Source organism: Rhipicephalus microplus, chromosome 7 (genome assembly GCF_043290135.1).
Source record: "Rhipicephalus microplus isolate Deutch F79 chromosome 7, USDA_Rmic, whole genome shotgun sequence".
Lineage (NCBI taxonomy): Eukaryota > Metazoa > Arthropoda > Arachnida > Ixodida > Ixodidae > Rhipicephalus > Rhipicephalus microplus.
Window position 1 is genome coordinate 20852919 of NC_134706.1, and position 52035 is coordinate 20904953.

Genomic DNA, 52035 nt, shown 5'->3' on the forward strand with positions numbered 1-52035 from the left:
TCCTGGCGATGAGAAACTAGCAGCCGTCACTTCGCTAAACTGTGTGCGTATGCCGCAATACCAGTCACTCCTCCAATTGAAACTCTCTATTCGCCCAGGCTTTACACGCAGTGCGGAACCACTCCAACAAGTCATTTACTACACGAACTAGTCGCAGTCTCTTACACGTTGTTTCAATGGTTTCGTCCAGAGGGAGAGACCTGCTAACAACTGGAGTGGCGGTGATCCTATCGATGACCTGCATAGCCACCAGCATGATAGTCATCTACGCCCTTCTGCAAGGAAGTAAGCCCAACCGAGAGTTGTTTCTAACTTATTGTTAACTCGCATAACAGTTTGTAGAAATTAACGCGAATATGCAGAAAGCGGAAGTAGAGCACTGAAAACTTATGTCAGATATTGCGTGTTTCTTTGAAAACTGCCGAATAATCGTAAGCGAAGGACTTTGAAAAATGTAGAATATGTTGAGAAAAGTGAACACGTCAAGTGTAGCGCACACTTATTCGCGCTTCGTGTGGGTGAGTATTCGCTCTTTTATTGGTACATCTAATATTATTGATTGCAGGGGTTTAACGTCCCGAAACCATCTTATACATTTGAGAGACGCCATGGTAGAGGGCTCCGCCAATTCGGACGACCTGGGGCTTTTGAACATGCCCCTAAATATAAGCACACAGGACCAAAGTATTTTCGCATCCATCGAAACTGCGGCCGCCCTGGTCAGCAGCCGAGTGCCTTAGCCACAAGGCTACCGTGGCGGATAGTTTTATTCGTACGTCCAATGCTAAGTCGCAGCATGAAGAAATTTGAATTCGTCAACAGTTACAATGTAAGCGCCCTGCTTTCCCCCCGAATTTAGCTATTTGATTTGCAATAGCGACTTTGATATTTACAATTCAGTGTCATTAGCTCACGTACCTATACAGCATATGCCATGACACCCCACTCTGTTGTACAAATGGCACGCTTTTTAAAGGACAGTAATGAGTTTCTCACCACGGTTATTCCTAGCGAACATTGCCCAAATGTGTTACAACTGACAACGCTATACGACCTTGTATGCGAATATGCCGTGGCTATTATGAAGGGACATACAGAGAGCTACATGACACTGCTTGAGAACAGGACGCGTCTTCTCAACAGGAACTGCAACGCCCCATAGTTGCGACAAGGTGGCACTGGGCTGATTGGCGTTGAATCATTCAGACAAGGCTAATGTTTTATGCAAAAAAGTGGTTTTTGTATACCAAAAAGGGCCGTTTTTTCTCCTTTTTTTCTACTCACTCCTCCGCTATCTTTGTCAGCTTGTAAGTACGTTTGTACATGCTGTAAGAATTTGCTGCTGGTTTAGTTGGTTTATAATGTTGAACTGAAGATCAAAACTTGGGACAGACAGAGAAATGTGCACACAGGACATAAACACTTTTCTTGAGCTGCGCATGTTATTCTATGTCTTGTCACTGATTTTAAATTCACAATTGGGCCTTTTTATGCGAATTAGCACTTTGCGAGCTATGGTAGCCGGCGCTCTGTCTCTACCATTCATTTGCTCAACTATAAACCCTTTCTTACTGAAAGGCAACAGCGGTGCTTGAAACTATACTATGAGCGTGGCGGCTGCGTTTAATGGTCACGGTCTCTTACACTCGGCGAGGTGATTGAATTAAAGCTTTCCCTCAGGGCCCATCGATGATGATTCACCAAGCGATCCTGAAATGCCGACTGTCCATGGCGGGAGCCAGGACAGGGCCAATACGCTCCTTGTTCCGGTAAAGACGGTGCACGTGGAGCCGAAGTCTACGTCACACACGGAGCCAACCCCAGTAATGACGTCGACTACTACTACTCCGCTAACCACGCCACCACATACGACCACTACCACAACGGCGAAGACGAGAACGATGGAAATGACCTCCACAACGCCAGAGCCCACCACTACTACGCCTAACGCCACCACTACGCCAATTACGACCGAAACGCCTACGACGACCCCTGTGTCAAAAACATCCACCACAGCCGTCAATACTACCACAGAGATGATGACCACCATGGTCCCCAGTATGTCCACAGAGACCGTGGAAACGACAACCACAGAAACAACTGCGCCTGTCTCCACTCCTGTCACCACAGCTGTTACCACAGCTGCCACCTTGCCTGTCACCACGCTTGTCACCACGCCTGTCACCACATCTGTCACCATGTCTGTCAGCACGACGACATACCCGCCAGGCAATCGTAAGTAGCCCGCTGCTGGCCAAATCAGTTCATAAGACGGTCCCACCTAGGTCAGCATTGAATGCCGAGAATTCATGCGAATATTTTACCTGAGGGATCGATGAAGCCTTTGATTTAGTTTAGCCGCTAATCAGTTAAAATACTAGTTAGGCGATGTGACGAAGAGCTTAAAAACTGACATCTCGATTTTACCTAAAAATTGCGTGATGTGTATACTAAGTATACGTCGTACTGGGGTGATCTGGATTTGCTTTTACCGCCAGGTTCTATTTGTCTCGCACTTAAACTTGAATAGAAAGCTCGATTGTTTTTTTTTTCAAATTTTGGTTTTCAGAAATTGTCGTCACCATGACTCGAAATCAAGCCCACTCCCGAGTTCTCTTAACATTTTTGTGAATGCTGTGAATTTGAATACTGTAATACATCTGCGAACTGGATATAGCTAAGTTGGATTACATTAAAACCCGTATACCAAGACAGAACCACGTATTGCGTCCCTTTATCAATTCACCCGAGTCCTGCTGCACATCGGTGAAGTATTTTCAATACTGGAACGCAATTGCAGCGGCGTACTGGCAGCCTCTGCTCTGCACGATGGGCTCCGGAAGCTTTACGACGCAGATGTTCCCGCATGATGGGCTGTGTGACTACGTCTTCTACGACTCGGTCTACAAGAAAGGCATCGCGACGTTCGACCCCCCGAAAAAAGTGGACTCCGACCTGGTTCTTTTCGTTGAAAAGCGTAAAGATTACAACAGCACGGAATGCGGCATCGGCATAAGCTTTAAGTAAGCTGCCACTTCTCCACTTGAAGGACCTGTCAACAATCTCTGAAAATACGAAGGACGAACGGTTGCTTTGTCCTGGTAACTTTCTCCTGGTTACTTTCTGCTGGCGTTTCTCTTCTTGTCGGCGCGATTCCTGACACTAGAAGTCTGTTCGTGTGACGTCAAGATGAAGTCATTTTTGATATACGAGAACTACCATTTGTGAATGGCCTCCTAGCCGACCAGGTCACGAGGTCCCACACCTCCTTTATTGTTCGTCTCACGTGACTATCACGCGCGTTGAACTGATTATAGTTCACTTCGTCAATTTTCTACTAGGCGAACTGCGATTACAGTGTAGCCTAAAAGCCCGTAATTCCGATTGGCTCAATGGTTAGCGCCGACAATGACCATGTGTTTTATGAAAAAAAAAATAAGATGCAACGAGAGGGTGGCGTGAAAGGTAGTGAAGGCGGCGCAAAAACCCACTTTCGTATTTTATGCTAGAGTGGTTTTGGGGCCCTTATGTTACAGGTACGGTAGTACACGAAAGCATATTGATGAGAAAAAAAAACTTGCTGTATTCTCTTTTTCTGTGTTCATAAGCCAGAGAAAACACAAATGCATTAAAATGAATTCAATCTTGGTGTTTAGCAGCTGGTACCCAGAATTAGGTGACAGAAGTGGATATTACGCTACAGTTAGTATAATTCACCCAATAAGGGACACATATTAGCCTGTCGTGGAGGAAGTGCAAAGCAATAAGGAACGATTGGAGTCCTGACCAACGGCGTTCGACTGCACGCTGAAGTTAGCATGCAATAGAAAAAAAAAAAAACTTGCACACTGTTAGCGCCAAGTATTTCACCTCCATTGTTCAGCGCTTGTAAACGACGCCGAATGTTGCCTATAAGTATAACTTGGCTTTTGCCGGTAATACAACGAAATGGCGTTTAATGAAATGATATAACAATAATTGTTGGGTTTCAACTTCCCCAAACCACTATATAATTATGAGAGACATCGTAGTGGAGGGATCCGAAAATTTCGGCCACCTGGGGTTCCTTATTGTGCACCTAAATCTAAGCACACGGCCCTCAAGCATTTCCGCCTCCATCCCAAATGCGACGGGCGCGGCCGTGATTCGATCTCGCGACCTGCGGGCCAGCAGCCGAGTGCCTTAGGGCTGTTCCACGCGCTTCCCGCACAGCCGCAACGTACGGGCCAGGACCCTACTGCACGCAAGCGGGGGAGAAGTAAGCCCATTGGTGACGCTGCGGAGGGTGGAAGAGCGTCGCCAATTGGCTTATTTGTCCCCCGCTTGCGTGTGGTAGGGGCCCCGGCATGTGCGTTGCGGCTGTGTGGCAAGCACGTGGAACGGCCCTTAGCCACTAGACCGCCGCGGCGGGTCAAGTCAACACCACCTAAATACTAAGTATAGGTGGTGTTGGTCGAGTGGTGTTTAATAACGGCCAGTGGCAAGGCCCCCTGCAACAATGCAGGGCGTGTGAGCCGATGATGCGCTTCCCTGTATACCCTCGCCTGTTCTTGGCTCCATTTTGACACGGGTGTCGTGGCCGGCCACGGCGCTTTCTAGTAAACGCGCACAGCTCTCACAGCTGCCAACGTTACGTCACGTGACGTCACGGGACTAAGATGTATGGTGGCGAGCGCTGGCACATGACGGGCGTTCAGAGCAAGCGTCAGGAGGTGTGGTATTCGTGACGGTTTTAGACCCTCTATAGAAATGAGAGTGACGTTCTAGTAGAAAGCACTACCAGTGTCCACTAATGGCACCCAGTGTTGGCGTATTAGTTACGACCTCCAGTGGCGCCAGAATGATAGCTGATGCCGGCTAGTGTTGTGTTGTGTTGAGAACATGACGCGAGTTCCTAACTCCGCTGCCTCACTATGTAATTAGTCCGCTTAGTTTTTATTTATTTTAGAAACCATATCTTGTCATACTTAAGTTGGCTGGTGGGTCTGTGCTTCTTAATGGGATTGAAAGAAGCCATGGAAACGTTGGACAATCTGGCAATAAAACTGCGTTGCTAACCTTCACCTAAAACTGAAATGAGTTTAGAGCCATCCCTCGGCATTTGTTAAAAACGACAACCTGCCGAAAGTGGGCCCTGATATCAACAGCTCAGTCAAATCTCGCGATCGAGCCTGGCAAGGAGAGTCCACAAGTGGAGGTCGAGGCTGCTGCATTCATAGGGGTGTTTTTTAGTGCTCACTCTTTTTTGGACTGACTATATACTCTATATATAATGATTTTAGAAATGGTTGCGGCAGTCAATTTTTAATGAAATAAATTGCGACACTGAAGTAGTTCAGTTATTGCATGAAATAGTGGTTTAAGATAGATTCTTTTATCCGTCTTTTGCAGTCACGTGGCCTACGTGTCATCTATGCTTTCGGGAAACAAGAGTGCCACCTCCCCATTTATTTTGGGGTACTTCTGGATGAAGAACATTTACCACTTCGGCGTGCTGGATACTCCTACAAAGGACGTCCAGGAAGCCTCAGTGAAAGAGGCCTTGGCTTTACTCAAGGTGTGAATACATTGTCCACCCATGAACAGCCGTAGTGTTTGAGGAGTGCGAAAACTTCGAAGCGTTGTTTATAGCAAATAAAGATTTCGGCCTAATCATAAGGCGCAAACAATCAATAATTAATTATCACCCTCACTTGAGATGGCTAATTAAAAATGTTCAGCTGCGAACATTCCACATGTAACATTCTCGAAAACAGAATTTAATACTTGATAACATTTCGAAGTTCTACGGTCCATTAGAACGTTTGCAGTCACTGAAAAAAATATGCGCACTTTAATGAAGTCTCGTGATAAGGTTATGCTTCTTTTACATGTGTAAATAAAACGGCAGAATTCGTAGTATGAAATGTTCCTTGCGGTTTTTCATGAACTCCATAGCCAAATTCACAAGGTGCTTTACTGGTTTGATGTGATGTGCCGCTCATGCGGGCATATTAATACGACTCCAACATACTATGGTGCCCCGCCGCGGTGGTGTAGTGGCTAAGGTACTCCGCTGCTGACCCACAGGTCGTGGGATCGAATCCCGGCTGCGGTGGCTGCATTTCCGATAAAGGCGGAAATGTTGTAGGCCCGTGTGCTCAGATTTGGGTGCACGTTAAAGAACACCAGGTTGTCAAAATTTCCGAAGCCCTCATCTACGGCGTCTCTCATAATCATATGGTGGTTTTGGGACATTAAACCCCACATATCAATCGAATCAACATACTATGGTACATTTCTATTTTAAGCTAGTTTGTACTGGTTTGTAACATATGAAACTATTTCGCGCGATTTGAGGGGTTTCTGGTTCTTTGGTATCTTAGAAAACTGTAATGCGCGCGTGCATCAGCATGTGGTTTTTTTGTGCTATAACATTTTCTTTCCATCGTAGAAGGAAATTAGTTAGAAGCTGGCGCCCATCCCATTTTTTAGTGTTTAGTGTCCTCGTTAAAACTGCGCCAAAATGTGTGCTCTATTATGCACCATGCCGTTTTTTTCACTGATGCCTTATTTCACCACAACTTTCAAGGATATAAAAAATTGGCAATTTTTTGTTGAAGTTCCTATTGCATTTTTTGAGAAAAATAATGAGATGATTTCATATGATTAGGTTGGTGAAAAATAATGATATATCAACGATGATAACAATCTAGTCAATAAGCACGCAACTTTCAGGCCGAAGCACTTGGGTCTTCTTAATTGTGTTTTCAACATTTTGCAGACCATCACCGAACTCTCCGATGCACAGCGAGCCGATCGCCACGAATGCATGCTGGTATTCGCAGCCGTCGTTCCGAATGACGCATGGGCCAACTTTTACACCAACGAATTTTCGTGAGTTTAGATTAGGCTTCAGTTCACGGAAGAATACGTGAACGAGTGGTTTACGCTAATTAGCATGCCATGCAGTGGCATGCCCGCGGAACAATTGCCAAGCTAGATCAATAGGCTATCAATCTAAGAAATATTCAGTAAGTCAGCAATAAGGTATTCAAGTAAATAAAATAATCTCACGCACGGCAACAGGCTAGAGCTATGAAATGTTTCTCTGTGGCAACCTGACAATATTTTGTGGCCTAGGCATACACATCACTGCATTTAAAAGCTTGTACAGACGATATAGTATACGAATAAAATAAACTTTCGAACAACTTGTAGTCTCAAGTTTATAAAGTTCAACATTAAAAACCGTAAAGTGACCTGATGTTTCGGGACCGATTCGGTGTCTTTTCTTCCGGGGTGACTGTTGGACAGGCTCCTAAGCTAGCAACGTTATTTTTTATGATGTACACCCCCTCTCCATCATCCTTTTTTGCGCCGTTTTTGTTCCTGCGGTGTTTTTTCCCACTGGTTCCGTAGACCATGCACGTACACACTCGGTAAGGTTACAGTCGAGCGGTTAATATTTGCAGGTGTTGTTTGGATATGCAAGGACTGCAAACAGTTTTGAAGAATGGACGGAGGGCATGGTGGCCGAGAGAAAATTACATCGCCATAAGTTTGATAAGAATCACCAAATGTATTCAGGGCTGCTTTCAAGTAGATGTCCTTCCACAGAACTACTGTAGTGATCTGAACTGATTCGGAAGAAACGTCAAGTAGTTGGAAGGAGCCATATGTAAAATTTCGTGGCAAACGCGTAGAATTGTGCCAGACATCAAATCGGGTGAACTACAGTGAGTGCAGTGCTTCAACCGTCGACCCATTACAAAGTGTTCACACATATATTAATCATAATCAGTCACAAAAGCATCAACAAATGGAGCAGCTGTGTACGTACCTGCGTTGCCTTATAGAAGCCTAGCGGGCCCTTCGCTGATTCAAAAAATCAAGAATTAAGGCGCATACAGTGGGAACTTAGAAGCTGCAGTTGCACACCAATTTCTAAGATATCTCGAAACGGACAATGTTACTCGCGCTTCGTTTTTTTACGGCATGGTTGAGGCGTACAATAACAACTGAAGCCATGCTAGCCTTTGAGAAGGTAGTGCGCATCCGTGGGCCCGATTATACGTTATCACGTTGCATTCTGCATCGGAACGCTCAGGTGTCCTTCAAATTTTGTTTCTCGCCTGCCGAATTTCTTCACGAGATCATTTCCGCGCACAAGCAAAAGTGTTGAGTACCTTTGTATTATCCCGTTTTGCGTGGTTCAACACAACTAATAGGCCGTTAGCTGCGTCCACGTGTCTCCATTTGCAATTTGCCCTCGCATTGCCATCTGCGGGGATTCTGATTGGCTGGCATGAACCAGCGGCCAACCTTTTAAGGCGACTGGTTTGAATGGCGAACCATTAGGAATTTTCAAACGTTCCCGCTATATGACTCAGATTTCAGAGATGGTGGCGGTGTTGTGTCTGGAAAACATGGCACCGCCGAACGTACAGGAATGGGGCTGTCGAAGGTACGTGCGCCAACGACTTGTGTGATTGCATGCGTCGTCTTCCAATAGGGGGCTTGTAAGAGATCACCGTAACTGATATGTCAATCCTAGCTTTCAGTGAGGTTATCCGACATTTAAAGAGGCTATGTTTCATTGTGTCGGGCACGGCTGTCGGAGTTGCCTGTAGGAACTCGTGTTGCGCTCCTAAGCCCGTTAGTGAAGGTCCAAGCCACGGCATAGAGGTTGGAGAAAGCTTAGATGCAGCATTGCGCAATGTAAAAGAAAGAGAGAAAAGAGGACCTGCACTATATCATATCAGGTTTTCTTTTGCCTCTATTCGTGATGAGCTTCACGATGGTACACTTGTTACGATGCTGCGCCGCTGACGCACACGTTGAAGGCATACAAGATCCGGTCACGGTGATCGCATTGATATTTACGCAAAATGGTATATAGGCCTAAGGGTCCATGTACTGTGCAAAGTCAGTACGAGTTAAAGGATGCTATAAGGCCTAAGTTTTTGGAGCTCTCCACTACAGCGTCTCACAGTTTGCGCACTATAGTCAATTCCCAGGTGTTATTCATGAATCACACTGACGCGGTCACCCCAATTACTGCAAATTCTGCATGGAAATGTAGCTTGCTCTGCATGTCTGTCGGCAGCATTTTTTTATTTGAGGAGTCTTCCTCCTGACACATGCATTCATATTATTTGTCACACACTCGCAGAAATCTGTGGCCCCTCCTTTTCATCAGCCTGGGTCACTACGACAACGGCGACAACACATTCGTCGACTGCCACGTCATGCCTCCGACGGTGTTGTCGAGACCGGCGCTGGTTGCCTCGGAGAATAGCAGCTACGGATATGATTTGGTAAGGGTAGGTTGTACGCACGTCTGACATATCTGGCTCTTCGAATCGTCCCACACCAAGTTTATTACATAAAATAACCTCTTTACAAATTCTTAATATCTCGCACTGATATTGGGCACTTTCAAATTATTTTGGTCTGAAATGATGGATATCTTGATTAAATATTCCACGCCGCGCCGAATGAACAACCACAGGGAGAAAGAAACACACATAGACACCACGAGCGATTGATTATTCGGCGCGACGTTCACTATTTAATGATGAAATGCCCAACAGCGAGTTCTACTAATGATGGACATCTTTACGGGCAAGTGAAACTTGTGCGATTTCCTAGCCCCTTGTACTGTCCGATGCAGTTTTCGGTTATTAATTTCTCTCTCTCCTCTTTTCTACCAAAAATAAGTGCTATGTTTTATGGCTTTTATCATACCTGCATGGCTTCATCGGCTCTTAATGTCAGTCAGTCAAAGGAGAGGTAATGTCCCGACACTTGCATATACAGTTCTTCGTCCTTAGTTATCATTCTTGCCTTGTGAAAAACCACACTGTTTAAATCACGTTGCAGAATATGGCGGTTACCGCTTTCGACGCGCTTGCGGCAACCGACACCTCAACGATATGGGCTACATCGGTAACCATGAAGGGAAAATGGACAGTTCTCGAGCAGGGCGAACAACCCGAGTTCCTGTCTCGCTGCCTTTATGACCCAAGTGCCGACTCATTTGGACACGTCGCGAAGGTGTGTTGTAAGACAAACCAGCGAGTAGTTGTTGGCACACGGAAGACGTGTAACGTTCTGCGAAGCGAGAGCAGACGACGCCGTTACTGCCTCGTCTCGTTTCTGTGGCGGTCACATCATCTTGTGTGTTCGGCAACCCGTCTGTACGAGCAAAGAGTGTATTAAGTGTTAGACAGCTTGCGTTGTGTGTGTGACGCCTATGACGTTGACGAGTAATCACTCTGGCGGAACGAACCTTTTCCGGGTCTTGACAGCGCCTTTTTCGTCTAAGGGGGCTGAGTATTCGAAGGCTCTGGACACCATTCGTCATGCGGACCGCAGTGGTCACCGCGTCTTGGCAAGCAATAATCAAGACGCATGCGTCATCGTTGCCACCACGAATGCATGGTATACACAGCTGCGAAAGGTCCATTGAAGTATTACAGTGAAGCCGCGTTAGTCCGCCTTCTGGTGGCGTTGGCACCGTCCAGTCACGTAACTTCAGGGGGAAGAAGGAGGCTCGGCGGAAAAGAGGGAACAGCTGCGCTTTACCGAGATAGACAAGAGAAAGAGAGCTGTACCTGGAAGGGCAGGAGGTGAACAGGGAGAGGCTGCGCAGAGTGTGTGTAAGTGTAGCAATTGTTGGCGCGGCAAAAAAAAAAAGGACTTAAGTTCAATACCATTAGGGCAATTCCGGTCAAGCCACGATAGCCAGCACTGTAGGCTCGCCTGGTATAGGTGAAAGTAGGAACAAAAATGACGTAACATGAAAAATTATGAGGAAATATTCGGGAAGTAAGACAGAGATTGCCGCACCCACCAAAAAGTTTCGACACTTCTCTGAGTGATGGTTTGCATGTTGTGAAACTGGCTGAAGGTTTTATCTGTATCAAAGACGGATTTGTCGAACTCAACAGTTCGAGCAGAAAGGCTAATATTTTACATGTATAGCAAACATTTTACTTGTCGGTTGTTTTAAGTCGTCGTTTTTACGTTCAACGAAAAAAAACAGCAATATGAAGCGTTAGCATTTGAAGCAGTGAATGATATTTATATTCGCTTATACGATCGCAAATATCATCTGCGTGCCTGTTGGTGCGGCTGCTGCTTCTTGCTTTTTCTAATTCTTCTTTTTCTAAGGTATTTTGTTACCACGGGCCGGAAAGTATGAACTGGTCAGTGATTTACTTAAACAACTGGCGTTGAGGACATTTGGGACATGAAGCTTAGAGAATAGGTTGATACAAGAAGAATATTTACCTCTCCGAATGCTCATCCTCAGCGTCTGATGTCAAAACACAAGGAGTGCGTGCATACGCAAGCAGAGGAACACGTGAGAGCAAGCGTGGGTCGGTGGTTTAAGGGCGTGGCGCTTTCAGTGTAGACAGTAGCGACCGCTTTGTACATTGACCAAGCAACGATTCCTCGCTGTATGAGACGTCCAACTTTCCAAATTGTTTGGTTAGCAATCTTTGTTCCTGCTACGAGGGTGCCCAAGCGTAACCATGTAAACAAGCTATTCCTTGCATAACCAGACTTCGCTGAGGCAGGCCATAGCCATTCTTTTTCATTATAGGTCGATGCATTGATCCTCACGTGCTTTTGCATGGCCTGTTGTCAGCCCAGCATTGTCAAAGCGGCGATGGTATGCGATGGCACCTTGTAACGTCACAATATGAAATACCGTAGCGATACTATGATGGCGACATGCGAGGCGCCATCATGTGATGATGAATAATTGCATCACTGGGGTTGTTAGCGAAGGTTAGTTTTTGTGTTTCACGAGGCTTAACAGGATGATGCCTTATTAAGGTTAAGAAAAGTTGCCAACAAGCATTAATGCTTCTTGGCAAACGATCCGAAACACTCATTGTGAAACAGAGGGGGGTGTGACCACATTTTGCACGACTATTTTAAAGTGTGTGCTACGAGAAACTGTCGTCATGAGAATCGTTTCAAGGTTGCGTTGTTGTATGGGCATACGCGCAAGCATATCAGAGTAACCACCGTGAGAGCGCAACTAAACACAAAGCACAAGAAGAAACAGACGAGAAACAGACTTGTGCGTTGTGTTTAGTTGCGATCTCACGATGGTTTCTATGTCAGATTGCCAACTCTTTTGAAGCGCAAGCATGCAATATTCTCTAGCACAGCATACATGCAGTATACGCTTTCGTAACAGTTCCGTTTTTTTTCAGGTGTGCGAAGACGACAGCTTTCAAATCACGGTCAACGACTTGCAGTTGTACGCCACGCTGACTTACAACGCCAGCCACGTGTTTGCCTTTGACGACGAAGCTGCCTTCAAGGCAAAGGTAGAGTGGACACTAACGTGAGGCTGGATCGAAAGATGAAGGCAATGAGAAAGGTGACAGGGGGCGTCCCCGCATTCGCCAGAGATGACTCTAAGGCAAAAGCTATGCCTCTGCTTCTGTTGCTTCCTATTTCTCACCTCATACGATTGTACTGATCCTCACTCGCCCGCTCCACTTCCTGAAATCTTTCGGTACCTGACATGGCAACGCACGCCCTTCGGGATCTGAAGCATCACAATCTTTCTGTGTCTCGCGTGGTGTTGCACATGCTGCGTGATGGGCACACAGCTGACCAAGTATAGCGATGCCGTTGGGATGACGTCATCTCTTGGAACTGGGTGGTGACGTCCCTATCACATATAAATGGTGGCTAAGCGGGCTTGTATGGTCACGGGATCGAATCCCGGCTGCGGCGGCTGCATTTCCGATGGAGGCGGAAATGTTGTAGGCCAGTGTGCTCCAATTTGGTGCACGTTAAAGAACTCCAGGTGGTCAAAATTTCCAGAGTCCTCCACTACGGCGTCTCTCATAACTTATGGTGATTTTGGAACGTTACACCACATATAAATTAAGCAGGCTTGTACACACACATAGTTATTCCAAACTGCACAGAAATGGGACAGAGGTGAAACCACACAACACAGGCGCCGGCATTGAATAGGTCCTATCACGCCGTTAAAAAGTCTTGTCAATCAGTGACGTCATTAGTGACATTATTTTACGTTATAGCATGCTACTTTAGGTACGCTGTAAGCGTGCTTACTTGCACTTGAATACGATGCAAAATTTGACCAACGTTCATTGCTTAGTTCTTCTTTACCATTGTTTACGCCATTGTAGCGTGATGTGCCAAGAGGTGTGGTCAAATCTAGAAATTGTTTTAACTCATCAGGTACGCAATAAGCCCTCTTTAGGCAACATCCACGAAGGAGGAACGCTGCCTCCTTTCATGTCATGTTTCACTGTAACCAACACCAGCTCCCAGAGGTGCGATAAAAATGCAGCGTGATCCAGTCTCGCCTGCTTTATTTGCTCACGCTGAGCTTGAGAGTTGTTTTCGGTATACGCATTATCAGGGTTCCCCTTCAGGGAGGGGGGAGTCGAAGGTTAGTCTCAACACCCCCCTCCTAATCATGTCTATGTAAGGGCCTGGCTTTGCGTCTCCCCCCTATATTGTCAATGCATGGGCCTGGCATTGTACCCTTCCCCCCCCCCCCTCCATGTTATAACTGTCGGACAAGCCCCCCTCCGCCCGCATGTGACCCTATAGCGTGGTTCTTCGCATTGCAATAATCGAGGTTTAAAAGCAAGTACTGTAATATTCACCTATACCCTCTCAACGCAGTGTCTCGGCGTAAGATTTTGCAAAACTTTGACGATGTGACGTTTCGGCACCGACTATAGATCAGTTAGCGCAGGATTTTAAGGTATGACCTTAGACTTCTAAACATCTACATTGCCGACAGCACCAAATAAGGTAGCTGAAAAACGCAGCTGAGCGTTAATGGAGCACCGAAGAGCAAAACAATTTTTCGCGTACTATAGAAGTAGAATTTCGGAATCCAGAAAACACATCTCTTACCGCGACACGGCTAGAAAGCCAAATAACACGCGAAAATAAGTGTGGGTTGAGAGGCCAGCCTAATTGATTGATATGTGGGGTATGACATCCCAAAACCACCATATGATTATGAGAGACGCCGTAGTGGAGGGCTTCGGAAATTTCGACCATCTGGGGTTCTTTAACCTGCACACAAATCTGAGCACACGGGCCTACAACACTTCCGCCTCCTTTGGAAATGCAGCCACCACAGCTGGCATTCGATCCCGCGACCTGCGGGTGAGCAGCCGAGTACCTTAGCCACTTGACCACCGCGGCGGGGCGAGAGGCCAGCTTAAGATTACCGCATCAGACTCCATGACTTTATACATTTTTAAGGCATCTACTAGGCCTTACATCCCTGATAATCGATACAATTGAAAAACAAAATTATCATCTGTGGGTGCACTAGACTTAGCATACGAAGTTTCAGAAAATTTAGCTATGCCAATGTCGGGAAAACACAATACATGTTGAAGTTTCTGATGTCACACGCGGAGATTTCGGTTCGAAATCCAGAAATGACCACTACACCCTGATTTTCTTCTCTAACAACGAAATTGTGATAGTGAAACACACGGTGCTAGAGTTCTCAGAGTGTAGTTTGTCAGTACATACCAAGCCAGTGTTTCTCCTTAGTGTACCTCTAAAAGGTGCTTCAAAACACTGTTGTGTTTCATTTTAAACCATCCTTTATATGCGCCTTTCAGCATCAAGATTCAAAGAATTACCTTAATTTACCACTCGGTGCTGTCTGCGTTCGCGCGCGAGTGTTTCCATTGTATTACACTGCTGCTTTTCACACATATTCATTGATTGCATTACAGCTGTGCAGGCTCAAGGCTGATCACCTGAGCGTTGGTTTTGGCGTCGCCGTGTTCGACCTGGAGTACGAAGACTTCTCGAACGCCTGCGACTTCACCAACTCGCGAGGCGCCTTCAGCCGACTTAAAGTCATACGTCAAATCGTAGAATTCTTTAGGATGAACTTTAAAAAGCGTCACGATAGTGCTACCTGCATGAGGCTCACGCGTTGATTCCCGATAACTAGGGAAGTCATGCTGTGTGCATCCTGCACGATTAGCGACGCAACGTGTAATAAAATTAATGCAATGCCTTTCGGGGAGACCGTATACCGCGAACTTACTCTATACTGAAAATCATTCCCGATGAATCGAGGGTGATTACTGAGGCTCATAGATCCAGCGAATAGCTTTTATTAAGACAATACGCAAATATGTGAATCGTTTGAGGGGCTTCGTTCTTCATTAGATACGATGAATAAAACTACGGGGCATTTAAACAAGAAAAAGCGAATACCTCTGTTGTTTATATCGTTTGTAGAATACCTACGTCAGCATTGATTGAATAAAGTTTTTTAGATGTTTACGAATAAACTTTATTAAATGTTTCTGCTGGCGGGATGGGCCAAAAGATAACTACCCCTGTCCCATCCCACCCTCCGTTGACGATCATGATGGTGCCTCAGGTGATGGGAAGTCGTTAGGCCTGAGTGTCATCTGCGAATAATATTAGTGTGAACAGAAAAGTATTCTTTTTGTCAGTGGTGTGTGAACCCCACTGGCAGAAAGAATAGACGAAGGACATGATGTCAATGTACGCGTTCAGATAGTTAAGGCACGTTAACAATCTGGGACACCACATACGTTATAACGCATGGATCATGCCGCTATCCTCGTGAGGGTCCGCCTTATTTCCTTGTTATACTATAACGCCCCACGTAGGTCAGGTACATCTTGGTATTTTGCTATAGCTGTAGCCAGAAAACTAATCGATAAAATTGAAATGTTCTGCTTATACAAGAGACTTCACTCCAGAAAGGATTCAGAGTGTACGGTGTTGCATCTAGAAAGATAATGCGACCGAGTACGCCATCCCCGCATACGTGAGTTATGTAAAAGACGCTCGTGGACATGCTAGCGTTTCAGGTATAGGTACGTCGGTAAGAACTTTGTTAACAGATTCATAAATGAATCATTTGAGGGGTGGGGGGTGGGTGGAATCAAGGTTATGAAGAGCCTAGGGCCGCACTGGGCGGCTGGACACTTCTATGCTTCTGGGACCCCTCTGCCGCAGCTCACTGTTGGGAGCTGTAACCCCGGTGGCGAGCTGCGCAGAGCAGCCTCCCATCGCTTGTGGTGCTCTGATCTTTGCCAAAAGGCTTGGGTTTGTTCGGGCGCCCAATTATTCTATGGTAAGCTGTCAAATAGGACATATACAGTTCGGGTTCTTGGGTTTCCGTTTGTAGGGTAATAAGGACAAAATTCTTTAGCGTGAAAAAACTTATCAACGAAAGTCTTTTTGTTGTATATCTCAAATGGCGGGCAGGTGTGCCAAGAAGGACATCGATTGTCCGAAATTTGGTTTCTTCTAACCATTTTAAAATTCGTTAGATTTAAAAGTAATACGTGATCCCCTATATAAATAATGGGCACTTGGCCAATCTACCAGAGGGGGTGGGAGCAATTCGTTTAGGCCATCAACATTATCATTATTCTGAAAATGTACCAATAACATTCCACATTTTGAAAAGTTTGCTCATCTTCAATACGTGACATTTTAAAAGGACACTAAAGGCAGCTAATAGGTCGACGTAGATTTTTGTCGGTGCCCAAATCGCTAGCAGGCTACTCTGCGTTGGGGTGGGGAAGGGCACCGAAAGATATCAGAAGAGAGAGAGAAAAATATAGAAACAATGTGGCCCAGTAAAACTGGTAAAACCATTTAAAGTTAGAGTATGAGGTAAATCAAGGCTTTCCTATCGGAGATATTTTATTATTAGAACCTTCCAACAACGCACATTTTGGATAGGTAACTGATTAACGATAAAATCCAACGCTGTTTTGAAGGCCCTTGCGCAGGGCCTAATATGTTGTGTAAAGTTAATGCTTAGTGGCACATTATGTACATTTCTCGTCGGAACATTGTCTCTCGTCGCGGTACGCGGGTCATTTGAGTTGTTTGTGCTTCACTGTCTCTATGCTGCCACAACATGCATAGACCAACATGTTGTGGTACATGTTGGAACTTGTTAAAATATGTTGTGGTATGCATAAGGCGTACCATGCCATAGACTTGTGGCACGCCCTATGCCGTACATAAAGCTGTTCGAGTATGCTATGTTCAGTCGAATACGATGATGTAACGTTTCTAGGTGGTGAAGGAATGAGTGAAAAATTTCCACGCTAGCTTTTGGATCAATACAACAGGATGTGTCACAAAAACTAGGTACATTGAACTGTGAGCCAATGCTCCTTTAAAACTTAGTAATACGCAAACAAAAACGTATGCAGCGCAAATATTTGGCCAACCCAAGTTACTAAACCAAGACCGTTAAAAATGACTAAAACATACGTGCGATAAAGACCAATTGATATTTGGGACGTTAAAACCCACATATCAATCAATCAAAGACCAATTGATTTTGCTACACACAAGTACAAAATAACTAAGAAAAATTTTGACGACCTATGTGCGTTAACTATATGATAAACACCAAGCAGCGCGTTTCAGCTTCACTATTGCTATCTGATAATGATGTCTATATCCTGGCTCTTGCCCACTCAAGAGGATTGCCTAAAAATTTCCATCTGTGCAAAGGTTTTGGACATTTTTTTGTTTTGTATTGTGAACATATAATTTAGCAAAGTGAGTCATATCAGTTTCCTCTATTAAGGGAGACTGAGGGAGTATAAGCGCATAATATTCGTGACATTCGTGAACGGTGTTGCCCTAGCCTGTTTCTTGGCCCATCCCCCTTTTTAAGTGAACGCCATGCACAAGGTGGTAATCCTCATCAGCACCACAGCGAATTTCTTTCAGAGAAGAAGAAACAGAAGTGAAGTTACCAGCGTCACTCTACCCAACTGATTTCTTTTCAGCTATACTTCTGGATTTCCGACCTTTCCTCGGTAAGTCGCGGTAGGGCTGCTTGCCTCGCCTATGAAATTCTTTTACCGAGGTTGCACGAGAAAATTCATCCAGGTCGTTCATTGCTTTGTAATTATGCATATTGTCACGGGGTCGTGACGTGGCCAAAGACAGAAAACTTCGTGTTGTGATTTAACTGTTTATTTGGGCGAACCTGTGCCCGGTAAAGGGAAAGTCTAATTACAGCAGCAGTCTTGCACAGATAGCAGTCTCGGACTGATAGCGGCGAACGCAGCGTCGGCCTTCGATCAACAACTGACAAGCGGCGAAGCACGTCGGCATTTATACCCTTGCCGTCGAATGTTCTAGCGTTATCGCTGGCGGTGGCGTACGTAGGTTCCAGAACAATCTGTACCGTTCGCACAGTGGGCGTGATCTTATCGAAATGATCTACTACAGTCTGGAACCTTCTCGAAACCTGCAGGCGCGGTTTGCGCCGAGAATCGTGTGGTGTTTCGGAACGATAACAAAAACTTGTGAAATGGAACGTGGCAATATGGTGTGATGCTCCGAACCTGTGTGAGCGTGACACACTGAATCTGTTTCACAGGAAGTGGTTCTTTGAAAACTCAATGTGCTTCGACGTTCCGTTAAATGTGTCCTCAATAAGTTTTTTTTCAAGATAGAAAAAAAACGCTATTGCTAGTCAAAGCTTGTATCAGCATGCGAGCCGAATATCTGCACATAACGCAGCACTAAATTCACAACTACTTAATGCATCTAGCAGTACTATTTCGCACTGACTCATCTAATATATATTAGAAGTAAACCCACACAGAAAGTACTGATATCCTGTGCCATTATATGAGGTCTGGAGCTTCTATTCGCGAGTAGTACGAATTTATAAGGATAGTCTAAACGTATCAGAAACTGATAGTAAAGCCTTTCCCCTCTACTTCGCATTGACTTCGTTAACTACTCAGGACGTATTTATAACCAGTTTGAACGGTTTTATGAAACACATTCCCGTGGACAATACGTAAGCCTGTTTCTAAGCTGTGGACCATGCGTTGCTGTCACGTGGTGCCATTGCGCATGTGTGGATAAGGTGGGGTGGCCTATATATACCCCGTCAATGCGGAGTTTCGCCACAAAGTGCGAAGCAATGAATGCGATAGCAAAGGATTGGGAAGTTATGTGAACTAACGGGAATATCTAACTCCATCGGAATGCGACCCCGTGCATATCTACAAAATAACGTTATGATGAAATACGTCGGCTCCAGGGCTGGATGCAGTTTAATGTTGTATCTTTCAATATTGCCCTCATTCTTTGCCCCGTTAAACGTTGGTTACGCTTCCACCAACCAGCCCAGCGTTCTACTTTCGTGACGTCTCTCATTTCAAGGCGAAGTGAACAGTGAGAGCACACCGCGTACAAGGGTATGAAACGCACACTGACCTCAGTCGAGATAGCTCGTTCGCTGACGTGCTCTTGATCCAAGTTCGCAGTCACTGCCTGAAGGAGGCGCCAGTGGAGGAAAGAAAATGAAAGGAGGAAGCATTGTGTCACGCTGCCAGCCCTGGCAAGGCAAGCTAATTTGAAGCCAGCAGTGCCGGACCAACACGTGAACTTTTGCGTGAAGATCACGCACGGAACGAGATTCGCCGACACTTTGCGGTTCAGCAGCTGACAGTGCTCAACCGAGCGCGCTTCATCGGCGTATTTGAGGTGGCCCACTGAGGAGGTTCAAAGAGAGAACGCAAATGGAGTAACAAAAACCTACCGTATGCTCTGAGGTCTTGATCACGGGATGTTCCGCCACAGCGGGCTTCGGCAGCATTCTGCGACACCCTCATTATTTTGTCCTTGCTCCACGGACGCACCCACCTCACTGGCGCCGTGCATCTTCGACCACTGCCGTCAGCCTGCGCGTTTAACATCGTCTTGAGACACGCGCGTCTGCGGCTATCGGGAGCTTTCGGTCACACATGCGTATACAGTACGCGAGGGCTGACGTTATCAACATGGACGCAATGTGGAAGCTGATGGTGGCGGAGACAGTAAGAACGAGTTTCGAGTGTCAATATAATTACTATTGTGATAAAAAGCGGAAGCAGTGCGCAATAAGAGCAATGGTGGTGTAACATTAACATAACGAATCGCCCCCATTTTCGTCGTAACCTCAAATTTGTAACTCAAAACATTGCAGGGGAGACAAAACGGGTCACAAATGTCAATTTTGGTGTTGCTACTTAGTTTCCATTCTAACGGGTACAAGTTAGTCAGCAAAAATAGTAAGGCAAAATAGCGCACTATTAGCGTAATTATGCAGTAACTCGGGAAAAAATTCGAGAGCCGTTTTTATGGATCTATAGTTATAGCAGGCGTGTTTTGCTTTCTAGGCATTTTGAGTGTCCTCCTGGGAGCATGTGGCACACCGCTTACGGCGTCCGCGTGAAAGGTGCAGCAGATGGGCGGGGCCACCACCTGTTCCGTCCGCATGGGCGTTTGGCAAAGCACCCTTCAGGATATACGTCGTACGCTTCGTACACTCAAGGGACTGTCGGATTTGGTATGAGGTATTTTGCTACCGCAGGTTCCATGGCCTCCACGAATGCTCCTTTTAAAGGCACGGAAAAATGAACTTCGATGAGTATTCGGTTCCGATGTTGTGTTTCCTCTATGCAAAACCATTGCGGAGCTCCTATGAGCTCATGTGCGCACAGCCTCAATATTAATAAACTCGTAAAAGCTGGGCCAGAACGGCGACCATAAGAGTGCGAACGGGAAGGGGTATAGGAGGGGGCCTTCCCCTATCATAATCTAAGAGGGGGCGTGAATTATATATCATAATATTATACGGGTAGATTTTTGTGTCAACTTTTAATGTGCAGAGTAAATCAAAGACCAAGAATTAAAGTCACTTTCAAAGAACAGTTCCCACTCTTGAGCAGACCAGACCACTTCCAAGCTAATTCGAACTTGGGTGACTGGATTGGGTGTTTACAAAATGACTGCTCCTTAACAATGTTCGAATCAATTGATACCTGCTGTAATACCTGCGCTCTTGTGGTCAAACATTTCAACGCAAGAGGATTATGATTAGATTTTTGTTTAAAGTCAATATAATAAATTCGTTTGATCTATAACGGTTGTATGCGTGAACAACATAGACTTTTAAGAGACGTTGGGACCTTGAATTGGCTGATCAATTGTGTCAGAAACGTAAAGAGGGCGAATTTCACCAAAGCTCAAGAAATTTGTTTTTGACCAGCTTTGATCAGACCGTATAATGAGGCACATTTCACCGTTTCCGTCTTCTTGCAGGAGTTAGGCGTGGTCGATCGTAAGTATAGGCCCCGCCCCTTCTTGGTACACACCGTAAAATTCATCTTGCGATCGAATTCGGAGCGTACTTAAAAAATGTTAGAAACATTTCTTTAAAAATAAAAATAATACTGAGATTTAAGGTCAGAAATTTGCCGATGACGCCGTCGTCGGTGTGATTCTCTACCGAATAAGGTTCAAGCGCTGGAACAACCGAAGACATCCCAGGTATAGCTAAGTGAGGAGATTGCGTGTCATTTGTTTTAGTAAGCCCGACTAGGGACTTAAAGATGAAGTGTTTTACGCAGGTCACGAACAAAAAACAAAAAAAAACTAGACGCTTTCTTTGTTTGACAAATGAGGTGTGGGAATTGAATGATTTCAGCGTCGGATAAGAACACTTGGCAAATGGCGAAATTGAGCGGCGATGGGGCAACACGAAGCTCTTGAACATGTACCTTGTATTGCCGGTTACCTATCGTGACCGTGATTGTCACTACCAGCCTGACTACCCATTATTATTATTACTATATTATTATTATTATTATTATTATTATTTTTATTATTATTATTCATAATGATACCTGTCAACCATATAGGCTGCTTCTGTGGGAACATGTTCATTGCTAATTATCATCGTTACCATACCGACGACTGATGATGACTATCATGATGGTAATGATGAGTAAACATATTCCGTAGGGTTGAGAGCTGTTCAGTGACACGACCGTAGTCTTCCGTCATGGAAACCAACTAACCAGAGAAATTGTCGAAGCCTTCCACATTAAAAAAAGAAAAGAAGGATGCATTAGTCAGTCATCGGTTTCGTTAAGTGACCGAGAAGCCAGCTACCTCGAAGGACTTAATTGAGATCAGTGTTTGCATGTGTCATACTCTCCTTTTTGTCGTTTCAAAATTTTGTTTCAAACACGTGTGAATTCCCGCAATTTTTTTTGTTTTTTTGTTTTTTTTATTTGATGTTACCCAGGGCTGTTTTTAGTTATGTCATCTTAAAATGTAAGCGTAACTGCCGTGTACTATCGCTTGAGTCTGCGCAAAAGCTTCTGTTGGCAATGATTCAATGTTCGTAGTTCTTTTCTGTGTCGCTAGGGTTATGGGTTATATATGATGTGCTGCTTCTGAAATAAAACTAGTTGCGAGTGTAGCGAGTGGCGTGTGTTCTGGTCCTCTTCGTCCCCGTGAAAATTGCGCTACTACACCATATGGTTAAATGATATTCCGTAGCTACGCAAAACACATGGTGTATAATATGGAACTCGCTGCCACTAAAACCCACTGTTTGCCCGGGCATTACTTTCCGAGCGAAACCACTCCAAACATTCACCTAATACATAAAGTAATCACTGTTTCTCAAGCGCTGCTCGATTTGTCTCGTGCAGAAGGACTGACCTGTTGACAAATGCAGTGGTGGTGATCCTATTGTTGACCAGCATTGCCACGAGCATGATAGTCATCTACGCCATACTGCAAGGAGGTAAGTTCAACCACAAACATGTTTCTTGTTATTGAATATTCGCATAAAATTTGGTAATATAATGAGTTTGCATAGCAGTTCTCAAAAACTGGCGCGTATGCCAGGACTGATCGTGGAGGCGGCGTGCCATATGGTTACGTCAGATACTGAGTGTTTCCTCGAATAAGCAGGCTGTTGAATGTCTATACGCACAAGACTTTCAAAAAACAACAAGAAAAGGTAAGCAAAAGTAAACAGGTCACGTGTCGCACATTGCTATGAGTGCGGAAGCAAAGCTGTTTACAGGTAATTGATTGTTTTATTCATAGATCTTGTGATAAGTTGAGAACTGAGACAGCATAGATCCGCCACCAGTATTACCTTACCAGTACTAATTTGAGTGCCTTTGTTTCAGCCATAATTGTCTATTCCGCTGGCAATAACGCAGTGGCGTAGCCAAGGGGGGAGTTTAAATCTCCCGCCTCTTCTCGAGAATTTCCAAATTTGCTTGCACGTATATCTTTGACTAAATAAAATCATACGCACAACTATATATATTTACTATAATTAAACCATTCAGAAACGTCTCTAACCTGTAGCGTGTGAAAGAAAAAAAATGTTTTATTCACTAAAAAAAAAAGAGTCACAGAGCACCTATGTACTTGCCTAAATATGAGGGAAGGTAAAAGACGTCTATTCCTTCTGTACTCCTTCCAAGAGCTGACCCTTTACTGAGAAAATGTCCTGTTGAAATGTTATTGGCGTCTGTGACAACACATTTTTCTGAACACTTTGCTGTTATTCCGGGGACATGGCGCTCTGATTTACATTTTCTGGGATCACAATCTTTATGCAATTCCTGTCCCCCGCCCCCCGAGATCGGCCTAGCTTCGACTAAGTGAGGAGGACATGATGTGACGTCACGCTATGTGATAACACAAGGGTGTCGCGAATGTGTCGTGATTACTTCACAAACGTATGCTATCAGCGACGCCACGATGACGTGATGCGAGACGTCACACGCGGCGATGATTTTTAGCATAACTCGTGTTGACGTCTACGGTGAATGGCCGCTTTGATGGGTCACCTAAGGCCTTCGCTTTATTAGCGGTAAAAGCCAATGGTGTGAACATTCTGGCAGCAGCCTCTGACACTCCGTAGCTGATTTACTAAGCTTTGTTTTCAGGGCCCACAGATGATGACTCAACACGTGATCCCGAAGAGCCGGTCATCCGTGAAGTCACCGAGGAAAGCCTGGAAAGGGCTGCTACGCTGCTCATTCCGGTAAAGACGGCAAACGTGGCGCCGGTGTATACACCATCCACAGAGCAAAGCGCAGTGGTGACGACAACGACGACTACTACTCCTATAACCACGCCACCACAGAAGACCACCACCACGGTGGAGACGAGCTCCACAACACCATGGACTAGCACTACTACGCCAAAAGCCACGTCTTCTACGGCTAGGACTCGCAGGACGATTACCACACAAAGCACGTCTACCACACCGGGGACGTCTACCATACCAAAGACGACTGCGGATCCAGTTACGATTACCACGCTGGAAGTTACTAGCGCCACGCCTAAGAGAACCCCTACGATCAAGGCCTCGACGACTACGCCTAAATCTACCGCCACCAGTTCCCAGACGACCACTACACGTTGCACGACTACCACGCCGACAGCGACTACCATGCCTAAGGCAACCACGACCAAGGCCACCACGACTATGCCTGTGTCCACCACCACTAGGTCTAAGACAACCACCACGTCTACCATACCAAAGACGACTGCGGATCCAGTTATGATTACCACGCTGGAAATTACTACCGCCACGCCTAAGAGAAACCCTACGACCAAGACCTCGACGACTACGCCTAAATCTACCGCCACCAGTTCCCAGACGACCACTAAACGTTGCACGACTACCACGCCGACAGCGACTACCATGCCTAAGGCAACCACGACCAAGGCCACCACGACTATGCCTGTGTCCACCACCACTAGGTCTAAGACAACCACCACGTCACATACGGCTACCTCCTCGAAGAATACCAAAACGATAGAAACCACCACGCAAACGACTACCACAGTGAAGATGACCACCACGGTTAAAAGTAACTCCACAGCAAGCCTGACCATCAGAACGACCACCCGAAAAACGACTACACCTGTTGACATAAGGACCAAGTCGACCAGCGAACCATTCCACAGTGAGTAGACAAGCCTAGCGTCTTGACCCGATCATATAGATGTGAATCACCTAAGGAATAAGGTGCTTTCAGCTCTATAGACAGGGAATAGTTAGTATGCTTACGAATACTTTACTCGAGTGGGTAAGTCATTGCATACTTAGTTTCAGTGTATACAAATTTTATCACGCTTGACGAAGTGGTTGAATAACAAAGTGTAACTCATTCATTCGAAGAAAGAAACTTGCGCCTACACAGTATGTCATGTCGGATACCTTTACATCAAAGCCTATTCATTGAGGGGGTCTTTAACCTGCAATTGATTAAAGGAAAAGTGTATTTTTATTTTTCCATTTCGCCTCCTTCTTAAATACGCGCCCACTCGCCCATGCTATAAAGTTGTTTTTACAGTCCATTCCTGGGGCTTCCACTCCTCTGCTTCGAAAATACTGCATACATAGAGTTCAAATAGTTGCACATATTGTGCATTGTTTTATCTGTCCAGCCAACCATCCCTGCACCACAGCTGTCGGACCTAGATGCGTCAGTCAACGCTGAAGCGCGAACAAAGCGCTTGTGCTGTGTGTATCTCTATTTTATGGTTTTTTTTGGTTGGTAACAACTTTTTATTGGTAGTCCTGCAGAGATTTCATCCACTGGGCGTTAGGTTTCCCACGTGGGGAAGTGGAGGACCTTCTTGACTACCACTTTGCTGGCTTCTGAATGATCCACAGCTGGTCGTCGAGGCTGGGGCTGCGCAACGCCTTGGGCCATTTGGCGGAATAGTTTAAGAGTCAGCACGTTGAGGGTTTTCGGTACAGTTTCAGAGCTTGTGGGCTAATGAGGGGACTTCAGCGTGGTAAACTTTGCATATGTGTTTTTCTATACGCCTTGATAAATCATGAACCACTACTCGATATCGCTAAACCTCTGCGCACACTGAAACTTGCCTGCAGTCGTGAACCTTCAGCCCCTGCTGTGCACGATAGGCTCCGGAAACTTCACGACGCAGATGTTCCCGCATGATGGGCTGTGCGACTACATATTCTACGACTCGATCTACAAGAGGGGCATCAAGACGTTTCACACCCCAGACATGCTCTTCTTCATCGAAAAGCGCAGAGAATATAGCCGCACGACTTTCGGCATAGGCTTCACCTACGAGTAAGCAGCTAGTTCGCTACACTAAAAAAGGTCTCAGGACATTTGAAACCACAAAGAATGAGATTATTATTCGTTGCTGGTGTTCCTCTCAATATGACATGATTCGTAACACCCGAATCTGTTTGTGTGACGCCATGAAGAAACAAGCTCTAAAGGGTACATTTAAAGGGATATCAGCTGTGACTTGTCTCCTACTCCGCTAGGCCACGCAGTCTCGTGTGACTATCACTCGCGATCAAGCTACTTCAGTTGGTGTTGTTCGTTGTCGAATGCCCAAGCGGAGATAAGTGTTCCCAAGGAACAAAATATTTCGATAGTACAAACGCTCGATGCTGACTTCGTTCACGATTGTTACGAAGAAGTAAGTGGTTAGGAGAAGATAGTGCCTAAAAGAAGGATACTTAAAGAGAGAAACCCTTGAAAAAGCTTGAGGCTGCGGTGGTAAAATAGTTTGCAAGCTTTACAACAAACTTGTCCGTTTTTTTACAGGCATACGACGTACGTATCGTCCGTGATTTCGCAAAGTCAGAATCCCAACTCGCCATTTATTCTGGGGTTTTTCTGGAAAAAGAGGATTTACCATTTCGGTGTCTTGGACACTCCTACATTTGGTGTTCGGGACACTCCTTTCAAGGGCTCCAAAGCAGCCGACGTGAAAAAGGCCTTGGATTTACTCAAGGTACACATACTTTTCTAGTCGGTAACACCTATTTGGAAGAGATGTGTGAAAATTTTCAAGCGTTGCTTCTTGTAAACAAATAAAGCATCGTGGTATGACAGCCGTAACCCATAGCTAATATTCGCCGTGAATGCTTGTTTATTCCAGGCCTTTCAATTACACTATTGCTGAGAACGAAAGTATGACGTCTTAAAACAGATGGACGTTTGATCCCTTACTTACAAGTGGAATGCATCTTATAAAGACCGGTTCATTTCGTTATGGCCTTGTGTCCCGAACTTCAGCTGTGCATAGAGAGTACAAGTCGAGGAAGCGGAATATTCGTATATCTAAGTGTATTTTGCTCTCTGGCCCGAAAAGTTTGATAAATAAAGAGCCAAGTTATACTCAATGTTTTACTTCTCTGATATGATGTGCTTCTGGTGCGCAAAATTCAAGATAACTGGGCCATACCACTGTCTCACTAGCCTTTCTTTTCTAGCTTGTAAAGTTTTAAATGATCCTATACACCAAAGTTTATTGCTGGTAGAATGGGCCGTTTTCACTATGCGCTAGAAGTGCATAGCCGTTGTTTTGCGTCAATTTATGAACCATAATTAGTGTAATAGCTGTGGAGAATTGGCCTTGAAAAGAGAGTTTGCTGCTGCTAACGCTTCAAACAATACATATGCAGATTCCGTGTTCGTCACCAAATCTAGAAACACTCAGCTTTGTGTTTTTTCCCCTTAATTACAGATCATCAGTGACTTCTCTGATTATCAGAGACTACGAGGCCGCCTATGCTTGATGGTTTTAGCCGCGGGTGTACCAAACGACGCGTGGGCAGAGTTCTACGCCACACGATTTTCGTAAGTTCACGTTACTCTCTAGAACAAGATGGCTCCAACGTTAAGTAACGTAGCCCAACAAGCACGCTTCTTGAGTGGACAGACTGTTGAAGGAGAAACGGCAGAGGGGTGCGTGCCGTCTTTAAAACCGTTAGTCTGCAAAACGAGGAGCCACGTAATAGGTGTAGGCCGGGCACACACCGCCGTGAAAGAACTACTCATTCCTGGGTCAGTCTTTGGTCTTCCCGCTAGTGGTCATGGCGATGGTCGTGTCGTAGCTAGAAAATGAGATGATGTAGGATTCATGCCATGAAATTTTCAATATTGCCGCGAATGTTTTTGCTCTATGGATCCGAAAGGGATGGCCTTCCTCCCTCATTATCTAAGAGGGGGCGTTAATTATGCCCCGTAATATTGTGCGGACAGACCTTTTTTGTCACTTTCAATGCGCAGTGTGATTGAAATACAGAGCATAGCTAAAGCAACTTTCGAAAAAAAACAGCTTCCACTTTCGAGCTGACCAGAAGAAGATGGTTAGCTACGCCAACCGTTAGAGAAGCTTCGCAATCGTAGTTGTTCACTTCATTAAAATTACGCGCAATACACGAACAGTCGCGCTTTTTGCAGAGCTTGTGCGACCACCATTATTAAGGCTTTTAGTTCGATATGTGAAGTGGAAAAGATTATGAGTCCCACCTATGATCAAACTATCGATGGCCGGAGGTGTTTTTCAAATTATCCTGGAGCTGACCAAGGCAGATTGCAAAAACAAACAGATGTATAGGGTTTCTTGAAGGGCCAGTTGGTACATGATACTGAGTGGACAAGCAAAAAAAAAAAACTCGGGACGGAGAAAGATTGAACACATGACACAAGCGCTGTGTAAACACTAACAGATGTATGTCTCTCTCAAACAACGGCCCTCTGGGATTATTCCGTGTTTTCGCGGATATGTGGACCGCTTGAAGAAAGTGGCCACTCGACACGAAGTTGAAATGATTTTCTCTGCTGGCAAAAGATTAAGCAGTATTTGTCCTGGTTTCCAGAGGTGCCATGGCTCTGAGGATCGTGAAAAAAATGGAAAATGATTCAATGTGAAACATGGCTTGCATTTTGTGCACTGTAAACAGGGAATGGTTTATTGAATTCTTTTCGAGTGTGGGCGGTGCTGCATTGGTCGCTCGGGCAGTTGCTTGAATGGCAGACTTCCTGAGAGAGCACCATAGCTCCCTCAAAGGAATAGCCTACTTGCACCTCGCGATGCATGGCTGTGACTGCGGATGGGAGCCTAGTTTCTCCGACACTTCTGTAATTTTTCAAACACGAGAACAAACTATCAAGGGAAATCAGCCAGGCCTTTTTGATAAAAAAAGAAAGGCAACGCGTGTGTATGGCAACCTTCCATGAGCTTGCTGAAGTTGTGAATGTAACCTACTTCACAAGTCTGCTGTCTTATCAAAGTGGTTTAGTGCCCGCGCCTTTTTGTGTTTGTGTGTGTGGGGTAAGGGTAGCGAGCAGTCTGAACAAGTCTGTACGTATGTACGCGATCTATTGGATCTAATGGGGCGTCACCTTTTTTTTTTCCTTTCTTGTAATAAATTCAGGTTCAAGTTAGCGCTCGTCCTATCCACTCTTTCTTTCCGGTCCATGTTTTCTGGCGCTTCAAAGTTGTTTCCTAATTTCGTTGTGCTGCCGTGTGGGGAAGATAATTTTCGAGTTATACTTCCAGGAAGACAGTAAAATAAAGAGAGAAAACCTAGTCTGAAGATTATTTCCGTCATATTTAGAGAGAAAAACTCCAATTTCCTTTTTCTGTGGAAGAAAAATGGTTATAATTTTATAAACCACTTTGTCGAGTTTTTGTAGCAGTACTCAGGCTTTCTTCTTTTTTTTATCAGAATGGGTTCGGGAACCTGACAACCTGTTTGACTTTTCATACCCACACATTCGCAGTCCACTGTGGCCCTTCATATTCATCAGCGTCGGTCACTACGATAAAGGCGACAACACATTCACCGACTGCCACGTCATGCCACCGACGGTGTTGTCCAGACCAGCGGAGGTTGCCGCGGAGAATAGCAGTTATGAATATGACTTGGTAAGAATAGCTTGCACACAGTGACGCCGACAATCCGATTCTTCGGATTGTCGTGCGCTTGCTTAATTTTCATAAAAAATTACCTCCTTACAAAGTTGTAATTGGTCGTCTGATTCTTAGCTATTATGCGTACGCTTTACAACGTTTTGGATGGAAATCAGGCACTAGAATGTTTCGGGCACATAAAATATTTACCATTTCTAGACCGCAAGGCTGAAATTGGGCAAGCTGGTGGATGGTTCTGGACAGGCAGAACTTTTTGGTAGGTTGCTTTGTGCCAAATAAAGGGACACAAAAGAGAACTATTATTTCGAATTTGATAGTGGAAATGGTGGTCCAGAAACGTCGTAGGGTTGCTTTTGTGCCAAGGAAAGGCTTACTTATATTGGGTTTTAGTGGTCCGCGTCGGGTTAGCGCACTTTAAATTACCCGCCTTCATGAAACATCTGACGCCTCTGTTGCCGTGCCCAAAGTTGCCGCACTGTAATGCGGGGTCGCCGACACGACAGTAGCAGCAGAGGTAAAGTAGCGGGAGCCACAGCAGCAACAATGGCCAGTTAACAATTTTCAGCAAAGTCCTTAGAAATTACAGGCGTGATTGGTTCAACTGGGCACCACTAGATCGCATGACCTGTCCAGTTTAACCACGCGAATATTGAATTTTTGAACCACTCGCGCCTTTTCCCATAGTATAATCCGGCGTTTTTTTTTCTCATGGATCAAACAGAAACGAACAAACAGCATTTTTTGCTTCTATTGATGCACGGAATGTTCTTTATTTAGTGTAGGTAGATTGATTTCCAGTGATTAATTGTAGGTGGTTTGTCTGACGTCATTGGGATTATATTCAGATGGTTCCTACTACAGCGCACGTATTTTTGTGCATTTATTTACCTTAAGTTCTCAGTAAGTAGGGCACTGCTGTTGCTAATATTGTCGTTTAGACGTTGTCATACATTGAGCTCTCACTCTGACGTGAATTGTTAAGAGCCCTTAGTGCAAATCGAAAGGAACAAATGAAGTGCCGACGAAACGAACAAAAAAAAAAGCGGCTCCAGCAAACACCTGAAACATGATCTGTGCAACGTCTGGTTTTCGCTCGTTGTCGCCTCATTACATTTGGTAGTTGGACATGAAGGAGGCACATACATGGACACTGTGGCAGTTGACTTGCATGCAGTCAGCTCCCCTGGCGGTGGTGGCATGAAACTCTCGCTCTGAGCCACCGCTCGTTTTCGCGAATACGCCGCACTAGTAGGACCTTTTATCCTGACCGTTATTCCGGTTTATAGAAAATGCTTCTTAATAGCAGAATACCCAGCTTGAGCTGCGCATGAGTCTGGCCACTAGACATGGCCACACAGAGTGTTTGTCTTCCTCCTCGAGTTCTCCAAGGGGCCGTGATGCGTCCTGTTGCGCATTAGCTCTGAAGTGCAGCTCAATGTAAAGACGATAGGCTTTCTTGGGACACTTCAACGCTGAAATTTTGGTCTGCGATCCTGTGTGTCCGTCTTTCTGTTTCTGTCTGACGCGCTATTCAACCACCAAGCGAAAAGTTGACCCCCTTGCTACTAAGTCACCACTCATCTTGATCTCCTGTAGCGAACATTGTCAATGAAAAAGCAAATGCTACGCATACCTGGGTGCAGCATCAAAACGCGTGTAGTATGTAGCGTGTTACCTTATTTATATAATGCAAAGTTACTTAATTTTAAAGGCAGCAGTGGCAATTGCGCTGTGTGACAACGCGACGCTATGAACTAAAACGAGCTTGTTTTTCTACGCTTCGTGAAATCTACACAGTGCCACCACCTACCAGTGGCTTTGCATTAAAACAAAAACTGTTTTTTCAAAGTATTGCTAGATGGCGTTCATATCTTACATAGTGCCCGCTCACCGATCTTCTCGTACAGAACGTTAATAAATATTGTATTCTCTCTTTCCATAGAAAATATTATCGTCTTTCGACAACCTTGCCACGGAAGCACGCAGATACGCTGCCAATTTTCGCTTCGGATTCACGTACATAAGCGTTATAATCAGTGTATACGTGCCGATTCAGCACCGTTTCCGAAAGCTATGCTCAAATATTTCATTATGTAGGCTTATCGAGGAGTGATGGGTGCTCCCGGAATCTCGGAGGGCGTATACCACGTGTTTGCTAGTATTTTTCTCTTCTCCATAACAGGTGGCACTTGACCCGGCGGCAGCTATGAAACACGCTATCCGCTGTTGCGCAACACCTTTGCTATAACGGAGTACCGCACGTATTTAAAAAAACACCTCCACTAGACACCCTCATCAGAAAGCACAGGCACGTGTGTGCTTCCTGCGTTTTTACCGGGAGGAGTATGGGCCTATCCCTCGATTACGCTTATCGGCACCTATTTGGATCACCAGACCTGAGAGTATAGGGCTATCACTCCATAACGCTTATCGGCACCTATTTGCATCACCCGACCTGAGAGTATATGGCTATCACTCCATAACGCTTATCGGCACCTATTTGGATCACCAGACCTGAGAGTATAGGGCTATCGCTCCATAACGCTTATCGGCACCTATTTGCATCACCAGACCTGAGAGTATAGGGCTATCACTCCATAACGCTTATCGGCACCTATTTGGATCACCAGACCTGAGAGTATAGGGCTATCGCTCCATAACGCTTATCGGCACCTATTTGCATCACCCGACCTGAGAGTATATGGCTATCGCTCCATAACGTTTATCGGCACCTATTTGTATCACCCAACCTGAGAGTGCAGGATTATCGCTCCATAACGCTTATCGGCACCTACTTGCATCACCCGACCTGAGAGTATAAGGCTATCGCTCCATAACGCTTATCGGCACCTATTTGTATCACCCAACATGAGAGTATAGGGCTATCGCTCCATAACGCTTATCGGCACCTATTTGCATCACCCGACCTTAGAGTATAGGGCTATCGCTCCATACCGCTTGTAGGTACCTATTTGCATCACCCGACCTGAGAGTATAAGGCTATCACTCCATAACGCTTATCGGCACCTATTTGCATCACCCGACCTGAGAGTATATGGCTATCACTCCATAACGCTTATCGGCACCTATTTGCATCACCCGACCTGAGAGTATATGGCTGTCGCTCCGTAACGCTTATCGGAACCTATTTGCATCACCCGACCTGAGAGTATAGGGCTATCACTCCGTAACGCTTATCGGCACCTATTTGCATCAGCCGACCTGAGAGTATATGGCTATCACTCCATAACGCTTATCGGCACCTATTTGCGTCACTCGACCTGAGAGTATAGGGCTATCACTCCATAGCGCTTATCGGCACCTATTTGCATCACCCGACCTAATAGTATAGGGCCATCGCTCCATAACGCTTATCGGCACCTATTTGTATCACCCAACCTGAGAGTACAGGGCTATCGCTCCATAACGCTTATCGGCACCTACTTGCATCACTCGACCTGAGAGTATATGGCTATCGCTCCGTAACGCTTATCGGAACCTATTTGCGTCACTCGACCTGAGAGTATAAGGATATCGCTCCGTAACGCTTATCGGAACCTATTTGCGTTCCGGAACCTATTTGCGTTCCGTAACCGGAATGTAATATTTTGTCAATTTTGGAAAATAAAGCGAATGAATGAATTAAAAAGTTGAAACTCAGTAAGCGCCATTAAGATAATTTAGTGTTAACCTAAATTGGATAATCAGTGGCAAAGTTTGTGACATCGATAGCGTCGAGACATCGACTATGTACGCCCCATCAGGGCTGCTTGTAAAAATGTCAGATACCGAAACACTCAAAATTACTGCTTGGTCATCACCAATGGGGTGACCGATGAGTTTTATGATATCCTCCTCGGTCGTCATCAAGGGAGACGTAGAATACAGCTGGATGGATGGATGGGTGGATTGATGTGGTACTACCCTTTATATCGGGCGGCGGTTAACGCCCCCTAGCTGTAGTACTTAGTGAGCCAACAACTAGATTTGTCTTTTCTTTCCCTTTAAACAGTTAAGTTGAGGACTGGTACTTTGCAGTGAATGGTTTAATTTTCACTCGTTCCTAGACTTAGCCACCAATCAGATAACCTCCTTCTAGTTATTTCTAACCGCCTAAAGTCTATTTTGCCCTCCCTGTTCCTAAACCCCACTGCTTTGAAAAACTCTGCGCCATCAACTTGAACTATAAGTGAAGCCCTTTACAGAACATTATCAGGTGTTCGGCAGTGTCTTCTTCCTCTCCACACTCACTGCATACCAAGTCTACCCCTTCGTATTTGGCCCGGTGTCTTGGTTCGCAATACTCCCGTCCTGATACGTAAATGCCAAGTCATTTTGAGGAAGCACGTGAGGAGAAGCACATACAGTATCGCGACATCCAGGTTCAGCAGGCAAAAAAATTGCTCTTAAGAATATGCTGTACTTATTTTCTAGGACCTACTCGTATCTCCCAGTCTAGTATGAACACTTTATGTTTTGACCTTTCATTCGAAGGCAAGAAAATAAAAAGTACAATATTTTATGCAACTGCAGGGCTTTTAAGTCACTAGACCTGTCACGCCCAAACTTTTTCGTGTGCATTGTCGTGCAGACTTCGGCGGCTGCCGGTTTCGACAGACTTGTAATAGCGGGTGACTCATCGATAAGAGCAACCTCGGTGACCATGAAGGGAAGATGGACGGTTCTCGAGGAGGGTGAACAGGCTCAGTTCCTGGCGACATGCGTGCACGATCCCAGCGCAGAATCTTTTGGAGAAGTCGCAAAGGTTTGTAACATGTGTCTACAAATGTAATTATCTTGGGACACGCGTTTCTCTGCTCACAATTAAGACAATTAAAATTTTGCTATAGTAGTTTTGATTTACATGTGGAGTTTAACGTCTCGAAACCACCATATGAATATGAATGATGCCGTAGTTGAAGACTACGGAAATTTCGACTACCCGGGGCTCTTTAACGTTCTCCCAGATCTGAGCAGACGGGCATACAACATTTCCGCTTCTATCGGTAATGCAGCCACCGCAGCCACAATTTAATCACGTGACCTGCGGATCAGCAGCCGAGTACCTTAGCCACTAGACCACCGTGGTGGGGCGTGCTGTAGAAGTTAGCTGTTCAATGTAAAGCTTGGAGCCAACGAATGTAAACACAAGGTGACATAACCTCCACGCGAAAAGAAATAAACAGCCTGGTAATCTAGTCAACGTATCGAAAGCTGAATGTAATCTTGCGAGATGCCTTTGACGATGATGATAGTCCCACTTGTTGAAATGTCATTCAGTTTGCTTGAGGCTATTTATTCCACTTACGCAGTCATTATAGTAGAGTACGTGGTTGTGAAAAAAAATGTTTTGTAGAACATCCAGAAAGCCGTTTGACGAAACTCAACGTCACCTCAAGTTGGCATAATACGTCCTACATACCGGCAGCTAATCCAAAGCCATGCTTTTACATTCGTTATAAACAAGCATAGCTCCACAATTTGTACCTTAGCTGACTACTTCAGAAGAAGGTGGCGAGAAGAACATTCACAGCAGGCGGAGGCATGTGTCTCTCCCAGAAAAAAAAACCCCAAGGCTAGTCGTCCATTCATACCAAGCCCAGTGGAACAATGTTCTCCATACAAGGCACATTCTGCGCATGAACCGTTTAGATATTCTATGTATTACTTGGATAGAATTGTCAACTGGTAATCGGTGCATACGCTCTAGAAAAGATTATGACATTGATGGCGAAAAGCAGAGATGAAATTGAGACCTACAGAACAGCTACTGGAGAAGAAATAGCAAACACACTAGAGAAACAGAAGCGTGCATAAGAAAAAGATGTTGGGAAAAAAGATAAACTGTTGCAGTGCATTGTATGAAGCAATATTGCTTACACAAAAGAAAGACGAGGCGAGACCTCATCACCGCGTAATCTTGACGTTGATGTGAATGAAAATTATGTAGATATGCAGCGTTTATGACCTCATTACGTTGCCTCGACGTACGCGCAGGCGTGGAATTTATATAGCACAGCGTACATCAAGCGCCAAGACTTCGAAACCATACCATTTTTGCAGGTGTGCGAAGACCCCAGCTTTGAACCCATGTCTAGAAACTCGCAGCTATATGGCACGCTCACTTACAACATCAGCCACGTGTTTGCATTCGACGACGAAGCTGCCTTCCAGCAAAAGGTGGGGTAAAACAGGATGCCACAATTAAAATATTTTTTATTCATTCTTCTTAGCCACAGTGCCTTGTGATATTATGATGGTGTAAATATATTTAACAAATACAGAAGCAAGACTCAATGTTTCAGTCAGGCATAAAATTACGCAGTATTGGTTTTATATGAAAAGGTCAGTATTCACCTTCAAAGCACCGCAGAAGAACTCGAGTCATCAGCAATATGCGCTGCAGCTGATGGTGGAGGATATTCTATCTATCTATCTATCTATCTATCTATCTATCTATCTATCTATCTATCTATCTATCTATCTATCTATCTATCTATCTATCTATCTATCTATCTATCTATCTATCTATCTATCTATCTATCTATCTATCTATCTATCTATCTATCTATCTATCTATCTATCTATCTATCTATCTATCTATCTATCTATCTATCTATCTATCTATCTATCTATCTATCTATCTATCTATCTATCTATCTATCTATCTATCTATCTATCTATCTATCTATCTATCTATCTATCTATCTATCTATCTATCTATCTATCTATCTATCTATCTATCTATCTATCTATCTATCTATCTATCTATCTATCTATCTATCTTTGCCTACCTACATACATGTCTGCGCCCTGTTCCCTTGTTTGCCCTGACAAAATTCACTATTCGGTCCCAACTTGCCAACCTTTATAGCATCTCTCTCTCTCTCTCTCTGTGTGTGTGTGTGTGTGTGTGTGCGTGTGTGTGTGTGCGTGTGCGTGTGCGTGTGTGTGTGTGTCGTTCTTTATGCCGAGTCTTCGGTTTCTGGTACTCATACCCATCGTTTGATCCTCTCATAGCTGTGCAGGCTGAAGGCGGATCGTTCGTCGCAATACTTTGGCATCGCCGTGTTCGACCTGGAGTATGAAGACTTTTCGAACGCATGTGACCCCGCCAACTCGCACGGTGCCTTTGCACGACTAAAAGCTCTACGTCGAATAATAGACTTTTTCAAGACGAATTTCAAGAAACCCTCGGACAGGGCTGCCTGCTTGAACCTTACACGGTAATCTCGAGAGCCAAAAAAGTCGTGCCCCGTGCATCCAGCACGAGTAGCGAGGCACGAGTAATAAAAAAATTTAACGCTCGACGTGAAGACTTTAATGCGCACGTATGCTAAAAAAACAGTGATCAATCGCATTCATTGTAGGAAGACGACGAAGATGTCAGATCCTGTGAAAGTACTTTATTTTAATAGCAGTCACCATACGTGTTAATTCATCGCTGGCGTCACCGTACTGGTCTGTCGAAGTGCATTGATACCCCATCACCCCACCTTGCTCTACAATTTCGATCAAGCACTGCTTAAGGTAATGGTACTAGCTAGGAAACTATGCAACAAAGATTAGGTGCTTAGGTTTTGTATAGGACATTACGCAGGACATTATTGAGTGTGTGTTGTGGAGTCAAGAGAAAGACTGCGAAGGAGTGTGCCAGCTTTGCACAGGTTGGCGATGCGAGCGAGAGCAGAGTTGAGGCGGAGATTACGTTTAGGAGCTTGCTTTTTTGCGAAGGGGGGGGGGGGGAGGGGGGTTGTCTCTCGCAGTTGCGCCGTGTACGCTAGTTGTCATTGTTCCCGCTAGATGTGCAGTTGTGCTCTTCATTGTAAAGTCCCTTACTATAGCGAAAGTACCGACACTCTCCTCCATACCCTCTTTGAAGCGTCCAACCATCCTCTCTCAAGTGTACAGAACCTTATATGTATCCTCTCCCGAACAACCACCGTGCGGGTGCCGGCCCTATAACTCGCTTCTTGCTACTGTCATATCAAGAGCGTCATGTCCACTGACAACACGCGTGATGCTCGTGGCAGCCCGAGAGGCGAGAGAGGAGGGTGTGCGGTGCGGCGGCAGTTCACTCTAGGCACTCATGGCCTCCGAGATGGTGGGCGCGCGACATGTCCAATATTTTGACGGTGAGCCCGTGCTGCAGCTGTATTGCATGTCCTCCACACCGCTGCTTTAGCTTCGTCGGTGTTTATTGTGGAAGCGGAGTAGCAGTATTGGAGTGTCCGAGTAAAAGAGTTATAGTTTGCCGTTAGCGTGATAGCGGAAGTTAAGGGAATGACGTTTCCGTGGAGCAAGCTATCGTTGTGGACAGCGTCTTATAGCTAGTTCGGCAGGATGGCGTTTACGTGGTTTACGTCCCCCAGATGGGATGGTGGCGCCACCTATCGGATGGTTAATAAGGTAAAGAACGGTGCCAAGAAAAAAAAACAAAAATGTTTGCCTGTGCCACCGCGTGAGGCATTGTTACAACTTTATTTTAGTAATAATGAAAATAATTGAATATGAACCACGCACCAAACGTGACAACATTCATGTTGCCGATTTGTTAATATCGAAATTGTAGTTAGGCGTTGACACGTTCGAAATAAGAAGCTATCTTAAAAACTTATCCGTGAGACTCTGTTGGCGAAGCAAACGGAAGGCAAGCGAAGCCACTTTGAATGGTCGTTTGCTGCAAACAAGGTGAATCGTTCAACAACTTATTGAAAATCACTTCAAAGCGAGCGTTTTATAGTGCCGCCATGTTTTACGTACACTACGTACACCTACGCTTTCATGGTAACGTTAAATCTGAAAAATAGCGCGCGTACGGTAAACGGTACGGGTAACGTACGTGTCTGCGCACGCGCACTTCGATTTTGGTATCACGGTACGCTTGGTATCCCGGTAAGGCATTTATACTATAACTGTCTAATGTCCGGCGAAAGAGAATGGAAGCGCGCCAAGAGCGTGCGCTATGTAGACGAGAGCACGCCTATCTCTCACCTGCAGGCGCCTTCGGCGGTATACCGTCGCTCCCAGAGACGCCCTAATTTGTTTGGAAATCTTCAGCCTGCTACTCTACACTGTGGGAAGGGAACAGCGAAGGAAATGAGTAATGGATGACGATGGGAAGGTAATGAAGTAAGTACGTACAGTCTCGTTATGTTGGCTGAATGCTATTGACCGCGAGATGGAGCAGAGTTGCCGCCTGGCGGCAACTGGCCAAAGTGTCGAAGTGTAGAACGCTCCGTGCGTCTTCTGCGGGCCACGTCATATTTCTATGTGCGAGCACGTGAGGCAAGTTCTCAAAGTTTTGTTTGTCTGCCTTGTCAGCGTGAGTGTAAATATCTCTACGTATGCCTGAAACAATGTACGAAAGCATTTGGTCTTGCTCGGCTGCTAAAGCATTGTTATAACATCGGCGAGTGCAACTTTCCAGAGTGGTGTTTATTGTCATCGCACCCTCCGTTCGCCAGAATAATTTCAGAGTCGGTGCCGCTTTCTGTCTAAAGCGCATCGCCAAATGCTCTTGGCATTCTCCTGAGCACAGCGCTATTAAATGGTGTGTGAATTCAACTTTTTATAGCCACTCGGTTGTAAAAAAAAAAAAAAAACATCCACTTGCGCGCTGTTGATAGGTTTACAACTACGGCACTGTTGTGATTGTATTTTATCGATCCTGCGAGGAGTTTTAGTTGTGGTTATGAGGCCACAGTACCACTACACAGACATATCACTGTCACATAAACTTTGACACATTGGTCTTAGACTGTACTTAAAGCAGAGTTACTATTCGCAACCGTCTGCTTAGATTTAAGAATGATTTAAAGAGCCCAGACTTTGAATATTATTCAGACGGCATGTTGTATGTATAATGTCTTATAATTCCACTGAAAATTTTATCTTTTTTACATTGTCTTCAGCGTTTGTGTGACTTTGGTAGTAACTGACGAAAAGCAGTGTTCATTTCTTGTCTACAAAAATATGCTTGTCCGATCAACCAGGTCTTTGTTGTAGCACTGTCAGGCACATGATGCACCGATGAAAGTTCTGCTAAACTCTTATACAACATTTTTATAATTTTACTGGTGAACAAGAGCGTACACGTGATAAACCCCCTGCAGCGCAAAGCGCTGTCAGCCACTATGCTTTCCTGACTAGATTTATAGACTATGCCACATTTCATGGTGAACAGATCGAGTGAGAGAAAAAAACTATTATATAGGTGTAAGGTGTGAACGGTGGTACTGAACTAATCGCACAGATATGCGGGCTTTCTACGATCTTTTTGTGTCTCTTTTTTATTGTATGCAGATGATAAAGATGTAAAGAAGTAGTTCGGTCACGCTACACCAGTGCGTAGCAGGCGGTACACAAGCTAACCACGTACAAACAACGCAGCAAAGACGCGATTTAGTGCGAAGGTGTGAACAGAGTCACCCAGTGGGAGCACCCTATGAAAGGCAGAATGCGCTTTACTCGAGGGTAATGTTAACGTTGCATAGGCGTCGTTGGTCCATTCAGTAGAAAAGAAAGCAGATATTAACAGTAAACTTTAGTTAACGCATTTTATCCGCCGACAATAGGCTCGATGGCACGCAACGAGGCGCAGCTGCGTGTATTTGTATACGCGCCGCCGACCGCTGATCCCCACTTTCGCGGGGATAGTGCTGCCACCTATAGCCTGATCTCGCCGCGAATAGACGCGCATCTAGTCTAGTGGCTTTTAGAAATACTAAGACCGCTCTTATGGCCACCGTAGCACTGTTGGCATGATGCCTAGGACCCAACACAGCCTCATCAGTTTGTGGCCTATTATTATAATAGTGCACTTGAAGTTGTAAAAGACTATGTCTACTTAAGACAGCTAATAACAGCAGAGCCCAACCACGATATTGAATGATTGATATGTGGGGTTTAACGTCCCAAAACCACTATATGTAACTACACGCAGTTTCCATTATCTATCTTTGTCTTGTATGTGCTTGAATTCTTATACATTTTTAGTTGACTTATGTTGCCTTCCTGATTTGCGCATCTGATACTTGTTTCTTTATTTTGTCTTTTTTTCTTGTGTGTTATATATGTTGTACCCACCCCCTCTGTAATGCCCTACGGGCCCTGAGGGTATTCTAATAAATAAATAAATAAATATGATTATGAGGGACGCTGTAGTGGAGGGCTCCGGAAATTTAGACCACCTGGGGTTCTTTAACGTGCACCCAAATCTGAGCACACGGGCCTACAACATTTCCGCCTCCATCGTAAATGCAGCCGCCGCAGCCGGGATTCGAACCCAATCACGAGATTGAAGTAACTAGAAGAATAAGAGTGGGGTGGAGCACATTCGGCAAGCACTCTCAAATTAGGACAGGTAGATTGCCACTATCCTTCAAGAGGAAGGTATATAACAGCTGTATCTTGCCGGTACTTAGCTACGGAGCAGAAACCTGGAGACTTACAAAGAGGGTTCATCTCAAATTGAGGACGACGCAGCGAGCAATGGAAAGAAAAATGGTAGGTGTAACCTTAAAAGACAATAAGAGAGCAGAGTGGATTAGGGGACAAACGGGGTTAAAGATATCATAGTTGAAATAAAGAAGAGGAAATGGACATGGACCGGGCATGTAGCGCGTAGACAGGATAACCGCTGGTCATTAAGGGTAACTAACTGGATTTCCAGAGAAGGGAAGCGGGTTAGGGGGAGACAGAAGGTTAGGTGGGCAGATGAGATTAAGAAGTTTGCGGGTATAAATTGGCAGCAGCAAGCACAGGACCGAGTTAACTGGCGGAACATGGGAGATGCCTTTGTCCTGCAGTGGACGTAGTCAGGCTGATGATGATGATTATGCATTCCCTCAGTAGAAGATAACAGACGCTGTAGTTCACGTGCATATATTGGGTAGGTAGAAAATATGCGCTCTAGAGTTTCTGACACTTCACAGTGTTCACAATTAGGACCGGTATTGTGCACAAACTCTCAATGCAACACGTCCTAACAAACACGCTACTCCAGTCTGCAGCGAAGACCCTGTTGCCTTCGTTAAAGGACGCCGCACCAAGCACGCTATCCCTTTTAGGACGCTTCACTGAGGTTTACAGTTCGGGTGCATCGTTTTACGTCTTGTCGATGTGATTGCTAGCATGCCATCATTTCGAAGTCCCTATCGGCCACTTCAGAGAACTTCAAGGTGGCATCGACTGTTAGAGTCAAAGCAGTTTACGATGGGCGCTGTGCCCGTCCCTCCTTCCTTCCATCCCGCGTCACCCACTCTCTACCGCGCATTCGCATACCCTCCCATCATACCCTCCCCTACACTCTCCTTTCCTTCCTAGTGTGGCGTCTAAACGCCCACAGCACATGCGCGTGCTCTCACCCTCTCCTGTCCAGTACATTCCCCAGTGTCTCCTCCAGGAATCCTCTATGAAGTACCGGGCACGACATGTAGTGCGATAGCTGCACATCCTGCTGGTGGTGCCACGATAGTTCCGCGCTACAAAATGACGGAGCGTCTTTCCTGCGCAACGCAGCGATGAGCGCCAGTGTCAGCATTAGCGCCCGCGTCAGCATTAGCGCCCGCGTCAACGCTATAGCCAGTGTCAGCATTAGAGCGAGCACAAGCTTTTAATGAAGTAATCCCTTTCCCGCTCAAAACCTCTTCCCACTGCTCCGTATCCACACATACTTTCCTTTCGCGTGAGATGGTGGCATTTTTTCTTCTGGGGAGACTTGGATTCCCCCCTGTGAGCTAGCCAAGCGCACCTTGCAAATAAAATAACAATTTATTTATTATAGGTCCCTTTACAAGCGATATTTTTAGTACTATCAAGACAGGACGTCTACCAAAATCGAAGGATCGATTGAAAAGGTGGCGGGCAAAGACACTTAATTTGCTTTATATGATCTTCCGACACATCTCTTGAAAAGAACAGTACTGGCACCAGATGCGACGGGTAAACTACTTTGTGGTGCCTCCAAGTAGAGCTGCGTCGCTAGAAATACAAACGAGGAGCCTGAATGTAGCGTAATTCTTCATAGAGAACGCTTTTTGGTGTAGGCGATGCGGTGCCTCCCCACAGTGCTTCAATGCCGATCGCGTCAACGTTATCGTCGCGTGTTTGGTAGCGTGAGCAGCCAAGGAGGATAATCAACGTCCGAGTTAAAAAACTCATTTCTTCCCGATGTATACTCGATGTTTCCTCAATTTTTTTTATGAACTCAACCTTCCTTCCTCTGCAACATCTTCAGAGCCAGTGGGTGATTTTAATGTTGCGTCTGAAGGTTAAAAGGAAAATGCCGACATGTTTATACACTTCCCATAAGTGTAAACGAACATTGGTGAACCACTGCTATTACAAGGGAATTCAAAGTCGCCTGCAGAACTGCTAAACATATGCGTAATCCCCTGGCTAAAAAAAAGGTGTTTATAGAGAAGGAGAGGGGGTCAGCCTAGAAAGCGGGTTTCTAGCCTGGTACTCCTTACGGGCGTAAAGGGAAAAGAGAAAGAAAGATGAGAGTATGAAGAAGTACTTGTTCCGACGTGGGTGAAATTAAATATAAGATTGGCGCAGAGTATGCAATCATTTGTATTACTAGAGCACCATAAATGACGAGTGGAGACAATACTGATCCATTCCATCACGTTCGAGCAATTCTGCGAAGTATATTCACTACTGAATTAACCTCGCTTTCGAGTTTTTTTTTAATGTGTAGCGTTGAGGATAGCTCCCGATCAAGGAGAAGGTTTACTGAAAAAGCAGGTGGTTTTCCTCTGAAAGGTTCGGATGGTTGCCTAACTGGGCACAGCAAGTCAAAATTACGCCCTTATCTCTACGTAGCCTCTGAGATTGACGTCGGCAGCTCGTGGAACGCAGTTGACCCCAAAAATATAGGAGCACGTATGAACGCCAACAATCGAGTAGAACTACAGGACACCAAAGTAAAGGATTCCGGCTTCCTTCGAATTTTTCCTCAGGTACCACTGTTATTTAATAATATTTTTATGGTATACGAAGAGTCACGTACTATTATACTCACGACCGTTATAATAATTTGTCGCGTGGCATAACCATCTGTAGTGGGCGCTTGCCAACACAGAAGAAGACATCTTCACCGTGGTCACGTAAAGCGTTCTACAGGCTGACGTAAGCTTTTCGACGGGAATCGCACTTGTCCCCTCAAAACCACCTTCCTTCCACCACAGCTTATCTGCCATTGCAACAGGTGAGATGTCTTTCTGCGTGGTTTCGCTACAAATTGGCAAAGATGACGTCTTATACGCGTAAGGTTTAACTGTTCCCTACATACTTTTTCTACCTTGTGCAACAGTGAGGTTACAGCCGGTATAGATAACTCGTTCGATAATTCATGCTACTGACATTGTTTTAAGAGAGTTAAAGCAATAAAAACACAGCCTTCTTGCAAAGTGAGCAATTATTTCTGTGCTTCGCCGGGCGTATGAAAGAGACCATGCATTCCCCGATGGCCCAGCAGCAGCAGAAGTTCATCTTTCAGCCACGCTTTTTGCCTCCTGATCTGACTCTTCTGCTACCAGTTCCCACTGCAGATCTAGAAGGTTGTATTTTATTTTTTTCTCTTTAGGCTGAGCGCTTAGGAACCAATCACAATGGTCATACGAGTCTTAACTGCGAGAAAAAACGTGTATCCCGCAAAGTATGTTCGGCCTTTTTTTCTGCTTTTCTTTTCGTAAGATTCTACAAGAAACTGGTGCTGCCCATGTAAATTGTTTTCGTTTGTGGTCATAATTTCACGCTTTGCCAGTAAATTCATATACAGCCTTACGCCCACCAAACTTGCCACGGTTCTTTTTTTGGCTGATGTCGTAATAAATTAAGATAAATAAAATCGGGATGCGCGACGGGGGCGCGGCCTGCTGGAACCCTGGACCCGAAAAAAAAAACGAAAACGGTTGTACGCAGAAAAATTGCAGCAGGTTCCAAGCGTGGGACCTATTTTATTCGTGACGATGAGTTATAAAGTGATAATGCAGCCCCTTAGAGAGAAAGGGAGAAAAAAAGACTGGCTTTTAGACAATATAAAAAAGCACTAAACCCACAGGAATGTACTAACAGCGTCAAATGAAACCCGAACAGCAGCAACCCTTCGCGATGGTATAGTGCACACCTTCCAGTTATCACCATGGACAGGCACGCGCATCCTGTTCGGCAGCTTCACGCATTTATTTATTTATGTATTTATTTATTTATTTATTTATTGTACCCTCAGGGCCTGAGGGCATTACAGAGGGGAGTGGAGATATACATAACGGAAGCAATGTAAAACAGCAAGGAAATAAAACTCACAGCAGATAAGTAAGTGAAGTAAAGTAGGCATAAAGGACAATTCGATAAGGAAAAAGGTATACTAACAATAATAAGCTTGTATATGCACACATATGTACTACATATATACAAACATATATATATATATATATATATATATATACTTATTTATATATATATATTTATATATATGTGACGCTATGATGAATAGGAGACGTGGCCTGGCTCATACCCCATGTTTATTCTATTTCACTTCTTCCTCCTCAGCCTCTACCTTCAGTCACTACCTACTTACGTTACACGATTCCCCCTCCCCCCGAAAGAATGCGCGCGTTACATATTACAATACATGATGAACAAGCAATCTTAGAACACAAAAAACGTCCAAATTGGCTGTAGTTTCACGTCACGCTGAAGTTCCGTAAGATCGCACAGACTTCACAGGAGAGGGCAGCAATCCGGGGTAATCAAGTACGGCTCTGGTGGGCGAGGCTGGCTGTTACGCGCTTGACAGCATAAGCATGCTTCGAGCGTGGAAACAGATGAAAACGCAGCCGGCGTTCTTACGAGGAATGAACGACGTTGGAACGCCTTGCAAGATCGACAATTTTGTTGGCGTCGCATTTTCCATCGTGAGTGATACAAATGCCGTGTATGCAGTTTGCGTGCGCGTTGATCGAGGTTGATTGGGCGCTGCCTATGTTCTTGCCGAGTACAAGGGGCGCTTTTGTGGCTTTTGGAAATTTTTCCATAGCGATGTCGCCGATGTTTTGATCGAAGGCGCATTTTTGATCTCTGGTGGAGAATGTATCCACGACGATGGGCCTTTTTGCAATGTTCTTTGAGCATTACGAGTGGTTTCGATGAAGTTTTCTTTCGTCGTTAAGACTTGAAGGGAGTGTGTGGCAGTCCGGTGATATCAGTAAGAGATCTGGCGGGCGAGTCTGATGGTTGCGTCCTGGATAACACAAGAATGCTCTGGACGTGAAGACTGATGAAATAGCTGGCATTATTGCGAAGAGCGGACGCTGTTTGAAAGCGTTGCAGTAGATCGGTCTTCGGCGTCGCTGTCTCAGCTGCGTGCGTGCTCGTTGTCGTAAACTAATGGGATGGTGTCTGAGCCTTTGCGTGGTGGAACTGGTGACTTCTTGTCTTTTTCGGTGTTTCCTGAGGTTTCGGAGCTGTAATCTTAGGCGCAGTCTTGATCCTTTGTGCCAAATGCGTTTCTGGCGCCAATCCCTTATGCGAAGATGCCTCGCTTCTTGAATTTGTTTTAAGACGCTTGCTTTGCGTCGTCGTCCTTGTTGGTGTGTCTGTTGTAGTTCCTGGAGTTTGTGGAGTTGCCTTTGCTGAAATTGCTCTTTTTGCGAAAGTTGGTCAGATGGGCATCTTTCAGGAACATTTGTCTGTTTTTCTGTGCATGGTGATTTGATCAGTAAATAGTCGATACTTGTTAGGGTGTCACGATTCGTGTCAGGCAATGGAGATAGTGTGCCAGAATTGACAGAAAAATCTGCTGAGGCTCTTGCAACGACATTCTTAATGGACGTTCCTGGCACAGGGAAGTGCTTGAAAGTTGATCTTTCCGAGCCTCCTGTGTCGATTGGGCTCTCAGGTGGCTGGGAACTCGAAGGCGACACTGCGAGAAGATTGGTTTGGTCAGCTTTTACTTGGGGCTGTTTCTCTGTGTCCGCACCTCGGGAGATAAGCTGTTCTGATGCATGAATGAGGACGGTTGGCCCTAGGTTTGGCTGAGTATATTCGGAGTTCCGCAGCTCTATCTCAACCGTAGTGGGTGAGTGAGGCGTGAGGTGAGCGTTGTGAGCGATGAAAGAGCGAAGTGATGTAAAACCAGGATGCGGGCCAAGTCTGCGAGAAGCTGCTCCAATGCGACGAGACTGATTTTCACTCTTTGAGTCATCTTGGTGTTGTTTGGTATTTTCCCCATGTGTCAGCTGGTCTACCATGAACAAGGCGTCCTTATGACACGAATAGTGACCGTTAGGAGCCTTTGAAGAGCTGCGTCGTAGAAAACCAGGTGGTGGACCATGTATGCGAGACGAAGCATGAAAGGCATCAGTACGGTGAGCGACGTCTCGTGTAGTATGTTGGTGCCACGACTTTGGAAATGTCGACTTTCGTGCACAAGGGAGCTGCGCTTGACGGTTGGGTTTTTCCCAATATACGTGTGGCCTTCTGTAAGTAAACGCATGTGCCACTTCGTCTTGAGGCACTTGTCGATTCGCGCTGGACTTTCCAATGGTTGAGGACTGCTTAAGGAATTGACGGTAGTGTGCGGTTGTCTCTAGATGGTTGACATTAAGCAGGTCTTGGTCATAGTCGTCAAAACGGGTAATCATTTTCTCTTTGATTTTTTGCCATGACTCGTCGTTCTCGAATATGTGAATTAGGTAAAATTTGAATGCCTCACCGCTGATGTAGTCGCTGAAGTTTGTAACCATCTCCCGTTCCGACCAAGATGCAGCGGTAGCGTGGAGTTCGAACAGGTTGAACCAGTCTTGTACGGTCCGTCGTCCGCTGATCCGGTGTACTTGGGGATGTCGAGGTCAGCCGATGGTTCTGTCATGGTGCTAGTCATTGTCCTCCTAGGCGATGATTCGGTAGTCAATGTATGGTCAGGGTGTCTTCTGGGGAACTGCGTCGATGATGAGTGACTGATGAAGGGGCAGGCATGTCTCCATCCTGTCGACTTGTTTGACGCTATGATGAATAGGAGACGTGGCCTGGCTCATACCCCATGTTTATTCTATTTCACTTCTTCCTCCTCAGCCTCTACCTTCAGTCACTACCTACTTACGTTACACACACACACACACACACACACACACACACGTATATATATATATATATATATATATATATATATATATATATATATATATATATATATATATATAAACATTTAGAGCAGAATAATAGTTTTACGAAACATATTATTATCAGTTATATAAGCGATGTCATGGGGAAGATCATTTCAACTGACACAAGTTCTGGGTATGAATGAGTCATGAAAACATTTGGTGTGACATGATGGAACTCCAACTTTATTGCGGTGATCAATTCGAGCTGATGTGTATGATGGCCTTGTTAATAATTTCTGTTTCAGATAACTGTTGTACTAAATTTCGTGAAAAAGACGTGCCTGTTCGTGGTGATAAGGGGACGGGGCGCACTATACCATCATGAAGATTTTGATGCTGTTCGGGCTTCATTTGACGCTGATAGAACTTGCATGCCGCCTTGGTAATTTCTGAAAGAACGGCGGCAGTGGCAATGCGCGTGCTACGGGACTTAATTCTCACGGCATAATATGTCGACCGCTCAGTTTATGTGGCTTTGGGGCACCAGAACACCAGTCACAAACGGCAACACTGAGACACCCGAGCGCTCAGTGAGTCTTTGTGCTTAGTGCCCTAAAACTAGCAACATTGCGTTTAAGAAAAACCAAACTTGGTTCACTGCTACTGGGAGGTGCTTAGAAATATCACATAATAGCTTTCTCATGTTGCGTAAGCTTTCTGAAGAACGAAATCAAAAGAATTTTGTGGATATTTCAGCTAATGCATTTCGATCTAAAAGAGAGACTTTAGTTTAGGCGCTGTTACCCCTCGTCGCCTTGATAGCGAATAGTCCGGCAATGGCTATGGTAGTGAATATTAAGCAGACCTGATATTCCGTAATAGAAGAGATGATGTTAGTTGATTGTAGTGTTTTATAGTGCAGTAAAACCATAATGCACTTTGCGAGCAGGATATATCATGAAAAGAAGAAAATTTCTTCTCCTCTGAATGTCTGCCTTTCATTTACTGCAAGAGGGCATCTCAAGTACAGTATTGCGCGAGTAAGTATGGCAGACGTCACAGAGCAGACTGATTAAATAGACATTTTCGCACTTGTAGTTCTGAAGCATTGCAATGAAAGGAAGAAATACTTGCTACAATCGGGTATTTATTGAAAACAATATCTAGCTCTCGCTACTTTCATCTGCAGTGCAGCAAGAATGTATGTTGCACAAGAAACCGTCACAGACTCAGCGCCATCAGCGGCCGACCAATCAGGCATCTCTTCAGGTACGAAATAGTAACGAACGTAATTTGGCGAGAGTCCACTCAAAGACACAGTAGCGCCACATCGTTTGAAAAACGCACAAGTTTGTATTTACTTCTCTGCATCTGTAGAGCAGTTAATAAACAAAACATGCACTTACTACTATTCGGCAATCATCTCACCATCTGCTCTTGGGTGACGTTCCCTTTATAAGCACGTACTTTTTGACACCTCGTATTCGTTCTGGTTTTCTTCACCCTTAAAGTCACACTAGGTCTGTCCTAGACAATTATCAGTATGTGATCAACAGTGTTATTATATACCTGATGTATTTATTCTCGGAAACGAAATCTAGAGGTTCACAGTAGAACAGCGAAAATGCTGAAGTGAAACTGATTGTCTAAAGGAACTCAAGTCTACCTAAAGGAAGCGGGATCCCGTTACCCGGTACGTAAGCATCACAACATCATCCAACAGCGGCAATATTCACCAAGGAACTGGTTTAGGATTGACAACGGGTGGAATTTGGCCAATCCGTCAGTTTCCGGAGCCAAGCACTGCGAGGTGGATCAGTGTGCTTTCGGGAATGTAGTAGTTGTGGGCGCATCGTAGGTCAGCGAGGCATGTTGGCTACAGAGCCTAGGGGGTGCCTCATGGCCTAACGTCAGCACTAACGTTACAGCACGGACGTCGGTATTGCCTAAGCAAAGTGTATTTTACGGTGTCATAATGTCAGTATTATATAAAGCTTACACCAGCATATTTCTAGGAAATCTAGCAGCGCTCGGTTGGGGCATCACAATACCAGGTCAAAACAAACCAAAAAAATGTCGCAGTAACCTTTAAAAAGCTTTGTAAGCGCCTCCTAATTTCCGAAAAAATTGTTGACAGTGTTCGAATTTTTTTCGCAGAAGCCAAGGCAAATGCCAGGTAGGTGCAAAACTTTTCCAGCAACAGCCCTAACCTTGAAGGTAAAGTCCCGAAGTTTGGCGGCGTGGATTTTAGCATTCGCTAATAAATAAAACAATTTCGTTTGAGATAGGCAATTGTTGGACAATTTTAAGTAATCAGTGCGAAAGACTAAAAAGGGGTATTATATATTTACTCTAGGTGCATGGGGTAAAGTGAAAATCAGGCAGAGGTGATTCCCATGTTTTCCCTCACAGCGCCGAATATTCTAAAACAATTCACAATTCTGAACCCAAAAGCCTTAACTTTTGTGCACAAGTATGGTAGATTGTTCATTTTCCAGAAGTCACAAAGCAAGTTCTGAAGGCATGTGAATATCCACACTTGAAACCTTTTCGTATGTTACTACCGCCGTGAAGATGTTTAGTTTACCGCTACGTTTTTTTTTTCGTCTGAGGGTTGCTTCGTCGTTCTTATTTGAACTAAATTTGCATTGTTATGCAAAACCAGGCACAATAAATTTTGATGCGAACTAAAGACGGCTTATAAAAAAACATTTCATGGGATTACGGTAACCTTATGGCTGCGATAGTGACATACGTGTATTAATTTATAATGTTAAGTAGTAGAAGAAATGAATATGGGGTACAAGTTCTTAAGTAGACACATGTTACACTGTATATTATCCTGCACAGCCGTCACCGTATTAGGCTCGCAACAGTCGTGATTTGTACCACCGTCTTCTTCGGATTCGTCGCCCTGGCAATGGCAGTGGCGGTGTGGACGTTAAGTGGTAAGAAACTTTCTCTTCATGTGTTCTACGTATTAGCGATAAAGACCAAAAAAGAAAAGCGCCTATGTCAGATGTATAAATTAGTGTATGAGCAGTTCGTGGCTTACGGCATCTGTTCAGTTTTTTTTTCGAAGATATTCTCGGTTAACGGCCAATAAAAGTGCGGTGGTAGTTTCATTGGATTCCTTGTAGATTGAAGATCGTATAAACCATAGGCCCGTTAACAAGGTGAGCTAGGGGGGTGGGTGGCGACTTTGTCTAAATCCTGCACAAGTTGCACCCTTGACCTTCGACCTGTTGGACTTTTCACTTTTTTCTTTATCACGCAGGGTTATGGTTAAGAGCCTCTTTTGGCGATAATGGGGACCACAGACTCGTGAAGCTGCATTCAAAGCCAGTTTCTGGCTGCTGTGAGGAACACGCATCTCTTGATTTTCATTCTTCATTTTATGGCGGAGATCATCTTTTTTTTTGTCGTAAGAAATGGAGTGTCAGGTGCACTCTGTTGAATGTTGACCATTTTTTCAGAAATCGTTATGCACGTCCATGGTAAATGTGTGAGACTTTTGCCAATAAAACTTCCCGCAACGATAATGTGGAATGCTGGGCCAGTTGGTACAACATAATGTGGAAATATATGAGCACACAAGGTAGAAAGAAAAGCACTTGACAGGAAATCCTCACGAGTACGGCAAGTACGCATGCAACAACCGAAACAGGTCTATAATCTTGACTGAAGCCGATGATGAAAAAAGAGAAAAAAAAGGAAAGAAGTACTGCGAGAAACCTTCATCATTACGCCAGTCATTGACTCGGCTTACCATTTAGTCTCAGAGTCTGTGCACAGGTGAGGTCGTGGCTCATAATCTCGCAGTGTCGCTCACGGATCTCCTGAGCCTAACTTAAACGCCAAAGTTCTCGTTCATTTACAGTCATGCCTTAGGAATGCTTTTTTAGCCTCTTCCCTTCCCAACCCTTTCTGAAAGCTTCCTCTCCACCTTACGTTCCCCTGCAAGCTTTCCGTGTGTCAACTAATTAGCACTGCCTTAGTGATCAGCTCACGTACCTCAGACTATGTGACGATTTCATGTGAATATTCCATCAGGTGCTGTCAAGTAACTTGGCGTCGTTATGACGCCGTGCTGACGCCTTCATGATCTTACAGTATGTGATACCGCGATGATGTCATATCGTAAGGCCATGGTGTCAGCATTATGTTCGCATATCATGTTGAAGCCGCCAACATCGTGGATGCTACTTTCCGCGTTTTATAAAGTATCGAATGTTTTCCCTTTACGCCTGTGGTTACAATGACAGTTGTGAACGTATAAATGTTGTCACAATGTGATTTTTTGTTTCGTAGTCATAAAGATTCA

At 44.9% G+C, this 52035-nt stretch overlaps 1 protein-coding gene across 1 annotated transcript; it reads left to right on the forward strand.

The window, feature by feature from the left end:
- The first annotated feature begins 22255 nt into the window (after positions 1–22255).
- LOC142767194 (uncharacterized) lies at positions 22256–36825 on the forward strand. Its single transcript, XM_075868421.1, has 9 exons — positions 22256–22648; positions 23814–24842; positions 25778–25985; positions 26475–26664; positions 27400–27512; positions 29445–29589; positions 34187–34360; positions 35659–35775; positions 36616–36825. The coding sequence occupies exons 1-9, from the start codon at positions 22618–22620 to the stop codon at positions 36823–36825; spliced, it is 2217 nt and encodes a 738-aa protein (XP_075724536.1). The 5' UTR covers positions 22256–22617.
- The last annotated feature ends 15210 nt before the right edge of the window (positions 36826–52035 follow it).

What these genes read in the sequence shown, in the direction of transcription:
- LOC142767194 (XM_075868421.1), top strand. Translation starts at nt 22,618, where the DNA reads ATGATAGTCATCTACGCCATACTGCAAGGAG. An exon ending in CTTTTGGAGAAGTCGCAAAG is followed by an intron (nt 34,361 to 35,658) that starts GTTTGTAACATG and finishes CCATTTTTGCAG; the next exon opens with GTGTGCGAAGACCCCAGCTT. An exon ending in AAGCTGCCTTCCAGCAAAAG is followed by an intron (nt 35,776 to 36,615) that starts GTGGGGTAAAAC and finishes ATCCTCTCATAG; the next exon opens with CTGTGCAGGCTGAAGGCGGA.